The sequence below is a fragment of the Kogia breviceps genome, chromosome 4, assembly GCF_026419965.1.
Source record: "Kogia breviceps isolate mKogBre1 chromosome 4, mKogBre1 haplotype 1, whole genome shotgun sequence".
Lineage (NCBI taxonomy): Eukaryota > Metazoa > Chordata > Mammalia > Artiodactyla > Physeteridae > Kogia > Kogia breviceps.
The window spans coordinates 167,659,831-167,714,275 of record NC_081313.1 but is presented as its reverse complement, the minus strand read 5'-3'; the positions used below and the strand labels follow the sequence as shown (position 1 = coordinate 167,714,275).

The window sequence follows — 54,445 nt, the reverse complement described above, 5'->3', positions numbered from 1 at the left end:
CAGTCTTCCTGAGCCGGGTGACAGAGGCATTCAGGAAGTACACCGATACAGACCCTGAGCCCACAAAAGGAAGGACACTGTTGGCCATGCATTTTATCACCCAGGCTACTCTTGCTATCAGGAGAAAATTACAAAAGCTTGAGGCTGGGCCCCAAACCCCACTGTCAACCTTGGTAGAGGAGGCCTTCAAGGTCTAAAATAACCGAGACTTAACAGAGGAAGCCAAGAAGGATAAGAGGCTAATAAAGAAAACGCAGCTTTTGGCTGCTCTGATTCACCCACCTCCAGGGGATCCTGGAGGGCTGAGAAGGCTAGACAGACGGCCAAGAAGCCCAAACCAGTGTGCCTTTTGTTGGAAGGAGGGGCACTGGAAGGGGAAATGTCCTGAGCGCCCTCCTGCGGGACGCTGGGGGGGACAAAAGCCCAACCAGCCCCAGTTCCCCAGGAATGTCTAGGATGAGAGACTCCCACACATGCACTGACGGGGCCCAAGCGCCTGCCTGGCTCCAGATCCCACGCAGTCCATCCTCGTCACTCCAGTGAAGCCTTGGGTCACCCTCGATGTGGCAGGTAGGAGAACTGAATTTCTTGTAGACACTGGAGCCGCCTGCTCTTTTCTGACTTGGCCGGCTGGCCTCTCCAACCATGACTGTACTGTGACGGGAGTTGATGGACAGCCAAAGGTAAGGCGATTTATGTCTCCCCTTGCCTGCAGAGTCGGGTCCATTATTATTACTCACTCCTTTCTGTATATGCCAGAATGCCCTGTCCCCCTCCTCAGGAGAGATTTGCTAAATAAGTTAGGAGCTAGTAGGACAGCTTAGAAGAAGGTGAAGTCCAAGGAGGTAGAGAATTCAAACAGAGAATGCATCTATTAGTAGCCCCAGATGACCCACCTGCTGGTCATTAAAATATTCCCCGAAGACATTCCCCAAGAAATTAGAGAACAAGTAGATCCTGCAGTTTGGGATACCTCGGTGCCAGGAAGCGCAAAATGTGTTCCCCCAATAAAAATAAGGTTAAGGCCTGGGGAAAAATAACCCTGGAAAAGACAAAAGCCTGAGGCCTTTAAAGCCTGAGGCCCTGAGGGGAATCCAACCACTGCTCACCAAATTCCTAAAACACGGACCCATTAGGTCCTGCCAATCCCCGTGCAATACCCCGGATCCTCCCCATTCAGAACCCTAACGGGAAGTATCGGTCTGTGCAAGTCTTAACAAGCAGTGAATGAGGCAGTCATCCCTATTCACCCACTGGTGCCAAACAAACCCTGACACCCTCCTCACCCAAGTGCCAGGGAGCACTCAGTATTTCTCTGTTTCGGACCTCAAAAATGCATTTTTCTGTATTCCCCTACATCCAAACTCAATACATTTTTGCCTTTGAATGGAGGGACCCTGACCTCCTGGAGGCTACCCAATACACATGGACAGTGCTTCTGCGGGGTTTTTGGGACAGCCCCATCTTTCTGGAAATGTGTTAGCTATGGAACTGAGGGAACTGAGCCTTGAGAAGGGAACTCTGCTACAATATGTTGATGATCTATTGATAAGTAGTGAGACCAAATAAGATTCAGATCAAAATACTGTTAGGGTCTTAAATTTTCTGGCAAAAAGGGGATATAAAGTCTCTCCAACCAAGGCTCAGATCTCACAACAAGGGTTCAATATTTAGGATTTGTTTTGACCCCAGGGGCACGACCCCTGGCCATAGATCAAGAAACAGCAATTAGTGTATAACCATCCCCAACCACAAAGAGGCAACTCCGAGGCTTTCTCGGGATGGCTGGGTTCTGTCATACCTGGATTCCAAATTATGGCCTTACAGCAAAACCCCTCTATGAGGTTCTAAAGGGAGAAGAAAGGGAAAACCTTCAATGAAATAGGGACCACCAGCGGGGCTTTGAGATTCTAAAGACTGAATTGAGGGACTTCCCTGGTGGTCCAGTAGGTAAAACTCTGCTCTCCCAATGCAGGAGGCCCGGGTTCGAGCCCTGGTTGGCGAACTAGATCCCACATGCTGCAACAAAGAGCTGGTGCAGCCAAAATTAAAAAAAAAAAAGACTGAGTTGAGCAGAGCACCAGCACTGGGGCTTCCAAATCTGGACGAGCCCTTTACCCTATACATTCACGAGAGGTCAGGGACAGCACTAGGACTCGTGACCCAAAAGCTGGGACCAGATCGGAGAGAGACGAGTGGTTTACTTTTCAGAACAACTGGACTCAGTGGCCCTGGGATGGCCAAGCTGCCTGCGGGCAGTAGCAGCTACAACCCTGTTGGTTAATGAGGCTTCCAAGCTTATCCTGGGACAACACTTAGATGTATTAACCCCTCATCAGGTACAATCTGTGCTGGAAGTTAAAGGACATCATTGGTTGACTGGAGAAAGGTTAATAAGATGTCAGGCCCTCCTAACGGACACCCCAGACATTGCCTTAAAGGTGTGCCAAACCCTGAACCCAGCAACTTGCGTTCAGAGGTCGAGAGTGGAGACTTACTCCATCAGTGTATAGAGACCAGAGAACAAACTTACTCCAGCAGGCCTGATCTTCTAGAAGAACCTCCTGACACCTCTGAGGTCAAACGGCTTACTGACAGGAGCAGCTTTCTAGAAATGGGAACCTGGAAGGTGGGGTATGCCATAGTTAGTCTAGATGAAGTCATAGAAGCCAAGGCCCTGCCACCCCAGACATCAGCCCAGAAGGCTGAACTAACTGCATTAATGAAAACTTTGCAATTAGGGAAGGATAAGAAATTAAACATTTTTTTACTGACTCTAAATATGGGTTCCACGTGCTACATGCTCATGCTGCCATGTGGAAAGAAAGAGGAAGGTTAATCACTAGAAATTCCCCCATAAAACATAAAGATTTGCTCTTGGATCTTTTAGAAGCAGTGCAGCTTCCGACCCAGGTGGCAGTAATCCACTGTAGGGGCCATCAGAGGGATGGATCCTTTGTGAGCCAAGGGAACAGCAAAGCTGATCAAATTGCACAACAGGCAGCTCGACTGTAGGAACCTCAACAAGTCACGGCCCTAGTGATTGGGCCCCGTGAACTCCCTAGCCTCCCCCAGTATTCCCCATAGGAACAAGAAAATGTTGAGAAATGGGGCTATGAGAAAGGAAGCACAGGTTGGTATAAAAAGGAGGATAAGGTTCTGATCCCTGAGGCCCAACCATGGAAACTAAGAGCTTACATGATGCCACCTACTATGGGAGGGATGCACTGTGGAACTTGATGCAAAAGACTTTTTCAGGGACGGGGCTTAAAAGAACAGTAAAACAAGTAATGCTTGCCTGTGGTTTATGTGCCCGGGATAACCCATAGGCCCATCCAATCCCCCCTTCGTTACTCAGGCCAATTCAACACGGAGGGACATATCCGGGGGAAGACTGGCAGTTAGATTTCACCCAAATGCCCCCGCGATCAGGATATAAATATCTTTTGCTGTTTGTTCATACTTTCACAGGATGCCCTGAAGCTTTCTCTGCACAATCTGAAAAGGCTATGGAAGTCTGTAAGTCCCAATTAAAAGGAATAATTCCTTGGTTTGGACTTCCAAAGTCCCTCTAAAGTGAAAATGGGTCTGCTTTTATAGCCAAAATCACAAAGGAGCTCACAACTGCTCTAGGGATAGACTACAAGCTACACATCTCTTAGCACCCACAGTCTTTAGGCAAGGTAGAGAAAATGAATCATCCTTTAAAGAAAACCTTAGCAAAGCTCTACCGAGAAACTCATGAACCCTGGACCAACTTCTTCCTATTGCACTCCTCGGGGTCCGTGTAGCTCCCAGGAGTGGTCTGAGTCTTAGCCCATTTGAAATGACCTATGGGAGGCCTTTTCTAACTACTGACATTCTACTGGATGAGGAAGTGAACCAGGCCCTGGGATACATTATTAATCTAGGACAAGTTCGGAAGGCAATCCAGGACTATGCCCACAGGGCACTGCCAGCTCCCACTAAAAATATAGAGGAAGGAGCAATTCCTTCACAGATAAACCCTGGGGACCAAGTTCTTCTTAAAGCCTGGAAAGAGGGGTCCCTGAAAGGCCAACTATTGCCAAAATGGAAGGGCCCCCATAAAGTAACTTTAACCACCCACACTGCTGTCAACCTGCAAGGGACAGCTAGTTGGGTACATTTGTCCAGACCAAAGCTTTTACATCCAGAAACCCCGCAGGTTGCAAAAGAAGAACAATACACCTGTGAGCCAGTGGAAAATCTGAGATACCCTTTCAAAAGATAGGCACTATCGACAGATACTTTGTGTGATAACTAACTCTTCCTACAGCACCTGGAAATACACACCCAGGCAGAGTGGCTTCATAATTTTGGTAGGGGTGATATCTCCTCCACTGTCTGGTCAGCAGTTAAAGAAGTCATCCGGAAGTTAAGCTGGTTCCTTCTTTCTAGGCCCTTTAATGGCTATTGTTGTCCTTCCCCTTTTTGGCCCTTGTTTATTTAACTTTTTGGTTAAGTTTGTGTCTTCTAGGCTCCAACAGTTCAAGTAAGACTCATAATGGCTCAAGGAATTCAGCCCATTCCAGTGGAGGATGGCCCAGGTCCCTACAGATCCTTGGAACAGTCAGCAACTGTACCTCTAGGGTAGGCTAGGGCCTACAGCCCCTCTCCAGCAAGAAGAAGTTTCGGAAGAAGAGACCTTTGGCCCCTTACCCCTTAAGAATAAGGGGTGTAGAATCTCTTAGCGGGGAAGAGACCGGGGGAAAGAGACGGGATGAGACAAGGGACCTGGGACCCTTTGCTACAGTGCTGCAATGCTTGCACCTGGACAAATGTCTCCTCAAGCAACAAAATACAAAGAAACTATAAGGGACTAAAAATAACTGCATGCATGCCCATGCAGTTGGGGCAAATTATGGACAAGATACAAAGAGACCAAAAAAACCCAAGTGCCACTTCTGAAGAGCCAGGAGCAAAAGCAGGGAGACAGGAGCAAAAGAAGGGTACTGTGCACACCCCCTCCACACACCACCACCTAAGGGGTGGGCAAACCACAATTTGGGGCCGACCCTTGGACACACCCCTACCCTCACCCCATATAAGGAACCAGCTCGGCCCCCGCTCAGCAAGCGAGTGAGAGAGCAAGGGAACCTGTTATTTGTTTTCGCTCTCCCCCTGCTGCAGCAGGGGCCCCAATAAAGCCTGGCCTAAATTTGTCTGGTCTCGTATCAATTTCTATTGATTAAGGAAGGCCAAGGACCCTGGTCGGTAACAAACACATCTACTTGAAGGCATATGAGAACTATAAGATAGTGAAGAATTACCAGGCTACGATTTAAGCAAGGATGGAGAGCCAGAGGGACATGCTGGTATTTTACCCTGGGAGCATTTGCTGATCCCAGAGTGGATAACAGAAATGTGGAGGTGAGCTTTTGACAACCTCCCAGGGCCAAAAGCACAAGGATTAGAAGCCTGATAACGGCAGGATGGAGGGGACCCAAGTGAAACCATTGCCTCTGTAGGACCCTCAAAGGCTACACCCATGAATAACAGTAAACCTGATGTTAAGAGAGAGGCCTCACAGGCACTGTAGTTCTCCTTCAAATAATCAAAACCCCTAAAATTGGCCTCAGGTGATGCAGTATTGCTAGTGCTCACAAGCTCCAGGCAGAAGCAAAGGTGAATCCTCTCTGAAGGGGAACAACGATTTCTGCAAACAATTTTACAAATAAAATGTCTAGCACACAATTAAAAAATAACTAGGCACATAGGAAAATATTAAAGCTAAAGCTGGCAGAAACAACATTAGAAGTTGACCAACAGAGGTGCCAGATACTGGAGGATACTATCTTTGAGGAGACAGAGGATGTGATTCGAAATTTTTAGCAGAGAGCTAAAAACAAAAGTTTAAAAAGGAACCAAGTGTTCTAAAATCAGGTAGCGGTAATGGTTGTGTAACTCTGAATATACTAAAAAACAAACAAAAAAACAAATCCACTGGTATACAGGCATACCTTATTTTATTGTGCTTCGCTTTATTGCACTTTGCAGATACTGTGTTTTTTACAACTTGAAGGTTTATGGCAACCCTGGATTAAGCAAGTCTAGAGGCACCACTTTTCCAAGAGCATTTGCTCACTTCGTGTCTCTTCTTCACATTTGGGTAATTCTCACACTACTTCAAATTTTTTCATTATTATTGTATTTGTTATGGTGATCTGTGATAAATGATCTCGGATGTTACTATTGTAATTGTTTTTTCATTTTCAGCAAGAACGTATTTTTAATTAAGGTTTAATTAAGCATTTTTAGACATAATGCTGCTGCACATTTAACACATAACAGTATAGTGTAAACATAACTTTTATATGCACTGGGAAGCCACAAAATTCATGTGACTCACTTTATTGTGATATTCACTTTATTGCAGTCTGGAACTGAACCCACAATATCTCTGAGATTTGCCTGTATAATTTTAAAGGGTGAATTTTATGGTATGTGAATTATATCTTAAGAAAAAAAGAAACAAGTAAAAAGTCTAGACATGAAACAAGAATAACTGAAATGAAATATTCAGTGTATAGGCACAATAGCAGATGTTGTCATAAGCCTCCAACATCATTAAATTAGTTTGGAGCTCTATCCTTTCTACCTCTACTTGTCCATGTCTTCTCACTTTGGATGAGACTTTGAAAAAATTTGCAAAACCTTTTTTCTTACCAATTCCAAGAGAGAGGAAACATGCTAAAAAACTGATGAAACGGTAGAACCAGTAAGATGGGTTGACTCTTCCTTCAGGACATCAAAAAACTAGTAGGGACAAAGCTGAATCAACTGGAATCTCTCTCTTAGTGATTTGAACTGGGGTATACTCAGAGAACAACCAGTTAGAAATGGAAGTTGAGAGGCTGAAATACCATGACATAGTGAGGGATGAGAGAGACCATGAGAGTCCAAGTGCAAGCTGAAGTTAGAAAGGAGCTGAAACTCAAGGATGATTGCTGAATTTCTGGCTTTGGTAACCGGGTAGATAGAGGTAGCATTTACAGAGTTAGAAAAGATGGGCACAGGACACTGGTGTACTGAAGAGAGGGAATCAAAAGTTCAATTTTAAAGTGAGACCTCCAAAAAAACCAAGTTTTATTTTGTACATGTTAAATTTGAGATGCCTATGACACAACCAAAGAGGGATGTTGCTTGTCTACATACATCTGGGGCTCGGAGGAAATGTCTGGGCTGGGGGTATAAATTTGAGAATAGGGTATGAAGTGGGTAGTTGAGAAAAATGAAGTAGGAGAGACAGACCAGAGAGATATATGTAAACTATGAAAAGAAACAGATTTTATCCTGAAGGTCATGTGTGACATCGGCTTTATGTTGGAGACAGGTGACTGCTGCAACATAAAGAACATACTGGAGCAGCAGAAGGGTGGTAAGTAGGGCCTTTACAGTAATCCAGGTAAGAGATGAGAATTCTCATATGCAGTTTTATATCCTAACTTTTCCCCCTTACATCAGAAGCATTTTAACAACACCACTAAAAGTTCTTGGGAAACACATAGTTTGAAATGGCTAAGTAACCTACCCACCTATTATGTAGTTAGGCATTTTGGCTATTTTCAGTTTTTTGTTAGGAACCTTAATTCTTTCACATCCTCTGTGCTAGGTAAAACCATTTTCCCCTGCCTTGGTGACAAAATCTCTGGCAAATATCATTGTTTTTCTAAAATTATTTCGGCAAGTCTAGTTACCAAGTTTTACTTTCACATTTGATTTAAACTTTTTCTCATCCAGCTCAAGCTTAAACTAGACTTAGAAGCTTGCAGTGAAAAAGACAGGAATGGTCGGGGAGAGCTGGGAAGATGGCGGAAGAGTAAGACACGGAGATCATCTTCCTCCCCACAGATACATCAGAAATACATCTACACGTGGAAGAACTCCTACAGAACACCCACTGAACGCTGGCAGAAGACCTCAGACCTCCCATAAGGCAAGAAACTCCCCACGTACCTGGGTAGGGCAAAAGAAAAGAGAATTAACAGAGACAAAAGAATAGGGACGGGACCTGCACCAGTGGGAGGGAGCTCTGGAGGAAAGGTTTCCACACACTAGAAGCCCCTTCGCGGGCGGAGACTGTGGGGGTGGCGGAGGGGGTAAGCTTCAGAGCCACGGGGGAGAGCGCAGCAACAGGGTGCGGAGGGCAAAGTGGAGAGATTCCCGCAGAGGATCGGTGCCGACCGGCACTCACCCGCCCGAGAGGCTTGACTGCTCACCCACTGGGGGGGGCGGGGGGGGGGGATGGGGCTGGGAGCTGAGGCTCGGGCTTCAGTCTGACCGCAGGGAGACGACTGGCGGCGTGAACACAGCCTGAAGGGGTTAGTGCACCACAGCTAGCCGGGAGGGAGTCCGGGAAAAAGTCTGGACTTGCCGGAAGAGGCAAGAGACTTTTTCTTCCCTCTGTTTCCTGGTGCGAGAGGAGAGGGGATTAAGAGAGCTGCTTAAAGGAGTTCCAGAGACGGGCGCGAGCCGCGGCCATCAACACGGACCCCAGAGACGGGCATGAGACGCTAAGACCGCTGCTGCCACCAACAAGAAGCCTGTGTGCGAGCGCAGGTCACTCTCCACACCTCCCCTCCTGGGAGCCTGTGCAGCCCGCCACTGCCGGGGTCCCGTGATCCAGGGACAACTTCCCTGGGAGAACGCACGGTGCGCCTCAGGCTGGTGCAACGTCACGCTGGCCTCTGCTGCCACAGGCTCACCCTGCACTCCGTGCCCCTCCCTCCCCCCCGGCCTGAGTGAGCCAGAGCCCCCGATTCAGCTGCTCCTTTAACCCCGTCCTGTCTGAGCGAAGAACAGACGCCCTCCTGCGACCTATATGCAGAGGCAGCGCCAAATCCAAAGCTGTGCGAACAAAGAAGAGAAAGGGAAATTCCTCCCAGCAGCCTCAGGAGCAGATTAAATCTCCACAATCAACTTGTACCCTGCATCCGTGGAAAACCTGAATAGTCAACGAATCATCCCAAATTGAGGAGGTGGACTTTGAGAGCAAAATATATTATTTTTTCCTCTTTTCCTCTTTTTGTGAGTGTGTATGTGTATGCTTCTCTGTGAGATTTCGTCTGTATAGCTTTGCTTTCACCATTTGTCCTTCGGTTCTGTCCGTCCGTTTTTTTTTTTTTTTTTTACTTACAAAAATTCTTTTTTCGTAATAATAATTTTTTATTTTAATAACTTTATCTTCTTCCTTCCTCCTTTCCTCTCTTTCTCTCTACTTTTTCCCCCTTTTATTCTGAGCCATGTGGATGAAAGGCTCTTGGTGCTGCAGCCAGGAGTCAGTGCTGTGCCTCTGAGGTGGGAGAGCCAAATTCAGGACACTGGTCCACAAGAGACATCCCAGCTCCACGTAATATCAAACGGCGAAAATCTCCCAGAGATCTCCATCTCAACACCAACACACACGCAGCTTCACTCAACGACCAGCAAGCTACAATGCTGGACACCCTATGCCAAACAACTAGCAAGAAAGGAACACAACCCCACCCATTAGCAGAGAAGCTGCCTAAAATCATAATAAGGCCACAGACACCCCAAAACACACCACCAGACGTGGACCTGCCCACCAGAAAGACAAGATCCAGCCTCATCCACCAGAATACAGGCACTAGTCCCCTCTACCAGGAAGCCTACACAACCCACTGAACCAACTTCAACCACTGGGGACAGACACCAAAAACAACGGGAACTACAAACCTGCAGCCTGCAAAAAGGAGACCCCAAACACAGTAAGATAAGCAAAATGAGAATACAGAAAAACAGCAGAAGAAGGAGCAAGATAAAAACTGACCGGACCTAACAAATGAAGAGGAAATAGGCAGTCTACCTGAAAAAGAATTCAGAATAATGATAGTAAAGATGATCCAAAATCTTGGAAATAGAATAGACAATATGCAAGAAACATTTAACAAGGACCTAGAAGAAATAAAGAGGAAACAAGCGACGATGAGCAACACAATAAATGAAATTAAAAATACTCTAGATGGGATCAATAGCAGAAAAACTGAGGCAGAAGAACGGATAAGTGACCTGGAAGATAAAATAGTGGAAATAACTACTGCAGAGCAGAATAAAGAAAAAAGAATGAAAAGACCTGAGGACAGTCTCAGAGACCTCTGGGACAACATTAAGCGCACCAACATTCGAATTATAGGGGTCCCAGAAAAAGAAGAGAAAAAGAAAAGGACTGAGAAAATATTTGAAGAGATTATAGTTGAAAACTTCCCTAATATGGGAAAGGAAATAGTTAATCAAGGCCAGGAAGCACAGAGAGTCCCATACAGGATAGATCCAAGGAGAAACACGCCAAGACACATATTAATCAAACTGTCAAAAATTAAATACAAAGAAAACATAATAAAAGCAGCAGGGAAAAATAACACACAAGGGAATCCCCATAAGGTTAACAGCGGATCTTTAAACAGAAACTGCAAGCCAGAAGGGAGTGGCAGGACATATTTAAAGTGATGAAGGAGAAAAATCCTACAACCAAGATTACTCTACCCAGCAAAGATCTCATTCAGATTTGATGAAGAAATTAAAACCTTTACAGACAAGCAAAAGCTGAGAGAGTTCAGCACCACCAAACCAGCTTTACAACAAATGCTAAAGGAACTTTTCTAGGCAAGAAACACAAGAGAAGGACAAGACCTACAATAACAAACCCAAAACAATTAAGAAAATGGGAATAGGAACATACATATTGATAATTACCTTAAATGTAAATGGATAAAATGCTCCCACCAAAAGACATAGACTGGCTGAATGGATACAAAAACAAGACCCATATATATGCTGTCTACAAGAGACCCACTTTAGACCTAGGGACACATACAGACTGAAAGTGAGGGGATGGAAAAAGATATTCCATGCAAAAGGAAACCAAAAGAAAGCTGGAGTAGCAATTCTCATATCAGACAAAATAGATCTTAAAATTAAAACTATTACAAGAGACAAAGAAGGACACTACATAAGGATCAAGGGATCGATCCATGAAGAAAATATAACAATTGTAAATACTTATGCACTCAACATAGGAGAACCTCAATACATAAGGGAAATACTAACAGCCTTAAAAGGGGAAATCGACAGTAACACAATCATAGTAGGGGACTTTAACACCCCACTTTCACCAATGGACAGATCATCCAAAATGAAAATAAGGAAACACAAGCTTTATATGATACATTAAACAAGATGGACTTAATTGATATTTATAGGGCATTCCATCCAAAAACAACAGAATATACATTTTTCTCAAGTGTTCATGGAACATTCTCCAGGATCAATCATATACTGGGTCACAAATCTAGCCTTGGCAAATTTAAGAAAATTGAAATCGTATCAAGTATCTTTTCCGACCACAACGCTATGAGACTAGATATCAATTACAGGAAAAGATCTGTAAAAAATACAAACACATGGAAGCTAAACAATACACTACTTAATAACGAAGTGAACACTGAAGAAATCAAAGAGGAAAACAAAAAATACCTAGAAACAAATGACAATGGAGACACGACGACCCAAAACCTATGGGATGCAGCAAAAGCAGTTCTAAGAGGGAAGTTTATAGCAATACAATCATACCTTAAGAAACAGGAAACATCTCGAATAAATGACCTAACTTTGCACCTAAAGCAATTAGAGAAAGAACAAAAAACCCGCAAATTTAGCAGAAGGAAAGAAATCATAAAGATCAGATCAGAAACAAATGAAAAAGAAATGAAGGAAACGATAGCAAAGATCAGTAAAACTAAAAGCTGGTTCTTTGAGAAGATAAACAAAATTGCTAAACCATTAGCCAGACTCATCAAGAAAAAAAGGGAGAAGACTCAAATCAATAGAATTAGAAATGAAAAAGGAGAAGTAACAACTGACACTGCAGAAATACAAAAGATCATGAGAGATTACTACAAGCAACTGTATGCCAATTAAATGGACAACCTGGAAGAAATGGACAAATTCTTAGAAATGCACGACCTGCCAAGACTGAATCAGGAAGGAATAGAAAATATGAACAGACCAATCACAAGCACTGAAATTGAAACTGTGATTAAAATTCTTCCAACAAACAAAAGCCCAGGACCAGATGGCTTCACGGGCGAATTCTATCAGACATTTAGAGAAGAGCTAACACCTATCCTTCTCAAACTCTTCCAAAAGATAGCAGAGGGAGGAACACTCCCAAACTCATTCTACGAGGCCACCATCACCCTGATACCAAAATCAGACAAAGATGTCACAAAGAAAGAAAACTACAGGCCAATATCACTGATGAACATAGATGCAAAAATCCTCAACAAAATACTAGCAAACAGAATCCAACAGCACATTAAAAGGATCATACACCATGATCAAGTGGGGTTTATTTCAGGAATGCAAGGATTCTTCAATATACACAAATCAATCAACGTGATACACCATGTTAACAAATTGAAGAAAAAAACCCATATGATCATCTCAATAGATGCAGAGAAAGCTTTTGATAAAATTCAACACCCATTTATGATAAAAACACTGCAACAGCAACACTGCAGAAAGTAGGCATATAGGCAACTTTCCTCAACATAATAAAGGCCATATATGACAAACCCACAGCCAACATCGTCCTAAATGGTGAAAAACTGAAACGATTTCCACTAAGATCAGGAACAAGACATGGTTGCCCACTTTCACCACTCTTATTCAACATAGTTTTGGAAGTTCTAGCCACAGCAATCAGAGAAGAAAAAGAAATAAAAGGAATCCAAATCAGAAAAGAAGAAGTAAAGCTGTCACTGTTTGCTGATGACATGATACTACACATAGAGAATCCTAAAGTTGCTACCAGAAAACTACTAGAGCTAATCAATGAATTTGGTAAAGTAGCAGGATACAAAATGAATGCACAGAAATCTCTGGCATTCCTATACACTAATGATGAAAAATGTGACAGTGAAATTACGAAAACACTCCCATTTACCATTGCAACAAAAATAAAATATCTAGGAATAAACCTACCTAAGGAGACCAAAGACCCATATGCAGAAAATTAGAAGACACTGATGAAAGAAATTAAAGATGATACAAATAGATGGAGAGATATACCATGTTCTTGGATTGGAAGAATCAACATTGTGAAAATGACTCTACTACCCAAAGCAATCTACAGATTCAATGCTATCCCTATCAAACTACCACTGGCATTTTTCACAGAACTAGAACAGAAAACTTCACAATTTGTATGGAAACACAAAAGACCCCGAAGAGCCAAACCAATCTTGAGAACGAAAAATGCAGCTGGAGGAATCAGGCTCCCTGACTTCACACTATACTACAAAGCTACAGTAATCAAGACAGTATGGTACTGGCATAAGAACAGAAATATAGATCAATGGAACAGGATAGCAAGTCCAGAGATAAACCCACGCACATATGGTCACTTTATCTTTGATAAAGAAGGCAAGAATATACAGTGGAGAAAAGACAGCCTCTTCAATAAGTGGTGCTGGGAAAACTGGACAGGTACAACATGTAAAAGTATGAGATTAGAACACTCCCTAACACCATACACAAAAATAAACTCAAAATGGATTAAAGACCTAAATGTAAGGCCAGAAATGATCAAACTCTTAGAGGAAAACAAAGGCAGAACACTCTATGACATAAATCACAGCAAGATCCTTTTTGACCCACCTCCTAGAGAAATGGAAATAAAAACAAAAATAAACAAATGGGACCTAATGAAACTTAAAAGCTTTTGCACAGCAAAGGAAGCCATAAACAAGACCAAAAGACAACCTTCAGAATGGGAGAAAATAGTTGCAAATGAAGCAACTGACAAAGGATTAATCTCCAAAATTTATAAGCAGCTCAATAACAAAAAAACAACCCAATCAAAAAATGGGCAGAAGAACTAAATAGACATTTCTCCAAAGATATACAGATTGCCAACAAACACATGAAAGACTGCTCAACATCATTAATCATTAGAGAAATGCAAATCAAAACTACAATGAGATATCATCTCACACCGGTCAGATTGGCCATCATCAAAAACTCTAGAAACAATAAATGCTGGAGAGGGTGTGGAGAAAAGAGAACACTCTTGTACTGCCTGTGGGAATGTAAATTGATACAGCCACTATGGAGAACAGTATGGAGGTTCCTTAAAAAACTAAAAATAGAACTACCATATGACCCCACAATCCCACTACTGGGCATATACCCTGAGAAACCATAATTCAAAAAGGGTCATGTACCAAAATGTTCACTGCAGCTCTATTTACAATAGCCAGGACATGGAAGCAACCTAAGTGTCCATCATCAGATGAATGGATAAAGAAGATGTGGCACATATATACAATGGAATATTACTCAGCCATAAAAAGAAATGAAATTGGGTTATTTGTAGTGAGGTGGATGGACCCAGAGTCTGTCATACAGAGTGAAGTAAGTCAGAAAGAGAAAAACAAATACTGTATGCTAATGCATATATACGGAATCTTAAAAAAAAAAAGGTCATGAAGTACCTACGGGTAAGACGGGAATAGAGACACAGACCTACTAGAGAATGTACTTGAGGATGTGGGGAGGGGGAAGGGTAGGCTGTGACAAAGTGAGAGAGTGGCATGGACATATATACACTACCAAACATAGAACAGATAGCTAGTGGGAAGCAGCCGCATAGCACAGGGAGATCAGCTCGGTGCTTTGTGACCACCTAGAGGGGTGAGATAGGAAGGGTGGGAGGGAAGGAGACACAAGCGGGAAGACATATGGGAACATGTGTATATGTATAACTGATTCACTTTGTTATAAAGCAGAAACTAACACCATTGTAAAGCAATTATACTCTAATAAAGATGTTAAAAAAAAAAAAGACAGGGATGGTCGGGATGATACTCACCAACTGCACCATTTGATTCCCTATGTTTCAAATTTTCAAGTGATATGACCAATCAGGGGTTAGTATTCAACATATATAAACAGCTAATACAACATCAAAAAAACAAACAACCTGATTAAAAAATAGGCAGAAGAACTGAATAGACATTTTTCCAAAGAGGAAATGCAGATGGCCAACAGGCACATGAAAAGATGCTCAACATCACTAATCATCAGGGAAATGCAAATCAAAAGCACAATGAGATATCACCTCACACCTGTCAGAATGGCTAAAGAACACAAGTAACAAACATTGGTGAGGATGTGGAGAAATAGAACCCATGTACACTGCTGGGGGGAATGGAAATTGGTGCAGCCACTGTGGAAAACTGTATGGAAGTTTCTGAAAAAACTAAAAATAGAACTACCATATGACCCAGAAATTCTACTCCTTGGGTATATATCCAGAAAATACAAAAACACTAATACCCCAATTTTCATAGCAGCATTATGTACAACAGCCAAGATATGGAAGCAATCTAAGTGTCCATCAACAGATGAATGGATAAAGAAGATGTGGTGTGTATGTATATATGGGTGTGTGTGTATATATATATATATATGTATATACATACATATACATACACACACACGGAAAAGAATTAAATTCTGCCATTTGCAGCAACATGGAAGGACTTGGAGGGCATTATGCTAAGTGGAAGAAGTCAGAGAAATACAAATACTGTACGATATCACATATATGGAATCTAAAAAATACAACAAACTAGTGAATATAACAAAAAAGAAGCAGACTCAGACATAGAGAACAAACTAGTAGTTACCAGTGGGGAGAGGGAAGGAGGGAGAGGCAATACAGGGTTAGGGCATTAAGAGGTACAAGCTATTAGGTATAAAATAAACCACAAGGATATACTGTACAACATGTGGAACACAGCAAGTATTTTATAATAACTATAAGTGGAGTATAACCTTTAAAAATTGTGAACCACTGTATTATATACCTGTAACATATAATATTATACATCAATTATACTTCAATTAAAATAAAAAAAAAATCACCCAGGAAGCTGTGTGTTCAAGATATTGCAGAACAAGATGGTGGATCCTCTAACAACTTTAGCCCCCAGTGACCATGTGGAGCACAGCCCTCTGTCAATCCATACAGGACATGAGGCGTAAGAAATCATAAACTTTATTGTGATAAGCTGCTGAGATTTTAGGGTTGTTTGTTAGTACAGTATAACCTAGCCTATCCCAATTAATCTGCCTCTTCATCATTTCTGCCACTTTGCTTTTCTCTTCTTCCCCACTCACTGTTGTGTCTGGCTCCTCCAGGACTGGAGGAGTAAAAGAGGAGTTAAGGAGGGAAGGAAAGGTAAGCACTTACAGTGGATACTTCTGGTGCTCCACCCAGATCCCCCTTAAAGGTTTCTCTTTGCCCCTCCCCCAGCTTGTGTCTTTTGCTTCTCACAGTCCACACCTGAGACTCTTCAAAGGCCTACTCAAGGGCTACTGAAGCCACTGTGCCCACAGGCAGAGTCAGAAGTGCTCGGGGAATTTACATCCACCCACCCTGAGATGGGCCTTAGCCAGTGACTGACTGGTGTGGGAGTATGAAAGTCCAGCTTCCTGGCAACAAGTCAGGACAAAAACCCTGAGGCCCAATTTATATTCCAAAGCTCCCCTGTGGCATCAAGCTGAAGCTACCCTCCATGGGACTTTGGGATCACATACTTGCTTTGCTTTGCTTTTCCCCTCCTGTATCCTGCTTCTCTTATTCATTTTCCAGTTTTTCCTGGGAGCATTTCCTAAATAGATTACTTGCACACGAAGTCCCATTTCATAATCTGCTTCTGAAGAAGACTAATAGTCCCTACCTAAGACCTTTGGAACTCGTAGTGGTCACAGGAAACAGACTCTAAGGACGAGATTTTGGAATCTGATCACTTGCTGGTCAGATGGCAATGAAGATGCCATCACTGGTGGTAAGTGCAGTGTTATTATTACCTGATATGCCATAACATTGACATTACTAAAATATGTACCTGTGGTAAACTGGAATCAGATACAACTTCAAAGAGTTGTATGGGCTTGTGCAATACAGAGGAAACAATAACTTAAAGGACTATGGAATTAGTTCATTATTGCTGGATGCTACTGATGCATGGAAGAGAAAAAACGACAAGCTCAGGGCAGACAATTACCAATTTAAGGCAAGATGTGCAAATCAGGTCGTCTCACTAGCAGCTATCAAAAAAGACTGTCATCTACTGTAGCTGGAAGGTAAATTGTGCTAAAGACCAGGCACAAGACTATACTGTAAGAGTAGTAGAATTTCAGCAGTGGCTAACTTTACAGCCTCAATAAGTCTCCTACACCAAAATTAGGCCTCTGATAGGGATGAAGTGGAACGCTGAGACTTGGGATAGGGATATCCAGAAAGATGCACTTGAGAATATTGAACCTGAGATCCATTTGAACATTCTGGGCATGCAAAAGTGAATTACTTCCCCTCACTAGAAGACAACAGTGGCACCCCTCCTTGCAGAAACTATGCAGAGGTCTTACCTGAGGCAGATGTCCTGCAAAATAGTGTCTGCCTTCCTCAAGATCTTCCTCCAAATCCCCTTCTGGACCCTAGGCCAATAACTAGGGTTAAGTCTCAGCACGACCCACCTGGGGAAGTGCTGACCTGTTAAGGGTGGAAAAGAATTATTCACCAAAGGAGCTACAGGACCAGGCTAATATGTAGCAGCAAAAGCCAGGAGTGCTTGCCTGAAAATGTACCTAGGATGCTGAACCAGGGTCAGGGGTGGTGGACTATTAGTCTGATTAAAGGAGTATTTGTTGACATGGAGATACTTTTCCAGGACTCAATATTTAATATGCTGACAAGAGGCCTTGGAACTGATCCTAATAGTAAGATAGTGTTTAGATACTTGGAAAGCTGATGCCCATGTTAAGTGAGGTACTATGATGGAACTACCATGACAGTGCTGAGAAGGGGAGTAAAAGTTCCAAAACTAAAGCACATCAAAGACTCATCATTAAAGCAGAGATTCTGGAGGTCAGGTAATATATGTAAGTCCTGGCTCTGGACTTTGTTACAGTGGGTCCAAAGTCTTCACAGATATACCTGGTAATCATTTCCTTGGTACCTAAATGTATAATCAGGTTGTATATACTTAGCATCTGGAAGAACCCTCACATTAGCTCCTTGACCTATGTAATAAGGACTATTACAGTAGAAAAGGCCAAATGAAAGCCCCTGAACGGCTATCTTCCTCCCCATCTCTCCGAATCTGGCTGAGATAGTAAATCACTAACATTACTGCCTCTTGGGTCAAATGCTGTGCTAACCTAAAAAACTTAAAGGATGCAAGGATGGTAGTCCCCATTATATCTAATTTTAATTTACCAGTCTGGTCCCTGTAAAAACCAGATAGATATGGCAGACGACAGTGGTCTACTGCAAACTTAGTTAAGGGGCAGCCACACGGCAACTGCTATGCTGGATTGGTATCTATACTGGAAGGAAGCAACATAGCCTCTCTTACATAGTATGTGGCTATTGACCTAATATTCCAGTATTGATCAGACAGGAAGATTAGAAACAATTTGCATTTACAGTAGGACAACAGTATATATTGACAATCTTACCTCAGGGCTCTCCTGTGAACTCTCCTGTTCTCTGTCAAAACAAAGTCCAAATGGACCTTGATTTTCTGGACCTTCCATGTATCATCACAGTGGTCCATTATAAGGATACATAATATTAAGTGGACCTGATGAACAAGAAGTGGCCATTACTCTATATGTCCCAGTAAGAACACATGCTCCAAGAGGTTGGGAGATAAAAATCTTACTATGCAAGTGTAGTTTTTTTTTTTTCTTTTTTTTTTGTGGTACGAGGGCCTCTCACTGTTGTGGCCTCTCCCGTTGCGGAACACAGGCTCCGGACGTGCAGGCTCAGCGGCCACGGCTCACGGGCCCAGCCGCTCCGCGGCATGTGGGATCCTCCCGGACCTGGGCACGAACCCGTGTCCCCTGCATCGGCAGGCGGACTCTCAACCACTGCACCACCAGGGAAGTCCCCGCAAGTGTAGTTTTGAAGTGCTCAATAATCCAGGGCATGTTATGCCAGGACATCCCCTTTAGAGTACAGGAATTATTATTGCACCTTGCAACTCCTAATGCTAAGAAAGAAGCACCATGCTTGCCAGACCTCTTCCAGTTTCAGAGATGGCACATTCTGCCCTTGAGAATATTGCTCCAACCCATTCATTGAGTTACTTAATAGGCTACCAGTTTTGAGCCCCATTAATGCCTCTCCTTCAGCTGATACCTATGGCTTCATTGGGAGAGGAAGGTTCTCTCCACCAGCTGATGGAGAAGGAAAAAACCTAGGTATACTCTGAGTGATGAGTAAATCTGACCTTCCCACAGATAACAACTACAAACTCTGGACCAATATGGAAAATAAAAATAAAAACACAACAACAACAAACGATGACCTGAAGACACTAGAGAGTAAATAAAAGCAGGTGTATACTGGAGGGGAGTTGGAACTTGAAAGAAGAGAATAGTCTGAGAGAAGTTTCCAATTTTTGTGGCTTTTAGCCTGAGGGTAGGGTGCAGATGGTGCTATGCAAGGCAGCTCAAACCCTGAAAGAAAATTCTCAGTCTTTTTGGCCTTAAAAACCAGAGAACAAACTTCAGGACAATTATGTGGCTGCAAGTGAGGAGGGATAACCCAGAAAGGACAGGGTGAGAGAGAAGCCCCAGACTGTGTGTATAAGCTTTGTCCAAACTCTAGTTGACCCCTAAACCATGCATGCACAGAGCTGACTGCAAGCAGCCCAGCCAAGAATAAAAGAACTGAACTGAGATATGAGCTGATGTCCAGGAGACAGAGTTTACAGTTTGAATTCAACCAAACTAACTGCCTGCTTAAAATCACAACCACCATCACCACCACCCTTCAGAAGAATATAACAGAATCCAATCTCCACAATATGACTTTCAGAACATCCAGGGTACTGCCCCAAATTACTTAACATACAAACAGGGAAATGTGACCCACTCTGTGGAGAAAAGACAGTCCATAGAGACCAATTTTAAGATGACCAGATATTGAAATTTGCAAAGATCTTAAAGTGTTTATTATAACAATACTCGATGGCATGAAGGAAAACAGATTTGCAATGAATGAAAGTTAGGAGAATGCATATTTTTAAAAAACTAAATTCTAGAATTGAAAAAAAACACAATATCTGAAGTAAAAAATTCACTGGATGGAGTTAACAGCACAATGGAGGTGACAGAGGAATGACTCAGTAAAAGAAATTACCCAATCAGAAGAGTGAGAGAAGAAAGATAAGGAAAAAAGTGAACAGAGACACAGGGACCTGTAGGACAATTTCCAGAAAGGGCAGAAAAATATTTGCAGAAATGATTGATATTGCCCCAAGTCTGGCGAAGGATATAAATTTAAAGATTCAAGGTCAGCAGCTCTTAAGCATAATAAGTATGAAGAAAACCATGCCCAGGCACATCATAGTCAAATTGCTGAAACCGAAGATTTAAAAAAAGTCTTGAAAGCAGCCAGAGAAAAATGTGACAGATTACATACAGGAGAACAACAACCTGAATGAGTACTGACTTCTCATCAGAAAAGATGGAGGCCAGAAGACAAATGGAGTGGGTTGAAGTGTGGTCCCAAAAAAGATTTGTCTGGGATTTGGTTCAAGACAGCAATGTAGGAGGATCCTGTATTCACCTCTTCCCACAGACACCAATTCTACAGCTACACATGGAAAAATTTCCTCTGTAAGAGACCAATACTAGCTGAGCAATGGCTACACATCAGGTGAACAAGAAAAAAAACCACATCAAAGCAGGTAGGAGAGGCTGAGACACGATTTTGCCATAAACCCCACCCTTGGCTTACAAATCCACAATTAGGAGGTATCTCAAAACCCCAAGCTTCTCCCTGAGGAGCAAAGGCTTTGAACCCCACATCTGGCACCCCAATATTTAAGACCTGCACCTGAGAGACGAGTCCTTCAAAAATCTGACTTTGAAAGCCAACAGGGCTTGCCTTCATGAGACCCACAAGTCTTCAGCACACTGAGAAATCATTCTTGAAGGGTTCACACTGGCAGACTCACCCACCCCAAGGCCCAGCACGGAGGCAGCTGATTGAAAAGCACACAGACTTTCTGTGAAAGAGGCTTATTTGCTTATCTTAAAGCATCAGCTGTAGAGAAAGGCATCTAATTTAACACACATGGAGGGGTTTGCTGAGATATTTTCCAAAGATAGAGGCTGGTGGTTACCATCTCTGCACCCTCCCTCTGCCCCGTTCCAGCTTGCCTGTGACTCCCAAAAAGAAGCTTACACCCTCATTTGGCACCATGATTTTTGCTGCTGCCGCCCTGGGGACACCTCTAGGTTGCCTGGCTCTGGTGGCCAGGGGGATTTATGCTCATGGGTCCCACAGGACTGTAGCAACAAATAAAGAGTTCTTAACCAGCTATACTCCAGGGCACAGCAGAGAGGCAACAGACTGAGGCACCTAGTCTTTCTGTGAAATAGCTCTATTAGTTTATCTTCATAGCTGTAGCCTGAAGAACAGGCTTCTTATTAAACACACATTTAAGGGCTGGCTTTAATTTTCTTCAGAGACCTTGGAGGGTGTGTATATCTTCCTACTCTCCATCTACCATGCTCCAGAGGGCCAGTATTCCCCAGAGGGGAGCTTGTACATGCATCTGGTATCCCAGACTTTATATTAGGTGCCCCGTTTCTGTGGCTGCTGCCCAGGGTATGGCCTGTGACCACCTGGCTGTCAAGGCCAGTGGAGTGGTGCTTGTGTTTCTGGGTCCCATGGGGCTATAACAATCAGAGATAGTTCTTGAGCAGCTACCACTGCCAGTGTACAGTGTGGACAACAGACTGAAACAGACCTCCAGTTTTTCTGTGAAAGAGGCCTATTTGCTTCTCCTGGAGCTTTGGTCTGAGGGGCAGGCTTCCGGTTTGGCACGCATCTAGGAGACTACTGAGGTGCTCTCTTGGAATGAACGCTGGTGGACAGTATCTTTGTGTTCTCCCTCTGCCTCACTTTAGGTCATCAGTATCTCCCAGAAAGGAGCTTATACACTTGTCTGGCACCCTAATTTTTGCAGCTTTTGCCCAGGGACACTTCTAGATCACCTGGTCCTGGTGGTCAGTGGGGTTTACACTCACAGTCCCAAAGGCTAGCATATACCTGCATACTTTAAAAGCTGCTGCCTGAGGGTCTGATTTCCAATCAGCCTGTATCTAGGTGCTGACTGAGATCCTTCCTTTTGGGACACTGACACATCTTGGCAGGTCCCTCAACTACAGGGAGCTTCTAGAAATAATCTAGGTTGCTTGGACAATCACAAAGGTTTGGGGAGACAACCAAGAGCTAGCGCAAAGTTGAACAATAAATTTCATCGCTACATAAGGCCACTCCTTCAAGACTGGTAGAGGTAGCTATTTTATCTAATGCACAGAAACCAACACTGAGAGTGTAGAAAAATGAAAATACAGAGAAATATGTTCGAAACAAAAGAAGAAGATAAAAACCTCAGAAAGGGCTTCCCTTCCCCGGTGGCGCAGTGATTGGGCGTCTGCCTGCCGATGCAGGGGACGCGGGTTCGTGCCCCGGTCCGGGAGGATCCCACGTGCCGCGGAGCAGCTGGGCCCGTGAGCCACGGCCGCTGAGCCTGCGCGTCCAGAGCCTGTGCTCCGCAGCGGGAGAGGCCACAACAGTGAGAGGCCCGCATACCGCAAAAAAAAAAAAAAAAAAAAAAAAAAAAAAAAAAAAAAACCTCAGAAAAAGGGGACTTTCCTGGTGGCACAGTGGTAAAGAATCTGCCTGCCAATGCAGGGGACACGGGTTCGAGCCTTGGTCTGGGAAGATCACATATGCTGCGGAGCAACTAAGCCGATGCACCACAACTACTGAGCTTGCGCTCTAGAGCCCACGAGCCACAACTACTGAAGCCTGCATGCCTAGAGCCCGTGCTCTGCAACAAGAGAAGCCACTGCAATGAGAAGCCCACGCACTTTAACAAAGAGTAGCCCCCGCCCGCCGCAACTAGAGAAAGCCCACATGCAGCAATGAAGACCCAACACAGCCATAAATAAATAAATAAACAAATTTATTTTTAAAAAAACCTCAAGGAAGTTGAGATAAGCTATTTCCCTGATAAAGAGTTCAAAGTAATGGTCATAAAGATTCTCACTGATTTCAGGAGAGGAATGGATGAACAAAGTAGGAATTTCAACAAAGAGGTAGAAAATATAAGAAAGTACCAAATAGAAGTCACAGAACTGAAGAATACAATAACTGAACTGAAAAATATAATAGATGAGTTCAAAAACAGACTAGATGAAGCAGAAGAAAGGATCAGTGAACCTGAAGACAGGGCAGTGGAACTCACCTAATCAGAGAAGAGAGAAAAAAAAGAATGGGGGGGAGGGATAGTTATGGAGTTTGGGATTGACATGTACACGCTGCTTTATTTAAAATGGATAACCAACAAGGACCTACTGTATAGCATGGGGAACTCTGCTCAATATTATCTAACAACCTAAATGAGAAAAGAATTTGAAAAAGAATAGATACACGTATATGCATAACTGAATCACTTTGCTGTACACCTAAAACTAACACAACATTGTTAATCAACTATACTCCAATATATAATAAAAAGTTTTAAAAAAAGAATGAAAAAGGTGAAGATAGCTTAAGGGACAACATCAAGCAGAATAGCATTTGCATTATAAGGATCTCAGAAGGAGAAGAGAGAGAGAAAGGAGTAGAAAACTTATTTGAAGAAATAATGGCCAAGAACTTTTCTAACCTGGGGAAGGAAACAGACATCCAGTTCCAGGAAGCCCATAGAGTTCCAAAGAAGACGAACCCAAAGAGACCCACACCAAGACACATAATTAGCATCAAAAGTTAAAGACAAGGAAAGCATCTTAAAAGCAAGAGAAAGGAGGCAGAGAGAATATTGCGGAAGAGTAAGACGCGGAGATCACCTTCCTCCCCACAAATACATCAGAAATACATCTACACGTGGAACTGCTCCTATAGAACACCCACTGAATGCTGGCAGAAGACCTCAGAGCTCCCAAAAGGCAAGAAACACCCCTTACCCCTTACCTGGGGTAAGGCAAAAGAAAAAAGAATAAACAGAGACAAAATAGGGATGGGACCTGCACCAGTGGGAGGGAGCTGTGAAGGAGGAAAGGTTTTCACACACTAAAAGCCCCTTCAGGCAGAGACTGCGGGTGGTGGACGGGGGGGAGCTTCGAAGCCATGGAGGAGAGCGCAGTAATAGGGTGTGGAGGGCAAACCAGAGAGATTCCCACAGAGGACCGGTGCTGACCAGCACTCACCAGCCTGAGAGGCTTGCCTGCTCACCCGTGGGGAAGGGCGGGGGCTGGGAGCTGAGGCTTGGGCTTCAGTTGGAAGCCGGAAGAGGACTGGGGTTGGTGGTGTGAACACAAACTGAAGGGATTAGTGCACCACGGCTAGCTGGGAGGGAGTCCGGAAGAAGTCTGGAGCTGCCGAAGAGGCAAGAGATCTTTTCTTCCCTCTTTGCTTCCTGGGGCGCGAGGAAAGGGGATTAAGCGCGCCGCTTAAAGGAGCTCCAGAGACAGATGCAGAGCTGCCGAAGAGACAAGAGACTTTTTCTTGCCTATTTGTTTCCTGGTGCAAGAGGAGAGGGGATTAAGCACGCTGCGTAAAGGAGCTCCAGAAACGGGCGCAAGCCGCGGCTGTCAGCACAGACAGTAGAGACGGGTGTGGGACGCTAGGGCTGCTGCTGCCGCCTCCAAGAAGCCTGTGTGCAAGCACAGGTCACTTTCCACACACCCCCTCCCGGGAGCCTGTGCAGCCTGACACTGCCAGGGTCCCGGGATCCAGGGACAGCTTTCCCGGGAGAACGCGCGGCACGCCTCGGGCCGGTGCAGCGTCACGCTGGCCTCTGCCGCCGCGGGCAAGCCCCGCAACCTTGCCCCTCCCTCCCGCCGGCCTGAGTGAGCCAGAGCCCTGGCATCAGCTGCTCCTTTAACCTCGTCCTGTCTGAGCGAAGAGCAGATGCCCTCAGACAACCTACGCGCAGAGGCAGGGCCAAGTCCAAAGCTGAACCCCAGGAGCTGTGCGAACAAAGAGAGAAGAAGGGGAGGTATCTCCCAGCAGCCTCAGAAGCGGCGGATTAAAGCTCCACAATCAACTTGAAGTGCCCTGCATCTGTGGAAAACCTGAATAGACAACGAATCATCCCAAGTTGAGGAGGTGGACTTTGGAAGCAAGATATATTATTATTTTCCCCATTCTCTTTTTGTGAGTGTGTATGTGTGTGCTGCTGTGTGAGATTTTGTCTGTATAGCTTTGCTTTCACCATTTGTCCTAGGGTTCTGACCAAACCGCTTTTTGTGTTTTTTTTTTAATAAAATTTTTCTTCTTAATAATTATTTTTAAGTTTAATAACTCTATTTTATCTTATTTTATCTTCCTTCTTTCTTTCTTCCTTTCTTCCCTCCTTTCATCCTCTCTTCCCTCCTTTCTTCCTCCCTTCATTCCTCCCGCCCTCCCTTTCTTACTCCCTTCCTCCCTCCCTTCTTTCCTTTTCTTCCTCCCTTTCTTCCTTCCTTTCTTTCCTTTCTATTTTTTCTCCCTTTTATTCTGAGCCAGGTGAATTAAAGGCACTTGGTGCCCCAGCCAGGTGTCAGGGCTATCTCTCTGAGGTGGGAGAACCAACGTCAGGACACTGGTCCACAAGAGACCTCACAGCTCCACGTAATATCAAAAGGCGAAAATCTCCCAGAGATCTCCATCTCAACACCAAGACCCAGCTTCACTCGTAAAGACCAGCAACCTACAGTGCTGGATACCCTATGCCCAACAAAGAGCAAGACAGGACTACAGCCCCATCCATTAGCACAGAGGCTGCCTAAAATCATAATAAGGCAACCAACATCCCCAAACACACCACCAGACGTGGACCTGCCCACCAGAAAGACAAGATCCAGCCTCATCCACCACAACACAGGCACTAGTCCCCCCAACCAGGAAACCTACTCAACCCACTGAACCAACCTTAGCCACTGGGGACAGCCACCAAAAACAACGGGAACTACGAACCTGCAGCCTGCAAAAAGGAGACCCCAAACACAGTAAGCAAAATGAAAAGACAGAAAAACACACAGCAGATGAAGGAGCATGGTAAAAACCCACCAGATCTAACAAAATAAGAGGAAATAGGCAGTCTACCTGAAAAAAAAATTCAGAATAATGATAGTAAAGATGATCCAAAATCTTGGAAATAGAATAGACAAAATGCAAGAAACATTTAACAAGGACCTAGAAGAAATAAAGAGGAAACAAGCAACGATGAGCAACACAATAAATGAAATTTAAAATACACTAGATGGGATCAATAGCAGAATAACTGAGGCAGAAGAATGGATAAGTGACCTGGAAGATAAAATAGTGGAAATAACTACTGCAGAGCAGAATAAAGAAAAAAGAATGAAAAGAACTGAGGAGAGTCTCAGAGACCTCTGGGACAAAATTAAGCGCACCAACATTCGAATTATAGGGGTCCCAGAAAAAGAAGAGAAAAAGAAAAGGACTGAGAAAATATTTGAAGAGATTATAGTTGAAAACTTCCCTAATATGGGAAAGGAAATAGTTAATCAAGGCCAGGAAGCACAGAGTGTCCCATACAGGATAGATCCAAGGAGAAACACGCCAAGACACATATTAATCAAACTCAAAAATTAAATACAAAGAAAACATATCAAAAGCAGCAGGGAAAAATAACACACAAGGAAATCCCCATAAGGTTAACAGCAGATCTTTAAACAGAAACTGCAAGCCAGAAGGGAGTGGCAGGACATATTTAAAGTGATGAAGGAGAAAAACCTACAACCAAGATTACTCTACCCAGCAAGGATCTCATTCAGATTTGATGAAGAAATTAAAACCTTTACAGACAAGCAAAAGTTGAGAGAGTTCAGCACCACCAAACCAGCTTTACAACAAATGCTAAAGGAACTTCTCTAGGCAAGAAACACAAGGGAAGGATAAGACCTACAATAACAAACCCAAAACAATTAAGAAAATGGGAATAGGAACATACATATTGATAATTACCTTAAATGTAAATGGATAAAATGCTCCCACCAAAAGACACAGACTGGCTGAATGGATACAAAAACAAGACCCATATATATGCTGTCTACAAGAGACCCACTTTAGACCTAGGGACACATACAGACTGAAAGTGAGGGGATGGAAAAAGATATTCCATGCAAAAGGAAACCAAAAGAAAGCTGGAGTAGCAATTCTCATATCAGACAAAATAGATCTTAAAATTAAAACTATTACAAGAGACAAAGAAGGACACTACATAATGATCAAGGGATCGATCCATGAAGAAAATATAACAATTGTAAATACTTATGCACTCAACATAGGAGAACCTCAATACATAAGGTAAATACTAACAGCCATAAAAGGGGAAATCGACAGTAACACAATCATAGTAGGGGACTTTAACACCCCACTTTCACCAATGGACAGATCATCCAAAATGAAAATAAATAAGGAAACATAAGCTTTATATGATACATTACACAAGATGGACTTAATTGATATTTATAGGACATTCCATCCAAAAAACAACACAATACACATTTTTCTCAAGTGCTCATGGAACATTCTCCAGGACAGATCATATCTTGGGTCACAAATCTAGCCTTGGCAAATTTAAGAAAATTGAAATCGTATCAAGTATCTTTCCCGAACAAAACGCTCTGAGACTTGATATCAATTACAGGAAAAGATCTGTAAAAATACAAACACTTGGGGGCTAAACAATACACTACTTAATAACGAAGTGATCACTGAAGAAATCAAAGAGGAAATCAAAAAATACTTAGAAACAAATGACAATGAAGACACGACGACCCAAAACCTATGGGATACAGCAAAAGCAGTTCTAAGAGGCAAGGTTATAGCAATACAATCATACCTTAAGAAACAGGAAACATCTCGAATAAACAACCTAACTTTACACCTAAAGCAATTAGAGCAAGAAGAACAAAAAACCCCAATATTAGCAGAAGGAAAGGAATCATAAAGATCAGATCAGAAATAAATGAAAAAGAAATGAAAGAAACGATAGCAAAGATCAATAAAACTAAAAACTGGTTATTTAAGAAGATTAACAAAATTGATAGACCATTAGCCAGACTCATCAAGAAAAAAAGGGAGAAGACTCAAATCAATAGAATTAGAAATGAAAAAGGAGAGGTAACAACGGACACTGCAGAAATACAAAAGGTCATGAGAGATTACTACAAGCAACTGTATGCCAATTAAATGGACAACCTGGAAGAAATGGACAAATTCTTAGAAATGCACAACCTGCCGAGACTGAACCAGGAAGGAATAGAAAATATGAACAGACCAATCACAAGCACTGAAATTGAAACTGTGGTTAAAAACCTTCCAAAAGACAAAAGCCCAGGACCAGATGGCTTCACAGGCGAAATCTATCAAACATTTAGAGGAGAGCTAACACCTATCCTTCTCAAACTCTTCCAAAATATGGCAGAGGGAGGAACACTCCCAAATTCATTCTATGAGACCACCATCACCCTGATACCAAAACCAGACAAAGATGTCAAAAGAAAGAAAACTACAGGCCAATATCACTGATGAACATAGATGCAAAAATCCTCAACAAAATACTAGCAAACACAATCCAACAGCACATTAAAAGGATCATACACCATGATCAAGTGGGGTTTATTTCAGGAATGCAAGGATTCTTCAATATACACAAATCAATCAACGTGATAAACCATATTAACAAACTGAAGGAGAAACACCATATGATCATCTCAATTGATGCAGAGAAAGCTTTTGACAAAATTCAACACCCATTTATGATAAAAACCCTGCAGAAAGTAGGCATACAGGGAACTTTCCTCAACATAATAAAGGCCATATATGACAAACCCACAGCAAGCATCGTTCTCAATGGTGAAAAACTGAAACCATTTCCACTAAGATCAGGAACAAGACAAGGTTGCCCACTCTCACCACTCTTATTCAACATAGTTTTGGAAGTTCTAGCCACAGCAATCAGAGAGGAAAAAGAAATAAAAGGAATCCAAATAGGAAAAGAAGAAGTAAAGCTGTCACTGTTTGCAGATGACATGATACTATACATAGAGAATCCCAAAGATGCTACCAGAAAACTACTAGAGCTAATCAATGAATTTGGTAAAGTAGCAGGATACAAAATGAATGCACAGAAATCTCTGGTATTCTTATACACTAATGATGAAAAATCTGACAGTGAAATTACGAAAACACCCCCATTTACCACTGCAACAAAAAGAATAAAATATCTAGGAATAAACCTACCTAAGGAGACCAAAGACCCATATGCAGAAAATTAGAAGACACTGATGAAAGAAATTAAAGATGATACAAATAGATGGAGAGATATACCATGTTCTTGGATTGGAAGAATCAACACTGTGAAAATGACTCTACTACCCAAAGCAATCTACAGATTCAATGCTATCCCTATCAAACTACCACTGGCATTTTTTACAGAACTAGAACAAAAAACTTCACAATTTGTATGGAAACACAAAAGACCCCGAATAGCCACAACAATCTTGAGAACGAAAAATGCAGCTGGAGGAATCAGGCTCCCTGACTTCAGACTATACTACAAGGCTACAGTAATCAATACAGTATGGTACTGGCACAAAAACAGAAATGTAGATCAATGGAACAGGATAGAAAGCCCAGAGATAAACCCCCACACATATGGTCACCTTATCCTTGATAAAGGAGGGAAGGATATACAGTGGAGAAAAGACAGCCTCTTCAGTAAGTGGTGCTGGGAAGACTGGGCAGGTACATGTAAAAGTATGAGATTAGAACACTCCCTAACACCACACACAAAAATAAACTCAAAATGGGTTAAAGACCTACATGTTAGGCCAGACACTATCAAACTCTTAGAGGAAAACTTAGGCAGAACACTCTATGACATAAATCACAGCAAGATCCTTTTTGACCCACCTCCTAGAGAAATGGAAATAAAAACAAAAATAAACAAATGGGACCTAATGAAACTTAAAAGCTTTTGCACAGCAAAGGAAACCATAAAAAAGACCAAACGACAACCTTCAGAATGGGAGAAAATATTTGCAAATGAAGCAACTGACAAAGGATTAATCTCCAAAATTTATAAGCAGCTCATGCAGCTCAATAACAAAAAACAAACAACCCAATCCACAAATGGGCAGAAGAACTAAATAGACATTTCTCCATAGAAGATATACAGAATGTCAACAAACACATGAAAGAATGCTCAACATCATTAATCATTAGAGAAATGGAAATCAAAACTACAATGAGATATCATCTCACACCGGTCAGATTGGCCATCATCAAAAACTCTAGAAACAATAAATGCTGGAGAGGGTGTGGAGAAAAGGGAACCCTCTTGCACTGCTGGAGGGAATGTAAATTGATACAGCCACTATGGAGAACAGTATGGAAGTTCCTTAAAAAACTACAAATAGAACTACCATATGACCACGCAATCCCACTACTGGGCATATACCCTGAGAAAACCATAATTCTGAAAGAGTCATGTACCGAAATGTTCATTGCAGCTCTATTTACGATAGCCAGGACATGGAAGCAACCTAAGTGTCCATCAACAGATGAATGGATAAAGAAGATGTGGCACATATATACAATGGAATATTACTCAGCCATAAAAAGAAATGAAACTGAGTTATTTGTAACGAGGTGGATAGACCTGGAGTCTGTCATACAGAGTGTAGTAAGTCAGAAGGAGAAAAACAAATACCGTATGCTAACACATATATATGGAATCTAAGAAGAAAAATGTCATTGAGACTAGGGGCAGGATGGGAATAAAACACAGACCTACTAGAACATGGACTTGAGGATATGGGGAGGGGGAAGGGTAAGCTGTGACGAAGTGAGAGAGTGGCATGGACATATATACAGTACCAAATGTAAAACAGAAAGCTAGTGGGAAGCATCCGCATAGCACAGGGAGATCACCTCTGTGCTTTGTGACCACCTAGAAGGGTGGGATAGGGAGGATGGGAGGGAGGGAGACAAGAGGGAAGAGATATGGGAACATGTGTGTATGTATAACTGATTCAGTCTGTTATAAAGCAGAAACTAACACACCATTGTAAAACAGTTATACTCCAATAAAGATGTTAAAAAAAAAAAAGCAAGAGAAAAACAACTTGTTACATACAAGAGAACCCCCATAAGCCTATGAGTAGATATTTCAGCAGAAACCTTGTAGTCCGGAAGGAAGTGGCATGGTATATTCAAAGGGCCAAAAGAAAAAAAAAAAAGCCAACCAAGAATACTCTACTTGGCAAAGATTTCATTTAGAAATGAAGAAGAGATAAAGAGTTTTCCAAATATGCAAAAGTTAAAGGAGTTCATCACCACTAAACTGGCCTTACAAGAAATATTAAAGGGACTTCTTTAAGCTGAAATGAAAGAGTATAATTAGTAACAAGAAAATATAAACCTCACTGGCAAAGACAAATATAGAGTAAAATTCACAATAATCTAATCTTGTGAAGGTGGTGGGTTAATCACTTATAAAGTTAGTATAAAGGTTAAAAGACCAAAGTAGTAAAAATAACTATAACTATGATAATTTGTTCAGGGATACACAAGATTAAAAGGTGTAAATTGTCACATCAAAAACATGAAAAATGGTGGAGGAGAGTAAAACTGCAGAGCTTTAGAATGCATTCAAACTTAAGTTGCTATCAACTTGAAACAGACTGTTGTAAATATAATTATTTTGTGTATGACTCATCATAACCAGAAAGCAAAAACCTATAGTAGATATACAAAAGATAAAGGAATTTAAGCATACCACTACAGAAAACCATCAAATCACAAGAGAGAGCAAGAGACAAAGGAAAAAACAAGAATTACAAAAAAGACAGAAAGCAAGTAACAAAATGGCAATAAGTACATATCTATCAAAAATTAGTTTAAATGGAAATGGACCAAATTCTCCAACTAAAGTCACAGAATGGCTGCATGGATAAAAAAGCAAGACCCATCTATATGCAGCCTATAAGAGACTCACTTTAGATGTAAGGACACACACAAAATGAAAGTGAAGGGATGGAAAAAGATATTCCATGTAAATGGAAACCAAAAGAAAGCAGAAGGTGGCTATACTTATATCTGACAAGACAGACTTTTAAGACAAAGACTGTTAAGAGACAAAGAAGGATAAAGGGATCAACCAAAAAGAGAATATAACATTTGTAAATATTTATGCACCCAACATTGGAGTACCTAAAAATATAAAGCAAATATTAACAGACCTAAAAAGAGAAATGGAAAGCACTACAATAAGAGTAGGGGACTTTAATACTCCTCTTGCATCACTGGATAGATCATCAATATCATATACCATATTAACAAACTGAATAATAAAAACCATGTGATCATCTCAATAGATGCAGAAAAAGCTTTTGACAAATTCAACACCCATTTATGATAAAAACTCTACAGAAAGTGGGCATAGAGGGAACCTACCTCAACATAATAAAGGCCATATATGACAAACCCACAACAAACATTATTCTCAATGGTGAAAAACTGAAAGCATTTCCTCTAAAACAAGGAACAAGGGACTTCCCTGGTGGTCCAGTGGTAAAGAATCTACCTCATGATGCAGGGGACACGGGTTCAATCCCTGGTCAGAGAACTAAGAGCCCACATGCCGTGGGGCAACTAAGCCTGCGCGCCACAACTACTGAGCTCGCGCGCCTCAACTAGAGAGCCTGCGTGCCAAAAATTACAGAACGCATGTGTTCTGGAGTCCACGTGCCACAACTACAGAGCCCATGTGCACTGGAGCCCGCACACCACACTAGAGAAGAGAAAACCTGCGAGCCACAACTAGAGAGAAGCCCGTGTGCCTCAATGGAGAGCCCACGTGCTGCAACTAAGACCTGACAAAGCCAAAAGTAAAAATAAAATAAATAAAAAATAAATCTTAAAAAAAAAAATCAGGAACAAGACAAGGGTGCCCACTTTCACCACTATTATTCAACATAGTTTTGGAGGTCCTAGCCATGGCAATCAGAGAAGAAAAAGAAATAAAAGGAATCCAAATTGGCAAAGAAGAAGTAAAACTGTCACTGCAGATGACATGATACTATACATAGAAAATCCTAAAGATGCCACCACAAAACTACTAGAGCTAATCAGTGAATTTAGTAAAGTCACAGGATATAAAAATTAATACACAGAAATTCCTTGCATTCTTATACACTAACAACAAAAGATGAGAAAGAGAAATTAGGCAAACAATCCCATTTACCGTTGCAACAAAAAGAGTAAAATACCTAGGATTAAACTTATTTAAGGAGGCAAAAGACCTGTACGCAGAAAACTCTAAGACACTGATGAAAGAAATCAAAGATGACACAAACAGATGGAGAGCTATACCATGTTTCTGGATTCGAAGAATCAATATTGTGAAAATGACTGTACTAGCCAAAGCAACATACAGATTCAATGCAATCCCTATCAAATTACCAATGGCATTTTCCACAGAACTAAAAATTTTTTTTACAATTTTGTGCATGGAAACACAAAAGACCTTGAATAGCAAAAGCAATCTTGAGGGAAAAAAAAATGGAGCTGGAGGAATCAGGCTCCCTGATTCAGACTACACTACAAAGCTACAGTAATCAAGACAGTATGGTACTGGCAAAAAAAAGAAATATAGATCAATGGAATGGAATAGAAAGCCCAGAGATAAACTCACACACCTATGGTCACCTAATCTATGACAAAGGAGGCCACAGTATACAATGGAGCAAAAACAGCCTTTTCAATAAGTGGTACTGGGAAAACTGGACAGCTACATGTAAAAGAATGAAATTAGAACACTCCCTAACACCATACACAAAAATAAGCTCAAAATGGATTAAAGACCTAAATGTAAGGCCAGACACTATAAAACTCTTAGAGGAAAACAGGTAGAACACTCTCTGACATAAATCACAGCAAGATCTTTTTTGATCCACCTCCTAGAGTAATGAGAATAAAAACAAAAATAAACTAATGGGACCTAATGAAACTTAAAAGCTTTTGCACAGCAAAGGAAACCATAAGACAAAAAGACAACCCTCAGAATGGAAGAAAATATCTGCAAATGAAGCAACTGACAAAGGATTAATACAAGCAGCTTATGCAGCTCAATATCAAAAAAACAAACAACCCAATCAAAAAATAGGTGGAAGACCTACATATACATTTCTCCAAAGAAAACATACAGATGGCTAACAAACACATGAAAAGATGCTCAACATCACTAACTATTAGAGAAATGCAAATCAAAACTACAATGAAGTATCACCTCACACCAGTCAGAATGGCCATCATCAAAAAATCTATGAACAGCAGATGCTGGAGAGGGTGTGGAGAAAAGAGAACCCTCATACATTGTTGGTGGGAATGTAAATTGATACAGCCACTATGGAGAACAGTATGAAGGCTCCTTAAAAAACTAAAAATAGAACTACCATATGACCCAGCAATCCCATTACTGGGCATATACCCAGAGAAAACCATAACTCAAAAAGACACTTGTACTCCAATGTTCATTGCAGCACTATTTACAATAGCCAGGTCATGGAAACAACCTAAATGTCCATCAACAGAGGAATGGATAAAGAAGATGTGGTACATATATACAATGGAGTATTACTAAGCCATAAAAAGGAACAAAATTGCATAACTTGTAGAGACGTGGATGGACCTAGAGACTGTCATACACAGTGAAGTAAGTCAGAAAGAGAAAGACAAATATCGTATATTAACGCATATACGTGGAATCTGAAAAAACTGGTATAGACAATTTTATTTACAAAGCAGAAATAGAGACACAGATATAGAAAACAAATGTATGAATACCAAGGAGGGGGTGGGATGAATTGCGAGATTGGGATTGACATATGCACTATTGATACTATGTATAAAATAGATAACTAATGAGAACCTACTGTATAGCTCAGGGAACTCTACTCAGTGCTCTGTGGAGACCTAAATGGGAAGAAAATCCAAAAAAGAGGGGATATAGGTATACATATAGCTGATTCACTATGTTGTACAGCAGAAACTAACACAATATTATAAAGCAACTATACATCAATAAAAATTAATAATAAAACAAACTCTACTTCCATCAATGGATAGATCATCCAGACAGAAAATCAATACAGAAATAGTAGATCTGAACACTATCAAATGGACCTGACAGATATACATAGAACATTCTATCTGACAACAGCAGAATACACAGAACATTTTCTAGGATAGACCACATGTTAGGCCAAAAAACAAGTCTTATCATATTCAAGAAGACTGAAATCATACCAAGTATTTTCACTGACCACAATGGCATGAAAGTAGAAAATAACAAGTGAAAAACTGGAAAATTCATGAATACATGGAAATTAGCTTTCCTGAACAAGCAATGGATCAAAGAAGAAATTAAAGAGGAAATTAAAAAGTATCTTGAGACAAACAAAAATGGAAACACAACATACCAAACCTTATGGGATGCAGCAGAAGCAGTTCTAAGAGGGAAGTTCTTAGAAGCAATAAATGCCTACATTAAGAAGCAAGAAAGATCCCAAATAAACAACCTAACTCTATGCCTTAAGGAACTAGAAAAAGAACAAACTGAGCCCAAAGTTAGCAGAAGAAAGGAAATAAAGACTAGAGCAGAAATAAATGAAATAGAGACTAAAAAGACAATAGAAAAGGTTAATGAAACTAAGAGCTGTTTTTTTAGAAAACATAAACAAAATTGACAAACTTTAGTTAGACTCACCAAGAGAGAACTCAAATAAATAAAATCAGAAATAAAAGAGGAGACATTACAACTGACACCACAGAAATACAAAGGATCATTAGAGACTACTATGAACAATTATACAGCAAAAAATTGTACAACCTAGAAGAAATCGATAAATTCCTAGAAACATGCAACCTAACAAGAATGAATCATGAAGAAAAACACAAAACCTCAACAGAGATGGAATGACTACTCAAAAACCTCCCAAGAACCAAGTCCACAACCAGATAACTGCACTTGAGTTCTACCAAACATTCAAAGAAGAATTAATGCCAATCTTTCTCAAACTCTTACAAAATATCAAAGAAGAGGGAACACTCCCAAAGTTTGGCCAGCATCATCTTGGCCAAAACCAGAAAAGGACACTATCAGAGAAGGAAACTACACACAAATATCCCTGATAACTACAGATGCAAAAATTCTCAATAAAATACTAGCAAACTGAATTCAGCAGCACATTAAAAGGGTCACTCATCATAATCAAATGAGATTTATATTTGGGATGTAAGGATGCTTCAACATATACAAATCAATTCAAGTGATACATCACATTAATAGAATTGAAGAAAAATCATATTAACATCTCTATAGACACAGAAGAAGCATTTGACAAAATTTAACATCTCTTCATGATAAACCCTCTTAACAAATTACATACGGGAAGAATGTACCTAAACATAGTAAAGGCTATATATGATAAGCCTACAGCTAACATACTCAATGGTGAAAGCTTCTCCTCTAAGATCAGGAAGAAGACAAGGGTACTTAATCTAACCACTCCTATTCAACACAGCACTGGAAGTCCCTGCCAGAGCAATCTGGCAAGAAAAATAAATTAAAGGTATCAGAAACGGAAAGGAAGAAGTGAAATTATCTCTCTGCACAAGCCGTTTTATATATAGAAAATCCTAAAGACTCCACCAAAAAACTGTTAAATCCAATCAATGAATTCAGTAAAGATGCAGGATACAAAATTCATGTGCCAAAAGTAGTAGTGTTTTTACATAGTAAGAAGGAGTTACCTGAAAAATAAAGAAAACAATCCCATTTACAGAGGCATCAAAAACAATAAAATAGTAGGAATAAACTTAACCAAGGAGACGAAAGGGCTCTAATCTGAAAACTACAAGACGCTGATGTAAAAAGTTGAAGAAGATACAAATAAATGGAAAGGTATCCTATGTTCACTGATTGGAAGATTAATATCGTTAAAATGTTCATACTACCTGAAGTCATCTATAGATTCAACGCAATCCCTATCAAGATTCCAATGGCATTTTTTACAGAAGTAGAAAAAAAATTTTGTAAGGAACCACAAAAGACCCCAAATAGCCAAGCAGTCCAGAGAAAGAACAAAATGAAAGGCATCACACGGTCTGATTTCAAACTATAGTATAAAGCTATAGCAATCAAAACAGTATGATATTGGCATAACAACAGACACATAGATCAATGGGACAGAACTGAGAAATTAGAAATAAACCCAACCATACACAGTCAACTAATATTTGATAAAAGAATAGTCAATGGAAGAAAGAGAGTCTTTTAAATTAATGGTGCTGGGAAAATTCACATGTAAAAGAATTAATCTAGATCCCTGTGTTATACTACTCACAACAATTAACTTAAAATGGATTAAAGACGTAACATATGACCTGAAGCGACAAAACTCTTAGAAGAAAACACAGGGGAAAAGCTCCTTGACATGGGTCTAGGCAATTATATTTTTGGATATGACACCTAAAGCACAATCAACAAAATAAAAACCAAACAAGTGGGACTTCATCAAACTAAAAAAGCTTCTGCGTGGCAAAAGAAACAATCAACAAAATGAAAAGATAACGTACAGAATAGGAAAAAATATTTGTAAACCATGTATCTGATAAGGGATAAATATCCAAAATAAAGAACTCATGTAACTAGATAGGAAAAAAACAATCCAATTAAAAAATGGATGAGAGAATTCCCTGGAGGTCCAGTGGTTAGGACTCTGCACTTTCATTGCCGAGGGCCCAGGTTCAATCCCTGATCGGGTAACTAAGATCCCGCAAGCTGCGCGGTGTGTCCCCCCTCAAAAAAAAAAAAAAAGGCAAAAAACGACAATGAGATATCACCTGTTGGAATTGCTATCATTAAAAAGATAAGAAATAGGGCTTCCCTGGTGGTGCAGTGGTTGAGAGTCTGCCTGCCGATGCAGGGGACACAGGTTCGTGCCCTGTCCGGGAGGATCCCACATGCCGCGGAGCGGCTGGGCCCGTGAGCCGTGGCCGCTGAGCCTGCATGTCCGGAGCCTGTCCTCCGCAACGGGAGAGGCCAAAACAGTGAGAGGCCCGCGTACTGCAAAAAAAAAAAAAAAAAAAAAAGATAAGAGATAGACAGAGACATCAGAAATACATCTACACATGGAACTTCTCCTATAGAACACCCACCGAACGCTGGCAGAAGATCTCAGACCTCCCAAAAGACCTCAGACCTCCCAAAAGACCTCCCAAAAAGAAACTCCCCACGTACCTGGGTAGGGCAAAAGAAAAAAGAATAAACAGAGACAAAGAATAGGGACGGGACCTACACCAGTGGGAGGGAGCCATGAAGGAGGAAAGATTCCCACACACTAGAAGCCCCTTTGCGGGTGGCGGACGGGGGTAGCTCCGGAGCCGCGGAGGAGAGCGCAGCCACAGGGTGCGGAGGGCAAAGCAGAGAGATTCCCGCAGAGGATCGGTGCCGACCGGCACTCACCAGCCCGAGAGGCTTGTCTGCTCCCCCGCCGGAGCGGGGGGGGGGGGGGGGGGGGCGCGGCGGGAGCTGAGGCTTGGGCTTCAGTCGGATCCCAGGGAAAGGTCGGGAGTTGGCAGAGTGAAAACAGCCTGAAGGGGTTAGTGCGCCACGGCTGGCCGGGAGGGAGTCCGGTTGAAGTCTGGAGCTGCTGAAGAAGCAAGAGACCTTTTCTTCCCTCTTTGCTTCCTGGGCGCGAGGAGAGGGGATTAAGTGCGCTGCTTAAAGGAGCCCCAGAAACGGGCGCGGAGCTGCCGAAGAGATAAGAGACTTTTTCTTGCCTCTTTGTTTCCTCGGGTGCGAGGAGAGGGGATTAAGTGCGCCGCTTAAAGGAGCTCCAGAAACGGGCGCGAGCTGCGGCTGTCAGCACGGACAGTAGAGACGGGTGTGGGACGCTAAGGTTGCTGCTGCCGCCACCAAGGGGCCTGTGTGTGAGCACAGGTAACTCTCCACACTGCCCCTCCCGGGAGCCTGTGCAGCCCACCACTGCCGGGGTCCCGGGATCCAGGGACAGCGTCCCCGGGAGAACGCGCGGCACGCCTTGGGCTGGTGCAGTGTCACGTCGGCCTCTGCCGCCGCGGACTCGCCCCGCACCTGTGCACTCCCTCCTCCCAGCCTGAGTGAGCCGGAGCCCCCGAATTAGCTGCTCCTTTAACCACGTCCTGTCTGAGCGAAGGGCAGATGCCCTCGGACGACCTACACGCAGAGGCGGGGCCAAGTCCAAAGCTGAACCCCAGGAGCTGTGCGAACAAAGAGGAGAGGGGGACGTCTCTCCCAGCAGCCTCAGAAGTGTTGGATTAAAGCTCCACAATCAACTTGAAGTGCCCTGCATCTGTGGAAAACCTGAATAGACAACGAATCATCCCAAGTTGAGGAGGTGGACTTTGGAAGCAAGATATACTATTATTTTTCCCTTTTTTTCTTTTTGTGAGTGTGTATGTGTGTGCTGCTGTGTGAGATTTTGTCTGTATAGTTTTGCTTTCCCCATTTGTCCTAGGGTTAGACCGACCTGTTTTTCTGTTTTTTTTTTAACAGAAATTTTTCTTCTTAATAATTATTTTTTATTTTAATAACTATACTTTATCCTACTTTATTTTGTCTTCTCCCTTTCTTTCTTCCTTCCTTCCTCCCTTTCTTCCTCTCCTCCTTCCTTCCTTCCTTTCTTGCTTTCTTCCTTCCTTCTTTCCTTCCTTCCTTTTCTTTCCTTTCTATTTTTTCTCCCTTTTATTTTGAGCCATGTGGATTAAAGGCTCTTGGTGCCCCAGCCAGGCACCAGGGCTGTGTCTCTGAGGTGGGAGAACCAGCCTCAGGACACTGGTCCACAAGAGACCTCCCAGCTCCACGCAATATCAAACAGCAAAAATCTCCCAGAGATCTCCATCTCAACATGAAGCCCCCCCAGCTTCACTCAAGGACCAGCAACGAACAGTACTGGACACCCTATCCCCAACAAAGAGCAAGACAGGTCTACAGCCCCATCCATTAGCAGAGAGGCTGCCTAAAATCATAATAAGGCTACCAACATCCCCAAACACACCACCAGACGTGGACCTGCCCACCAGAAAGACAAGATCCAGCCTCATCCACCACAACACAGGCACTAGTCCCTCCAACCAGGAAACCTACTCAACCCACTGAACCAACCTTAGCCACTGGGGACAGCCACCAAAAACAACAGGAACTACGAACCTACAGCGTGCAAAAAGGAGACCCCAAACACAGTAAGATAAGCGAAATGAGAAGACAGAAAAACACACAGCAGATGAAGGAGCAAGATAAAAACACACCAGACCTAACAGATGAAGAGGTAATAGCCAATCTACCTGAAAGAGAATTTAGAATAATGATGGTGAAGATGATGCAAAATCTTGGAAATAGAATAGACAATTTGCAAGAAACAGTTAACAGGGACCTAGAAGAAATAAAGAGGAAGCAAGAAACGATGAGCAACACAATAAATGAAATGAAAAATACTCTAGATGGGATCAATAGCAGAATAACTGAGGCAGAAGGACGGATAAGTGACCCAGAAGATAAAATAGTGGAAATAACTACTGCAGAGCAGAATAAAGAAAAAAGAATGAAAAGAACTGAGGACAGTCTAAGAGACCTCTGGGACAACATTAAATGCACCAACATTCGAATTATAGGGGTCCCAGGAGAAGAAGAGAAAAAGAAAGGGACTGAGAAAATATTTGAAGAGATTATAGTTGAAAACTTCCCTAATATAGGAAAGGAAATAGTCAATCAAGTCCAGGAAGCACAGAGAGTTCCATACAGGATAAACCCAAAGAGAAACACGCCAAGACACATAATAATCAAACTGTCAAAAATTAAATACAAAGAAAACATATTAAAAGCAGCAAGGGAAAAACAACAAATAACACACAAGGGAATCCCCATAAGATTAACATCTGATCTTTCAGCAGAAACTCTACAAGCCAGAAGGGAGTGGCAGGACATATTTAAAGTGATGAAGGAAAAAAACCTACAACCAAGATTACTCTACCCAGCAAGGATCTCATTCAGATTTGATGGAGAAATTAAAACCTTTACAGACAAGCAAAAGCTGAGAGAGTTCAGCACCACCAAACCAGCTCTACAACAAATCCTAAAGGAACTTCTCTAGGCAAGAAACACAAGAGAAGGAAAAGACCTACAAGAACAACCCGAAACAATTAAGTAAATGGTAATAGGAACATACATATCGATAATTACCTTAAATGTAAATGGATTAAATGCTCCCACCAAAAGACACAGACTGGCTGAATGGATACAAAAACAAGACCCATATATATGCTGTCTACAAGAGACCCACTTCAGACCTAGGGACACATACAGACTGAAAGTAAGGGGATGGAAAAAGATATTCCACGCAAATGGAAACCAGAAGAAAGCTGGAGTAGCAATTCTCATATCAGACAAAATAGACATTAAAATAAAGACTATTACAAGAGACAAAGAAGGACACTACATAATGATCAAGGGATCGATCCATGAAGAAGATATAACAATTCTAAATATTTATGCACCCAACACAGGAGCACCTCAATACATAAGGCAAATACTAACAGCCTTAAAAGGGGAAATCGACAGTAACACAATTATAATGGGGGACTTTAACACCCCACTTTCACCAATGGACAGATCATCCAAAATGAAAATAAATAAGGAAACACAAGCTTTAAATGATACATTACACAAGATGGACTTAATTGATATTTATAGGACATTCCATCCAAAAACAACAGAATACACATTTTTCTCAAGTGCTCATGGAACATTCTCCAGGATTGATCATATATTGGGTCACAAATCTAGCCTTGGCAAATTTAAGAAAATTGAAATCGTATCAAGTATCTTTTCTGACCACAACGCTATGAGACTAGATATCAATTACAGGAAAAGATCTGTAAAAAATACAAACACATGGAGGCTAAACAATACACTACTTAATAACGAAGTGATCACTGAAGAAATCAAAAAATACTTAGAAACAAATGACAATGGAGACACAACGACCCAAAACCTATGGGATACAGCAAAAGCAGTTCTAAGAGGCAAGTTTATAGCAATACAATCATACCTTAAGAAACAGGAAACATCTCGAATAAACAACCTAACTTTGCACTTAAAGCAATTAGAGAAAGAAGAACAAAAAACCCCCAAATTTAGCAGAAGGAAAGAAATCATAAAGATCAGATCAGAAATAAATGAAAAAGAAGTGAAGGAAACAATAGCAAAGATCAATAAAACTAAAAGCTGGTTCTTTGAGAAGATAAATAAAATTGATAAACCATTAGCCAGACTCATCAAGAATAAAAGGGAGAAGACTCAAATCAATAGAATTAGAAATGAAAAAGGAGATGTAACAACTGACATTGCAGAAATACAAAAGATTATTAGAGATTACTACAAGCAACTGTATGCCAATAAAATGGACAACCTGGAAGAAATGGACAAATTCTTAGAAATGCACAACCTGCCGAGACTGAACCAGGAAGAAATAGAAAATATGAACAGACCAATCACAAGCACTGAAATTGAAACTGTGATTAAAAACCTTCCAAAAGACAAAAGCCCAGGACCAGATGGCTTCACAGGCGAAATCTATCAAACATTTAGAGAAGAGCTAACACCTATCCTTCTCAAACTCTTCCAAAATATGGCAGAGGGAGGAACACTCCCAAACTCATTCTATGAGGCCAACATCACCCTGATACCAAAACCAGACAAAGACGTCACAAAGAAAGAAAACTACAGGCCAATATCACTGATGAGCATAGATGCAAAAATCCTCAACAAAATACTAGCAAACAGAATCCAACAGCACATTAAAAGGATCATACACCATGATCAAGTGGGGTTTATCCCAGGAATGCAAGGATTCTTCAATATATGCAAATCAATCAACGTGATACACCATATCAACAAACTGAAGGAGAAAAACCATATGATCATCTCAATAGATGCAGAGAAAGCTTTTGACAAAATTCAACACTCATTTATGATAAAAACCTTGCAGAAAGTAGGCATACAGGGAACTTTCCTCAACATAATAAAGGCCATATATGACAAACCCACAGCTAGCATTGTTCTCAATGGTGAAAAACTGAAACCATTTCCACTAAGATCAGGAACAAGACAAGGTTGCCCACTCTCACCACTCTTATTCAACATAGTTTTGGAAGTTCTAGCCACAGCAATCAGAGAAGAAAAAGAAATAAAAGGAATCCAAATTGGAAAAGAAGAAGTAAAGCTGTCACTGTTTGCAGACGACATGATACTATACATAGAGAATCCTAAGGATGCTACCAGAAAACTACTAGAGCTAATCAATGAATTTGGTAAAGTTGCAGGATACAAAATTAATGCACAGAAATCTCTGGCATTCTTATACACTAATGATGAAAAATCTGAGAGTGAAATTAAGAAAACACTCCCATTTACCATTGCAACAAAAAGAATAAAATATCTAGGAATAAACCTACCTAAGGAGACAAAAGACTTGTATGCAGAAAACTATAAGACACTGATGAAAGAAATTAAAGATGATACAAATAGATGGAGAGATATACCATGTTCTTGGATTGGAAGAATCAACACTGTGAAAATGACTCTACTACCCAAAGCAATCTACCGATTCAATGCAATCCCTATCAAATTACCACTGGCATTTTTTACAGAACTAGAACAAAAAATTTCACAATTTGTATGGAAACACAAAAGACCCCGAATAGCCAAAGCATTCTTGAGAATGAGAAATGGAGCTGGAGGAATTAGGCTCCCTGACTTCAGACTCTACTACAAGGCTACAGTAATCAAGACAATATGGTACTGGCACAAAAACAGAAATATAGATCAATGGAACAGGATAGAGAGCCCAGAGATATACCCACACACATATGGTCACCTTATCTTTGATAAAGGATGGAAGGATATACAGTGGAGAAAAGACAGCCTCTTCAATAAGTGGTGCTGGGAAAACTGGGCAGCTACATGTAAAAGTATGAAATTAGAACAATCCCTAACACCACACACAAAAATAAACTCAAAATGGGTTAAAGACCTAAATGTAAGGCCAGACACTATCAAACTCTTAGAGGAAAACATAGGCAGAACACTATACGACATAAATCACAGCAAGATCCTTTTTGACCCATCTCCTAGAGAAATGGAAATAAAAACACAAATAAACAAATGGGACCTAATGAAACTTAAAAGCTTTTGCACAGCAAAGGATACCATAAACAAGACCAAAAGACAACCCTCAGAATGGGAGAAAATATTTGCAAATGAAGCAACTGACAAAGGATTAATTTCCAAAATTTATAAGCAACTCATGCAGCTCAATAACAAAAAAACAAACAACCCAATCCAAAAATGGGCAGAAGAACTAAATAGACATTTCTCCAAAGAAGATATACAGATTGCTAACAAACACATGAAAGAATGCTCAACCTCATTAATCAGTAGAGAAATGCAAATCAAAAGTACAATGAGATATCATCTCACACCGGTCAGATTGGCCATCATCAAAAACTCTAGAAACAATAAATGCTGGAGAGGGTGTGGAGAAAAGGGAACCCTCTTGCACTGCTGGTGGGAATGTAAATTGATACAGCCGCTATGGAGAACAGTATGGAGGTTCCTTAAAAAACTACAAATAGACCTACCATACGACCCAGCAATCCCACTACTGGGCATATACCCTGAGAAAACCATAATTCAGAAAGACTCATGTACCAAAATGTTCATTGCAGCTCTATTTACAATAGCCAGGACATGGAAGCAACCTAAGTGTCCATCAACAGATGAATGGATAAAGAAGATGTGGCACATATATACAATGGAATATTACTCAGCCATAAAAAGAAATGAAACTGAGTTATTTATAATGAGGTGGATGGACCTGGAGTCTGTCATACAGAGTGAAGTAAGTCAGAAGGAGAAAAACAAATACCGTATGCTAACACATATATATGGACTCTAAGGGAAAAAAATGTCATGAAGAGATTAGTGGCAGGATGGGAATAAAACACAGACTTACTCGAGCATGGACTTGAGGATATGGGGAGGGGGTAGGGTGGGCTGTGACGAAGTGAGAGAGTGGCAGGGACATATATACACTATCAAATGTAAATTAGATAGCTAGTGGGAAGCTGTCGCATAGCACAGGGAGATCACCTCTGTGCTTTGTGACCACCTAGAGGGGTGGGATAGGGAGGGTGGGAGAGAGGGTGATGCAAGAGGGAAGAGATATGGGAACATATGTTTATGTATAACTGATTCAGTTTGTTGTAAAGGAAAAACTAACACACTATTGTAAAACAATTATACTCCAATAAAGATGTTTATAAAAAAAAAAAAAAAAAAAAAGAGGGAGGCAGAGATTGGAATTATGAAACTACAAGCCAAACAATGCCTGGAACAACGAGAAGCTAGAAGAGGCACAGAAGGATGCTTCTCTAGAGCCTTTGGAGGGAGTGTGGCCCTGCCCACACCTTAATTTTGAACTTCTGGCCTTCAAAACTGTGAAAGAATAAATTTCTGTTGCTCTAAGTCATGAAGTTTGAGGTAATTTGTTATAGGAGCCCCAGGAACCTAATATAATAGAAAACCAACATCTTTAAGGGCGGAAAGAAAAACTTCTTAACCTAGAATTCTAAATCTAGCTAAAATATCCTTCAAGAAATGATGAATAAAGGCATTTTCAGATAAAAGAAAAACCAAAAGAATTCACTGTCAGCAGGGAGGTACTGCAAAAAATGGTGAAGTCTTCAGACTGTAAGGAAATGACACCAGATGGAAAACTGGATATGCAGGAAAGGATGAAGAGAATCACAAATGGTAAATAACTGGGTAACACATAAAAGACTATTTTATTCCCTCTGACTTTTAAAAGAAATACATAATACTGCTTAAAGCAAAATGTATAGCTTTGCCTTGTGAGGTTTATAACATATGTAGACATAATACCTATAACATGGCATAAAAGATGGGAAGGGATAAATGGATCCATACAGTTGCCAGGTTTCTGTATTTAATTTAATTAAATTAATTAACTAATTTATTTGCGGTACGTGGGCCTCTCACTGTCGTGGCCTCTCCCGTTGCGGAGCACAGGCTCCGGACGCGCAGGCTCAGTGGCCATGGCTCACGGGCCCAGCCACTCCACGGCATGTGGGTTCTTCCCGGACCGGGGCATGAACCCGTGTCCCCTGCATCGGCAGGCGGACTCTCAACCACTGCGCCACCAGGGAAGCCCAGGTTTCTGTATTTTAGGTGAAGTGTTAAAATATTAATTCTAAGTAAGTTGAAAAGTTACGGAGGTATATTGCAATCTCTGGAACAACCACTAAGAAAATAATGAATAGATACAGCTAAAAAGCCAATAGATCAGGACTTGGAGCTCACTGGGTTGAGTGGAGTGCTTTAAGTGGGATGTGGCAGAGGATGCTAAAGATTGTTCTAAGGAAAAGGAACAAAAGGATTGGTAATAAAATTGCTTATAGCAAAGGAGATTAGAATGGACATTGTAGTGGGTTGAAGAGTGGCCTCCCCAAATATTCCTACCCATAATCTCAGAATGTGGCCTTATTTGGAATCGTGTCTTTGTAGATGCAATTAAAGATCTCAAGCTAAGATCATCTTGGATTAGGGTGGGCCAATGATGGGTTTCTTACAAGATACAGACACAGAGGAGAAACACAGAGACAAAGAGAAGTCCATGTGAAGACAGAGATAGGAACTGAAATTACGATGCCACAAGAAAAGGAACTAGGAACCACCAGAAACTGGAAGAGGTAAAAAAGGCAAAAGAATGAGGTTGGACCCTTACCTTACACCACACACGAAAATGAACTCAAAACAGATCAAAGACCTAAATTTAAGAGCTAAAACTATACAACTCTTAGAAGGAAACAGGGAAAAAGCTTCATGAGATTGGATTTGGCAGTAATGTCTTGGCTATGACACCCAAAGTACAGGCAACAAAAGAAAAATATTTACAAAAAAATTTATAACTTTTGTGCATCAAAGGATACTATCAACAGAGTGAAAATATTGGAGAAAATATTTTAAAATTATATATTTGATAAGAAATTAATATCCAAAATATATAAAGAACTCTTACTCTGAGGGAATATGGTCCTGCCCACACCTTGATTTCAGACTTCTGGTCTCCAGAACGGTGAGAGGATAAATTTCTGTTGTTTTAAGCCACCAAGTTTATGGTCATTTGTTGTGATAGCCACAGGAAACTAATATGGATACACTGCGACTGCAGAAGTGAAATAAGACAGAAATGGAAACAGAAGACTCAGAGAGAGAAGACCAGGTAGATGCAATACATCATTACAAAGAAGAGCTAGAGCAGGACTTTGTCCAGTTCTCCTGTGGGAACTGTGGGCTGTGTATGGTCCCTTAGAGGTACTAGCTCAGTGAGATCTTGTACTCCTAGGCCAGGTGTAATGGTGAATGGCCAATCACAGCAACCCCAGCTTCATAAAGGCATGGGTATCCAGGGCCTCAGACCTCTCAGGGACAAAGGTCTGGGACACACTTCAATGCAAGCCACCTACAACAGCAGAAGCATTACAGTCAAGGGTAAAGGAGGAAATCTAGAACACAGAGAGAGGAAGATGACAAATTATTATTTACAGCCTTGGCAACAACTGCAGCAGCGGGGGCTAGTGCTCATCCCTCTTAACATTCTTCTTCTAAATTTTCTCCTAGACATAGTGACCAATCCCAATCTTGAAGCAGTTGGAACGAAGTGAACTTAATGTAAAATATTACAAGTAGATTTGAGCAGTCTTCAGGATGATCTGTAGCAGATGGTGTTAGTGTTCAACCCTAGATTCCTTTAACCTCCTCTCCTGGCTTCTGTGTGCTTTCCTTTCTAAAGGCCCACACCAACTACTCTTTGGAGGATGGTCCTCCTGCTGGTGATGCTTTGCACAGTCACAAGTACCTGGGGGCAGACTGACTGATCTAGGACTAGAAAAGCCAAGCTCTCACCCCTCAAGTCAGGACAAACTCTGAGAAGTAATTTACATTCTGGAGCACCACAAAGGATCAGCCTGCAGCTCAAACTCCTCTCTGTAGAACTCTGCCTGAGAGCACAACTTCCCTTTTTTGCTTTCCTCACTCTCTAACAGGCTTTTCTCCTGGGAGCACTTGTTAATAAATCCCTTTACAGTATCCTCGACTCAAGGTCTGCTTCTGGGGAACCCAAGCTGAGGCAGGGGAAAAGATGCCTTGACTTGCCCAGTTATAATGTGGTACATGTCTGTCCTAGGTATTTCATGTCAAAGTGCTCTCATGGGGCACTTTTTGGGGTTGTTATTCTCAGATGAGAGATACCACCTCCTCTGGCTAGCTACCTGAAATCCCCCTCCTCTTAATCTAGGGCTTCCTGTGGTGTACTCTCCCAACAAGGCATGCCTGTTGAGATCACCTTGACCCTCCAGATGGTCCTCTTGGTCAACAACTATTTCAAAACAATCTTTTTGTGGTATCTACAGCTGGTCCCCACAAACCATGCATCTTTGCCCCTCAGAACCTGGGAACTATGAGCCCTTCCCAAGACAGGTATGTCCCCTCTGTGGCCACAGGCTGTCCCCACTCAGCCTTTGGCCCCCGCACTTACTTTTTCAGACATGAATGAGGAACCAGTGCCCATGGTCAGTACTAAGAAGACTTGTTCATATAAGAATGAACATTTCTCATAGCAATGGTATGCAACTTTGAAGATTATTTCCAAGTTATTATGTCAAATATTACATAGTGGTCTGTTACCAAAATTATTTTAAATTATCATTAAAATTCAATGTAGGGCTTCCCTGGTGGCGCAGTGGTTGAGAGTCCGCCTGCCGATGCAGGGGACGCGGGTTCCTGCCCCGGTCTGGGAGGATCCCACGTGCCGCAGAGTGGTTGGGCCCGTGAGCCATGGCCGCTGAGCCTGTGTGTCTGGAGCCTGTGCTCCACAATGGGAGAGGCCACAGCAGTGAGAGGCCCACGTACCAAAAAAAAACCAAACAAACAAACAATAAAATTCAATGCAATCTTCCTTCAGTTTTTTTGAAAGCAAAGTTTTGGAAACCACCTGACTAGTAAAATGATTTTTTTGTATATTCACTGGAGAAAGTCACTTTCTCAATTTCTGGGAAATATACCAAAAAGTCTTTACCAAGATTTATTAAATGAATATTAATTTTACTGGTATAGCACACATCATCTACCAAAATTCCTTTGTGTTCACCAAATTCAGCCTCCCTTGCAGTTTCTTAGGGCCTCGTGCTTAGGCACTGACCAATGACTAGTGAGCAGGAATGTGTTTCCAAGTATGCTGGTGAGCTTCCCCTCTGCCCCAGTAATACTGGAGACCATGAAAACTATAAGATGGAGGGCTAGCTGACTCCATTAGACCTTGTATGAACAAGACATGTATATAAAGTCACCATGTTTCCTGGGTTTGGACACTTAGTAATATGTCAGCTTGACTAAGCTAAACTACATTTCCCTGAATTCTGTTCATCTACGTTTCTGATCAGGGTGGGCCACCAGACGGTCTGGTGCGGGGATTTGGAAGGTGGAAGTGAAACTGTAGTCATTTTGCAGCCCATATACATTGTCACTGATCTGCTTGCTCACTCACCTCCTTGGCGTAAGAAAACGCCCTGCCTGCAATCACCCCACCTTCCCCTAAAGCCTCTTTCAGCTTCTTTAATTCCTGGGCAGGCCTGTGTGTGTTCAGTTCTCTGGCAAAGGGCTCCAGCCTCTGCAGGACATCCATACCACCAAGGTCGGGGGCAATAAGAACTAACACAGGTTTCATCTGTCCTCATGGATTCCAGTTTGGCTTATGCCTGCTCTCCCCCACCTGACATCCATCTTCTCGTCCTGACTGCCTGCCCTGTGGACTTGAAGATCCAGCATTGAGTGCAAAGACTGCAATCTTACAGAGATTGCTTGGACAATTACATGAGGTCAACTTCTTGTAAAAACAAAAACAAAAACAAAAAAAACCCTTAGTAACACCCTTAGTGGTTCTGCTTCTCTGACTGAATTCTGAATGATACAGAGAGTTAATTTGTCATGGTGGCACAGTGTATTCTATTCTAATACAACCTTTTTTACTCTTTCACTTGGTGGTCTTAAGTAACCTGATAAGTTAAAGAAAAAAAAAAGCATTGAGAAGATACAAATATTAATTTTAATACATGCTTGCCAATATATTAATTGATGAAATGTTTTTCCTCATGTGCTTTAAATGTATTTTCCTAAAAATTATAGAACTAAAGATTCACCTCATCTAACATCTATTATTGTTATGCCACCTATCAAACCAGTCAGCCAAGTTACACTCTCAGAAAAAGTTTGGCTTTGTTTTTCAGTTCAAATAAATGTGCTCATATATATTTCAAGATAACTATCTTTTTTTCTAGATTCTATACATAGATGGATAAGGCATGGAACCTTGCCATGTGGATAAAACAGGGAGCTGCTACCTTCAATACTCCTTCCCAACATTCTCTTTCCTTTGGTTTCACAAGATTCTCCTTCAAGAGAATTTTGTTCTTTACGTTAGTTGGTAATGAGTTAAGTCAAAATTTCACTGCACTATCCTTCTCTACAATGTATTTGAATTCAGAAAACCCAGCACAGGTCAAAATATACCCTTTTAAAATGCCACCCTTGGGACTTCCCTGGTGGTCCAGTGGTAAAGAATCTGCCTTCCAATGCAGGGAACAGGGGTTTGATCCCTGGTTGGGGAACGAATATCCCACATGTCATGCCCATGTGCTGCAAACTACAGAGCCCACGTGCTCTGGAGCCTACGTGCCACAACTAGAGGGAGATAACCCGCATGCCACAACTAGAGAGAAACCTACACACCACAACGAAGAGCCCGCATGTTGCAACTAACACCGACACAGCCAAAAAAAAAAATGTCACCCTTTACCTTCAAAAGTATTTGTAAGAAAGGGAAAGACAAAAAGCCCTACCAAGTGTTTAAAAGTGCCTTGATTAAAAGAGAACTGAGAGACCTCCCTGGTGGCGCAGTGGTTAAGAATCCGCCTGCCAATGCAGAGGACACGGGTTCGAGCACTGGTCCAGGAAGATCCCACATGTCGTGGAGCAACTAAGCCTGTATGCCACAACTACTGAGCCTGTGCTCTAGAGCTTGCGAGCCACAATTACTGAGCCCGTGTGCCTCAACTACTGAAGCCCGTGTGCCTAGAGCCTGTGCTCTGCAACGAGAAGCCACCACAATGAGAAGCCCGCGCACCACAACAAAGAGTAGCCCCCTTTCACCAAAACTAGAGAAAGCCCGCGTGCAGCAACGAAGACCCAATGCGGCCAAAAATAAACAAATAAATAAAATTTTAAAAAGAGAACTGAGTTCATGACTTCCCTGGTGGTCCGGTGGATAAGGCTCTGTGCTTCCAAGGGGGCACAGTTTCGATCCCTGGTTGGGGAACTAGGATCCCTGCCCCCCTGCAAAAAGAGAACTGAGTTCAGTATTTTGAACTAGCTCTTTTTTTTGGGGGGGGTACCTCTGTTAGTTATCTGTTGCTGTGTAACAAATTATCTCAAAATTTAGCACCTTAAAAATAATGAACATTTATTATCTCACACAGCCTCTGTGGGGCAGGGGTCCAAGATTGGCTTGGATGGGTAGTCCTGGCTCAGGGTCTCTCATGAGGTCAAGATTTGAATGGGGCTAGTCATCTGAAGGATTAACTGGGGCAGGAGGAGATGGCTTCCAAGATGGCTCACTCACAGGTCTGGAAAATTAGTGCTAGTTCTTGGCAGGTGGCCTCAGTTTCTTACCACATGGACATCCCATAGGGCTGCTTAAGTGTCATCATGACACGGCAGCTTGCTTCCTCCAGAGTGAGTAACCCAAGAGAGAAAGAGCAAGGAGGAACCCATGACTCTTATGATCTAGTCTTGGAAGTCACACACCCTCACATCTGCCACACTCTTTTGGCAAAATTTAATATAAAAAATTATTAACTAGTAACAGGGTATTAAGTACTAAGGGGGTAAAGACAACTCTAAAGAATACAGAAATAGCAGTTATAGGGAGAAGCTACTACCTTTAGGGCTGAGGCAGAGTACTCAAGGAAGGAACAAACTTGGAAGAACCCTCCCACCCCCACTGCTAGGATGAGATTCAGATCTCACTAGAGAGAGCATAGTTATGGCCCATTGGATGATGTTGCTGAGGGGCTACAGGTTGGGGCCGGAAAGCAGGAAACTGCCCACTAAGGTGCCACTGAACTCACTGGGAGGCACTCTCTGGATGTTCTAGCCACACGTGTGTGTGTGTGTGTGTGTGTGTGTGTGTGTGTGTGTGTGTGAGTGAGTGTGGGTATGTAGAGAGAGGGATACAGTTCTGCAAACCATCTGCTACTGTGTGCCACAAAGGCAAGAAGGAAAAGAAAGTATTCTGGAACAAGGAAAAGACGACCCTTCCTTTGGCTGTTCTCCTCTAGGGCTTTCTATTGACAAAGTTAAGCACTGTGCCAGCTGGCAGGGGAGAAATATTTACAGGGTCCCACTCCAGTATTTCCAAGCATGGAAAAGAAGGCTGGATTTGGAACTGAGAGGCTATAAATTGATTAACAGGTACCCATATGCTCTGCTGCAGAAAAATAAATGTATTTGATTATGAAATGCTGTCTTAGACCCCAGTGGGAGTGTTACATTATATATACAGTATGTACATCATACTACCTTTGTACAATCTGAACAATTCTGAATTCTGAAGCATATCCAGACCTCAGGGTTTTGGTTAAGGGATTGTGGACCTGTACCAGTTTGCTGTTAGCATGTCATATAAACCCCAGTGCAGATCTATCTGAAAAACTGGGGGGAAAATGTGACTCAAGGTCTTCTGCCTTTATCTATGACCAAATCTAATGGCCAGTCAGCATCAAGCCTAAAGCAATAAAAATACCTGAGGGTCTGAGTTCTTGTTTGAGGAGAGAGCAAAGTGATAAGCTTAGGCTTGGCTTGCCTCTTTAACAGCTTGGGAATGACTTCTATCATATACGTAACTTTTTCATCTTACTGAGCTCCTGGAATTTGACCCAATAATATCAGTATTTTTTTCCTCATAAGGTGGGATATATAGTTTTAATAAAAGGAGAGAAACCATGAGTTATCTCCATTACAGTTCCAAGAGTTGCAAACTCAAATATCTATATGGGTTAAGCATACAACTTAAATGAGTAAAGCTTGCAGATATAAGGCAACAGAGAGCAGTGGTAACAGTGGCAATCTATAGAGTAAATGCTTTATATAAAGAAGGTAATTGCTACTTAACTCCTGCATACTGTTGCCATGCAGATCCAGTACAGCAAGATAGTCTAACTTTTCAAAAGAAATTAGAAATTTGGATTTTAAATTGTGAGACTATTGAATTTTGAAACAATAAAAAAGACAGTGCAGGATAAACATACATACTGGGGGTTCATACTCAGCTTGTGACTCCTACCCTAGCCCTATGTGCTAGGTCTGTGGCAAGTGCTGGCACTTTAGAGGTCTTGATTGGCTGTTATGTTAGTGGCCCCCAATGAACCATGACTCTCTTTATTCACAACCTTGTGTAGTCCCTTCCCACACTGACTCTGGGCTTTGCCATATGGCTTGTTTTAGCCAATGGGACATTAGCAAGTGGGGTGCAACCAAAGGCTTGATAAGCCTTTGTTCACTGGGGCTTGTCCTCTTGGAAGCTAGTCACAATGCAGAAGCCTGAACGGTAAGAAACCAGGTAAAGAGAGAGGCCCTCGAGGATAACCCGTTTTGATGAGCTCCCAGCTGATCGTAATCCTATAAGTAACCTCAGCTTATACTATGTGGGCCCAGCTGAGTCCAGTTAACCCACACAATTGTAAAGAATAATAAAGCATTGGTATTTTAAGCTAGCACTGGTATTTTAAGCTACTAAGTCTTGGAGGTGGTTTATTATGATGCAATAGGTAACTGAAACAGAGGTCATTTATTTCAGCCCCTTTATTTTACTAATCAATGTCTCAAGGCTCAGACAGGCAGAAGGATATGGTGAAATTCAGACAGCAAATTAGTGGCAATAACTTTCCAGTTCTGTGCTCTTTCTTCCTATTGCTTTTCTTTCAATTCCTCTGGTGGAAAGCATCAGATAAGGACTATAAAACTTAAAACTCTACCTACACAGAACTTACACTGTG

General features: G+C 41.7%; 1 long non-coding RNA gene across 2 annotated transcripts; it reads right to left on the bottom strand.

Moving 5' to 3' along the window:
- Positions 1-511: 511 nt before the first annotated feature.
- On the bottom strand, positions 512-47,409 carry LOC136794096 (uncharacterized). 2 transcript variants are annotated; one of them, XR_010840403.1, is made up of 3 exons: positions 47,356-47,409; positions 2,534-2,622; positions 512-709 (listed from the first exon to the last, which is right to left on the bottom strand). It is a non-coding gene; the product is annotated as an uncharacterized lncRNA (long non-coding RNA). The 2 variants fall into 2 exon arrangements; XR_010840402.1 differs by lacking the exon at positions 47,356-47,409 and adding an exon at positions 17,479-17,581.
- Positions 47,410-54,445: the final 7,036 nt, after the last annotated feature.